The 60,990-nt window shown below is 34.9% G+C and overlaps 1 non-coding gene and 1 pseudogene across 1 annotated transcript; both read right to left on the reverse strand.

The window, feature by feature from the left end:
• Positions 1-38,759: 38,759 nt before the first annotated feature.
• On the reverse strand, positions 38,760-39,393 carry LOC132001007 (rho GDP-dissociation inhibitor 1-like; annotated as a pseudogene).
• A 9,634-nt stretch (positions 39,394-49,027) lies between these two features.
• On the reverse strand, positions 49,028-49,141 carry LOC132009146 (U5 spliceosomal RNA). The gene has a single exon (XR_009401803.1). It is a non-coding gene; the product is annotated as a U5 spliceosomal RNA (small nuclear RNA).
• Between the last annotated feature and the right edge of the window lie 11,849 nt (positions 49,142-60,990).

Here is a 60,990-nt window from a genome sequence, read left to right on the forward strand (position 1 = left end):
ATATTTTATTGATGTTTTATTTTTTATTTTTTATATATTTTTTAAAATTTTTTATTAACATATAATGTATTATTAGCACCAGGGGTAAAGGTCTGTGAATTGCCTGGTTTACATACTCAAAGGACTCACCATAGCACATACCCTCCCCAATGTCCATAACTCAACCACCATCTTCCTACCCTCCTCCCCCCAGCAACCCTCAGTTTGTTTTGTGACATTAAGAGTCTCTTATGGTTTGTCTCCCTCCTGAGCCCATCTTGTTTCATTTATTCTTTTCCTACCCTGCAAACCCCACATTTTGCATCTCTGCTTCCTCATATCAGGGAGATCATAGATAGTTGTCTTTTTCTGATTGACTTATTTCACTAAGCATAATACTCTCTAGTTCTATACACATCATTGCAAATGGCAAGATTTCATTTCTTTAGATGGCTGCATAGTATTCCATTGTATATATATATCACCTCTTCTTTATACATTCATCTGCTGATAGACACTAGGTTCCTTCCATAGTTTGGCTATTGTGGACATTGCTGCTATAAACATTCAGGTGCACATGCCCCTTCGGATCACTACATTTGTATTTTTAGGGTAAATACCCAGTAGTGCAGTTCCTGGTTTTTAAGGTAGCTCTATTTTCAACTTTTTGAGGAAACTCCATGCTGTTTTCCAGAGTGGTTGCACCAGTTTGCATTCCCATCAACAGTGTAGGAGGGTTCCCCTTTCTCCACATCCTCACCAGGATCTGTCATTTCCCGACTTGTTAATTTTAGCCATTCTGACTGGTGTGAGGTGGTATCTCACTGTGGTTTTGATTTGTATTCCCCTGATGCCAAGTGATGTGGAGCACTTTTTCATGTGTCTGTTGTCCAACTGGATGTCTTCTTTGCAGAAATGTCTGTCCATGTCTTCTGCCCATTTCTTGATTGGATTATTTGTTCTTTGAGTGTTGAGTTTGATAAGTTCTTTATAGATTTTGGATACTAGCCCTTTATCTGATATGTCATTTGCAAATATCTTCTCCCATTCTGTCAGTTGTCTTTTGGTTTTTTTAACAGTTTCCTTTGCTGTGCAAAAGCTTTTCAACTTGATGAAGTCCCAATAGTTCATTTTTGCCCTTGCTTCCCTTGACTTTGTTGATTTTCTTAGAAAGAAGTTGCTGTGGCTGAGGTCGAAGAGGTTGCTGCCTGTGTTCTCAAGGATTTTGATGGATTCCTTTCTCACATTGAGGTCCTTCATCTTCTTTGAGTCTATTTTCATGTGTGGTGTAAGGAAATGGTCCAATTTCATTTTTCTGCATGTGGCTGTCCAATTTTCCAAACACCACTTGTTGAAGAGACTGTCTTTTTTCCATTGGACATTCCTTCCTGCATTGTTGAAGATTAGTTGACAATAGAATGGAGGGTCTATTTCTGGGCTCTCTATTCTGTTCCATTGATCTATGCGTATGTTTTTGTGCCAGCACCATACTGTCTTGATGATGACAGCTTTGTAATAGAGCTTTAAATATGGAATTATGATGCTGTCAACTTTGGCTTTTTTTTTTTTTTCAACATTCCTCTGGCCATTCGAGGTCTTTTCTGGTTCCATATAAATTTTAGGATTATTTGTTCCATTTCTTTGAACAAAATGGATGGGATTTTGATAGGGATTGCATTAAACGTGTATATTACTTTAGGTAGCATAAACATTCTCACAATATTTGTTCTTCCAATCCATGAGCATGGAACATTTTTCCATTTATTTATGTCTTCCTCAATTTCTTTCATGAGTACTTTATAGTTTTCTGAGTACAGGTTCTTTGCCTCTTTGGTTAGGTTTATTCCTAGGTGTCTCATGGTTTTGGGTGCAACTGTAAATGGGATTGACTCCTTAATTTCTCTTTTTTCTGTCCTGTTTTTGATAAAAAGAAATGCAACTGATTTCTGTGCATTGATTTTATATCCTGACACTTTATGGAATTCCTATACAAGTTCTAGCAGATTTGGAGTGGAGTCTTTTGGGTTTTCCACATATAGTATCATATCATCTGCAAAGAGTGATAGTTTGACTTCTTCTTTGCCAATTTGGATGCCTTTAATTTCTTTTTTTATTTTCTGATTGCTGAGGCTCGGACTTCTAGTCCTATGTTGAATAGCAGTGGTGATAATGGACATTCCTGCCATGTTCCTGACCTTAGCCGAAAACCTCTCAGTTTTTCTCCATTGAGAATGATATTTGTGGTGGGTTTTTCATAGATGGCTTCGATGATATTGAGATATGAACCCTTTATCCTTACATTTTGAAGAGTTTTGATCAGGAAAGGATACTGTACTTAGTCAAATGCTTTTTCAGCATCTATTGAGAGTATCATATGGTTCTTGTTCTTTCTTTTATTAATGTATTGTATCACATTGATTGATTGGTGGATGTTGAACCAACCTTGCAGCCCTGGAGTAAATCCCACTTGGTTGTGGTGAATAATCATTTTAATATACTGTTGGATCCTACTGGCTAGTATTTTGGTGAGAATTTTTGCATCTATGTTCATCAATGATGTTGGTCTGTAATTCTCTTTTTTGATGGGATCTTTGTCTGGTTTTGGGATCAAGGTAATGTTGGCCTCATAAAATGAGTTTGGTAGTTTTCCTTCCATTTATATTTTTTGGAACAATTTCAGAAGAATATGAATTAATTCTTCTTTAAATGTTTGGTAGAATTCCCGTGGGAAGTCATCTTGCCCTGGGCTCTTCTTTGTTTGGAGATTTTTGATGACTGTCTCAGTCTCCTTACTGGTTATGGGTCTGTTCAGGTTTTCTATTTCTTACTGGGTCAGTTGTGGTAGTTTATGTCTTTAGGAATGCCTCCATTTCTTCCAAATTGTCAAATTTGCTGACATATAATTAGGTGCTCATAATATGTTCTTATAATTGTATGTCTTTGGTGTTGATTGTGAACGCTCCTCTTTCATTTATGATTTTATTTATTTGGGTCTTTTCTCTTTTCTTTTTGATAAGTCTGGCCAGGGGTTTATCAATCTTATTAATTCTTTCAAAGAATCAGTTCCTGGTTTTGTTGATTTGTTCTATTGGTTTTGTTGTTGTTGTTGTTGTTTGTTTGTTTGTTTTTGGTTTCTATTTCATTGATTTCTGCTCTGATCTTTATGATTTCTCTTCTCCTTCTGGGTTTAGGCTTTCTTTGTTGTTCTTTCTCCAGCTCCTTTAGGTATAGGGTTAGGTTGTATATTTGAGACTTTTCTTGTTTCTTGAGAAAGGATTGTATTGCTATATATTTTCCTCTCAGGACTGCCTTTGTTGTTTCCCACAGATTTTGAACTGTTGTGTTTTCATTATCATTTGTTTCCATGAATTTTTTTAAATTCTTCTTTAAATTCTTGGTTGACCCATTCATTCTTTAGAAGGATGCTCTTTAGTCTCCATGTATTTGGGTTCTTTTCAAATTTCCCCTTGTGATTGAGTTCTAGCTTCAAAGCATTGTGGTCTGAAAATATCCAGGGAATGATCCCAATCTTTTGATACTGGTTGAGACCTGATTTAGGACCCAGGATGTGGTCTACTCTGGAGAATGCTCCATGTGCACTAGAGAAGAATGTGTATTCTGTTGCTTTGGGATGAAATGTTCTTAATTATTCTGTGATGTCCATCTGGTCCATTTAAGGCCTTTATTTCCCTGTTGATCCTTTGCTTGATCTGTCGATTTCAGTAAGGGGAATGTTAAAGTCCCCTATTATTATTGTACTATTGTTGATGTGTTTTTTTGGTTTTGTTATTAATTGTTTATATAGTTAGATGCTCCCATGTTAAGGGCATAGATATTTAAAATTGTTAGATCTTCTTGTTGGACAGACTCTTTGAGTATGATATAGTGTCCTTCCTCAACTCTTATTATGGTCTTTGCCTTAAAATCTAATTGATCTGATATAAGGATTGCCACCCCAGCTTTCTTTTGATGTCCATTAGCATGGTAAATTGTTTTCCATCCCCTCACATTAAATCTGGAGGTGTCTTCAGGTCTAAAATGAGTTTCTTGTAGACAGCATATTGATGTTTGTTTGTTTGTTTGTTTTTTTATCTCTTCTGATACCCTGTGTCTTTTGATTGGGGCATTTACATTTAGGGTAACTTTTGAGCGATATGAATTTAGTGTCATTGTTTTGCCTGTAAGATGACTATTATGGTATATTGTCTCTGTTCCTTTCTGATCTACTATTTTTAGGCTCTGTCTTTGCTTAGAGGACCTCTCAATATTTCCTATAGAGCTGGTTTGGTGTGTACAGAATTCTTTTAGTTTTTGTTTGTCCTGGAAGCTTTTTATCTCTCCTTCTATTTTCAATGATAGCCTAGCTGGATATAGTATTCTTGGCTGCATGTTTTTCTTGTTTAGTGATCTGAATATATCTTGCCAGTTCTTTCTGGCCTGCCAAGTCTCTGTGGATAAGTCTGCTGCCAATATAGGTTATTTTTACCATTTTTTTTTTTAACCATTGTATGTTACAGACTTCTTGTCTCAGGCTGCTTTCAGGATTTTCTCTTTGTCACTAAGACCTGTAAGTTTTACTATTAGATGATGGGGTGTGGACCTATTCTTATTGATTTTGAGGGAGATTATCTGTGCCTCCTGGATTTTGATGCTTGTTCCCTTTGCCATATTAGGGAAATTCTCTATAATAATTCTCTCCAATATACCTTCTGCTCCCCTCTCTCTTTCTTCTTCTTCTGGAATCCCAAGTATCTTAATGTTGTTTCGTCTTATGGTATCACTTATCTCTCAAATTCTCCCCTCATGGTCCAGTAGTTGTTTGTCTCTCTTTTGCTCAGCATCTTTATTCTTCATCAGTTGGTCTTCTATATCACTAACTCTCTCTTCAGTCTCATTTATCCTAGCAGTAAGAGCCTCCATTTTTCATTAATAGATTTTTTTTTTATTTCAACTTAGTTAGATTTTAGGTCTTTTATTTCTCCAGAGAGGGCTTTATTTCTCCAGACAGTGTTTCTCTAATATCTTCCATGCCTTTTTTGAGCCCAGCTAGCACTTTGAGAATCATCATTCTGAACTCTAGATCTGACATAATACCAATATCCATACTGAGTAGGTCCCTAGCCTTCGGTACTACCTCTTTTTCTTTTTCTTTTTTTTCCTTTTTTTTTTTTTTTTTTTTTTTTTTTTTTTTTTTTTTTTTGTGGTGAGTTTTTCTGCCTTGTCATTTTATCCAAATAAGAATATATGTAGGAGTGAATAAAATATTTAAAGAGAGGCAAAGACCATAGAAAAATGTGCTCTAGGGCGCCTGGGTGGCTCAGTGGGTTAAGCTGCTGCCTTCGGCTCAGGTCATGATCTCAGGGTCCTGGGATCGAGTCCCACATCTGGCTCTCTGCTCGGCAGGGAGCCTGCTTCCTCCTCTCTCTCTCTCTGCCTGCCTCTATGCATGCTTGTGATCTCTCTCTGTCAAATAAATAAATAAAATCTTTAAAAAAAAAAAAAAAGAAAAGAAAAATGTGCTCTAACCAAATCAGAAGAGACCACAAATTGTTGGGGGAAGAAAGGGTGTAAAAAGAAGTTCAGGAAAAAAAAAAGAAAGAAAGAATAAAGAAAAAAGAAAATATATATATTAGACTTGTGAATAGGACTAGTTACCCACTTAATTTGGGGAGTATTTTGGTCTCTTAGAAGAAACTACCTCTCAAAATTTTAAAGAATGAAAATATATATATATATATATATATATATATATACATATATATGCACACAAAATAAGGGTAAACATACTGAAGGGGGATGGAATATGACTATAAAGATGACTTTTTTTAATTTTCTAAAAAAGGCATTGATAAGATAGATTTGTTGGGAAAATAAAGAAAAAGAAAATGGAGAGAATTTGCTCAACCTGGAGACTAGAATAAAGCCCTGTGCTAGATTTATGGTATATTTTGATCTATTAGAAGAAGTTGTACCCCAATTTTTTTAGAAGAAATAACCCTATGTGTATACAAAAAATAAAATTAGATAAAATGAAAGATAAATATGACTATAATAATGAAGGTTCAAAAAAAATTTTTTAATGAAAGGTATTGTTGAAATAAACTAGTTAAAAAATATTAAAAGAGGAAAGAGTAAAGGTTAAAAAAATTTAGCATAAGAAAAAAATTAACTTAGAAAGACTAAAGAATCATAGGGAGAAAGCCATGAATTCCATGCTTTGCTTTCTCCTCTAGAATTCCACTGTTCTCCTTTGTAAATGAACGTGGCCTTGGCTGGATTTCTTGCTGATATTCTGGGGGAGGGACCTGTTGTAGTGATTCTCAAGTGTCTTTGCCCGAGGTAGAATTGCACCACCCTAACCAGGGCTAGGGCTAAGTAATCCGCTCAGGTTCACTTTCCAGAGCTTTTGTTCCCTGAATGCTTTCCATAGAGTTCTGGAGGACACAAATGAAATGACAGCCCCCCAATCTCTGGCCCGGAGGAGCTGAGAACTCAGGGCCCTACTCCCCAATAAGCCCTTGGAGAAAAGTGCTCAATCTCTCCCATCTCCCTGGCCTCCGCCCATGCTCTGAGCTCACCCAGACTGTGACCAAAAATCTCTGTCTCTGGCACACAGCCCCACCTGGAGTCTCTAAACCCAGCAGATCCCTGCACTCTTCCAGGGTGGGGGGATGTCTCCCTGGATCTTGTGGGGTCTCTGCTCACAGAGCAATTTTCTGAGTGTGCTACATATCAAATTTAAGGTAACCCCAAGTTGAGAGCTCACCCCTCAGTTCCGTCTCTGTAGCCGACTTCCCTGCTCTAATACCTACAAGCTCTGTGACACTGAGACACCCCTGATCCTTCTGTGATCCCGCTGGATCTGAGACCATACTGTCCCCATGTGGGCTTCACACTGGCTTAGTCTCTGGAGCAATTTCCCTCAGCAGAGCAGACTTTTAAAAGTTCTGATTTTGTGCTCCATTACTCCACTGCTTGCCAGAAGCTGGCCCCTCCCCCTGCTGTCTATCTTCCAATTGCTTTGGATTCACTTCTTTGCAGGTCCTACCTTTTAGAAAGTGGCTGATTTTCTGTTTCTAGAATTGCTGCTCTTCTTCTCTTCGATCTCCTGTTGGATTTGTAGGTGTTCAGAATTGTTTGATAAACTATCTAGCTGATCTCCTGCTATCTGATGGCAACTCAGCCTCCTACTCCTCTGCCATCTTGACTCCTCCTCCAATTTTTATATTTTATTTTATTGTTTTTTTTAAATTTCTTCTGTTATTTTGTGATACTACTTATTTTATATTTTGAAATTATTGTTTATATTATAAGAAAAAAAATTCTCTTTTCATTCATCAGTTCTATTCTTAATGATTATGAGAATTGTCAAAATGATGTTTTGCACACTAAAATTAAGTTTTCATATTCATACTTAATTTTCCATTATTTAGCACTTACGTAGCACATCATAATAACTTAAAAAATATTTTACTTACTTATATAATTGGTCATTGGAAAAAATATGTGGGAAAAGAATTAGAAGAATATACATTAATACAGGTATTGGTAACTGATCTGAAGTGGGAGGGATGATATCTGTGGAAAGCATTTAAATGCTGAAATGTTTATTCTTGAGGAATATCATATTGTATTTGAATAGGGTAAAAAGCATTACTATATTGCCAGAAAAAAAAAAAAAAAAAAGATTTTGCCAGACAAAAGGAAATATTTTTAAACTTTGAAATTTGAAAGAATTACTTCACTTATTCTTTAATATGTTTCTGTTTGTTCCCTACTGCAAGTTTTAATTGACATATTGGATTTTTAGATCAAAATTTCATATTTTGTGTATTCTTGATCAATATATTTTTTATTTTTTATTTTTTTTTAGTTTGTATTTGTTTGTAATCATATTAAGTATAGGCCATTTAAACACTTTTACTTTATTGATCTCTTTTTATTATTCTACTTCTTTCCTACTGTTTAGTTATTGATTTTAATTATCTTTTGTTTATTGCAATTGCTTCTTAAATTCCTTTTGGCTTTTCAGTGGTTGTTATTCTGACTCATTACATGTCTGATAATATTTTTTTCTTATTCTCAACAAAAGAGACCAAATTTGTAGCCAGGTGTGAAAACCCAAACACAAGTTTTGCCTTTAAAATTGTGGACATATTTCAGCGATGACTTTCACTTGCCTAAATGCAGGAAATTTGATTTGTTTTATATTTATGGATCATCCATTTATTAAACTTTTTAATTAGATTTTAAAATCCAGTGTTCATTTGAAAAATTTCCAGATACAGTTAGTATATATCAGCCAATTTATATATTAATTCATTCAAAAACAATTAAAGTATCCCCACTATATACAAACAACTTGATATTTTGAATAAAATCAATACACTCACTAAAGCCCTTATGGCTTGTTTTTTGTTGCTTTTGTTTCTGTTTTATTTTGTTTGTTTGTTTTGCAAAGGTCCTGCCCAGAATCAGTATCTGGAGCCTCATCTGCAAGGTAGGAAGGTAGACTGTGCAGCAGCTGGTGCTTAACTAGCAGGAGGTTTTGCTTCCTCCACTACTGCTGCCCCTGCTGAGAAGTAGAAACAAAAGGTGATCTGAGGAGTTCCTTGATGATATATATGGGTTTTGGTTTTTGGAATAAACTCCTTTAGTAAGATGTAAGAAAAGATAGAACTTAAAGAAATTTTTCAACGAGGCTTGAAGCAGTAGAGGTTAAGTGATAATATCTAGTTACAGGAAAGGTCAAGTTATTATTAAAGGACAGATGAGGTAAAGACTAGTAAGACAGGGAACACAGTATAAAAGTCAAATAGATTTACATGTTCTGTGTATATTATAAATGCACTATTATACATAAAAATGAGATTTTAGGATTTATAAAGAAGTCTTTCATATAATTCATTTAGTTCCTGCCTCTTAGTAAATTCTTTGAACAGATCAATAAATCCCACTAACATTCCAATGAGTGACCACACAGAGGAAAAAGTTTAGTCTGACTGAAAATTAACCAAAAAGGGATATAACTTATTGGATGAGTCACTATTTATATGGATGTATGGTACATGCACATGTTTATGTTTGTGTACATGTATGTGTTTGATACACACAGGAGTAAATATGACTATATATGTATCTATGTATGTATCTGTGTGCATATTTACATTTAGACACACATAAATACATATATATAGATGTACTTATATGTATATATACAGTACAGATACATATATTTACTTATATACATATACAATGAAGTATACATATATAAATAAATAAATTTTAACGGACTCTCATGCCAATGATTTTGGATAGGTTCTTCTGGTAACACTTTACAAATAAAAATTATCAGGTTCCATCCATATCTGATATACTAAATTAGAAACTATAAGGATTGATCCAATAATTTTTTAACAAGACTTATAGCTGATCATATGCATACTAATTTTAAGAACCCCTCGCCTAAAAAATGGCATTTGTAGTATATTTTTTATATAAATGAAATATTGATAAAACTTTTCATATGTGTTTTCAAACGAGGACACTTTATTAGATCATTCTGGCAAGATCAAGTACTTTAAGAAGATTATATCCTTTGCCATTTCTAGGTGAAGGACACTGAGACATAAAAGTGCATCTGACTATTAAAAAAAAAAAACTAAACTAAAGTATTTCTAAAATGAAAAATGATTTATATTTATTTGTGTATTTCTACAATCATTATGAATACAAGTTGCCATTAATTAATGGAGTCTAGATTAAAAATAGAGAAAACAAGGCAGTTAGAAAGTAGAAAAAGCATCTTTGCAAAAAATTTTATTTTTGTTTCAAAACTAGAGAAATCTTAAGCCCTTATGTAAGATTTAAAAAAAAACAAAAATTAAATGTTAACATGAATAAAATAGAAATCTAGGGTTCTGATATTTGCCATCAATATATTGTTTTGGGGGATATATCATATCATATAAAGCTAATTACAATTATTTTAAAATATTTTATTTGTTTATTTATTTATTTATTTATGAGAGAACGAATACAAGTGGGGGAAGGGGAGGGGCAGAGGGGCAGAGGGAGAGGGAAAAGCAAACTCCCTGCTAAGCAGGAAGTCCCATTTGGGACTAGACCCCAGGACCCCTGGATCATGACTGAGCCTAATGCAGAAGTTTAACTGACTGAGCCACCCAGGTGCCCCTATTTATAATACTGTTTAAAGAATATTAGTAAAATATATGCCATGAACCCACATTCTATCTCAAGACACAAACTGTAGAAGGGTCCTTAAAGTTCCTGTTTGCTCCTCCTGATATGTTTTTCTTTTCCTGGGTATAATATGCTTTTTTTATATTACAGAAAATGGATTAAAAAACATTTCATTTTGCAAATGTTTTCTGCTAATATATAAAAATGTAACTGTTTTTCACTTACTGCTATTATATTCTACAACCTTGTTATATTTACTTTTTTAAAATAAATTGTATTTGGAGAAAATGTTAGGTTCATATGCACTTGTAAAAAATAATACAGAGAGGTTCTATGTACACTTTATCCAGTTTCCCCAACAGTTCCAGATTGCAAAACTGTAGTAAAATATTCACAACTAGCATACTAACTTTCACAGAGCCAAGATATAGAACACTTACATCTCTGCAAAGATTTTTCATGTTGTGCTCACCTCCCAATATCTCACCTCCACTTCCTTAATCCCTAGACATCACTAATTCCTTCTCCATTTTCATAATTTTATCATTTTAAAAATGCTATATAAGTGGAACTTATAGTTTTTAATCTTTAAGAATTTTTTTCTCTCAACATAAAGTCATTTAAGTTTTGTATGTCTCAATGTTTTGTTCCTTTTTATTGCTGAGTAGTATTTCACAGTATGGATGCTCTATAATTTGCTTAACCATTAACCTTTTGAAAGGTATCTGTGTTTCTTCTGGTTTTATGGTTATTAGGAGCAAATCTGTTTTGAGTATTTGTGTACAACTTTGTGAATTTGTTTCCACTTATCTGGATAAGTGCCCCAAAATGCAAATACAGTACCATAAAGCATTTTCAAGTTTAGTTTATTAAAAAAAAAAAAAAAAGATCTTCCAAAATATTTTCCAGAATCATTGTATAATTTTACATTCTTGCTAGCAATATATGAGTGATCCAGTTTCTCTATATTTTTACCAGTATTTGCAATTGTTACTTTCTCCCCTTATTTAAAAACAAACAAGCAAACAAACAGCTATTTAGCTAGCTATAGAATGATAACTCACTGCGGCTTGATGTTGTAAATTTAAATATCTTGCTAGAAATTTGAAAGGGACTGTGGAGAATCTATGAACTACTAATTCCTTTGGGGAGATAGACATTTCAACAATATTGATTGTTTTAGTCCACAGCCATAATGTATGTATATATGCCTATTTATTTAGATCTTATTTTATTTCTCTTAATGATATTTGGTAGCTTTCACAGGAATTTTACATGTATTTTTTGTTTATCTTTAATATTTCTTGGGCTTTTGTGCTATTAAAATTGGTATTTTTAAATTTATGTTTCCAGTTGTCCATTAAAAGTATATAGAAACACAACTGATTTTGTATATTGAACTTTCACCTTGTGATCTTGATTAATTCACTTGTTAGTTTTAGCATCATTTTTATCAATCCCTTAGGATTTTCAATATTCATGATTCTGTCATGTAACTCCATTTCAACTTATACTCAGGAGGTTGTTATATAATTTTATTTTGAAATTAGTTAAAACAGTATGCTTTGATAATTTATATTACCATTTCATTCAGTTTTAAAATTTTTACTTTCTGCTTTTCATTAATAAGAGAAATATTTAGAAAATTTTAAAATTTGTTTCTTAGGTATTTTTTAGCTTTAATTTAAATTTATGTATGATTTCTGCATAATATGTGCAGTGTTAATAGATATGATTACATTTTTAAAACATGCTTGATGCTTACTTCATAGTTTAAGATTCACTTTTTTATTAATCTCTCTACATTTGGAATGACATGTATTCTCCATTAATTTTGTGCACTATATCTGTTATATCAAGTTTTCTATTTGTGCTATGTTAAGTTTTTGATCTTGTAACTGTTTTTTAATTGATTTGATCTATATATTTGTGGAAAAACAAGTATCTTATTTTGTTAAAGCATTGATAATTTATCTTTCCTTTGGAGAACTGACAATTTATGCTTTATTGTATTGAAGCTTTTGGTGAGCAAAATGAGTTCTCACAGTCTAGTTCATTGATTATAGCTTTTATCAGTAAGTAGTGATGCACATTATTTCTAGCACTGTTGAAATTTTTATCCCTCTAATTTCTCCTTGTCTAAAATGAGAATAATAACTAAATTTAAAAATAAGACTTGTATAAGCTTTAAAAGATATATTTAGAGTTCATTTTATTTAATAAGGAGTACCTACTATCATGCTAACCCAATTATTATAAACAATTGTTATAAAAAATATATTGTTTAACAACATAATACCATTTACACTAGCACCCTCTATGATGAAATACTTGGATTTAAATCAAACAAAACATGTGCAAGATCTATAGGAGATAAAGTCCAATACTCTGGTGAAGGAAATACAAAAAAAAAAAGCTATATAAATGAAGAAATACTCCATGTTCATGGATAAGAAGACACAATATTTTCAAGTTGTCAGTTCTTTCCAAATTGACATAGATAGTGCAATCCCAATCAAAATCCCAGCAAGACATTTTGTGGACACTAAAAAGTTGATTCCAAAGTTTATAGGGAGAAATGAAAGAGACTGAATAACCAACAAAACATTGAAGGAAAATAACAATTGCAGGACTTTGACACTAACTTCAAAACTTATTGTAACAACACCAATGAACCTTGAAAATATTTTGGTAATTAAACGATGTCACTCCCAAAGGACTGCATGCTATTAAGGTCCCATTTACATGTAACATCCAGAATGAACAAGTCTACAGAAACTGAAAGGAGATTAGTGTTTGCCCACACTTTGAGGTGATAAGGTGACCGGGACATGATGTTGAAGGGGTGTAGTGTTTCTTTTGGGGAAATGAAAATATTCTGAAATTGACTGCAACAACAGATGCACCATTCTCTTAATATACTATGCCATGTGAATTATATCTCAGTAAAGCTGTGAAAAGGAAAAATAAAGAGTTAAATACCAAACTACTAAGCCACTGCATTCCATACCAGCAAACTGGCTCAGAGTCAAGAATCATCATATTCTTTATGTGTATAATAATCATCTGTAATACAATACAAGTAAATGAAAATTAAAAAAAAAACTTATTGTAAAGCCACAATAATCAATAATCAGGGTGGTGTGGTACTAACAAAAGTAGAGACAAATAGATCTATGGGACACAATAGAATATCCAGAAATAGGCCCACATAAAAACAGTGAACTGATCTTTGATAAAAGAATAAAGATAATGCAATGGAACAAAAATAGTTTTTTTCAAGAAATGGTGCTGAAACAACTGGGCATCCACATGCAAAGCAAAACAAAACGATCTAGACCAGACCTACATCCTTCATAAATATAAAGTAAAAATAGATTTCAGAACTAAATGTAAAGTGTAAAACTATAAAGATCTTAGAAGATAATACAGGAGCAAACCTAACCTTTGACTTTTTAAGGTAATGGCAATGACTTTTTAGGTAAAACACCAAAGGTATGATCTGTGGAAGAGTTGATAAGCTGAACATCATTCCAATTAAAAGCTTCTGCTCTGCAAAAGACAATTCTCTTGAGAATTAGAGTACAAACCACAGACGAAAATATTTGCTGAAGACACATCTGATAAAGAACTCATCCAAAATATACAAGATTCTTAAAACTCAATAATAAGAAAACAACCAGATTTTTTTTCAATGTGCCAAAAATCGTAACACACACCTCACTAAAAAGATAAACAGATGGCAAATAAGCATATGAAAAGATGCTCTACATCATCTGTCATCAGGGAAATGCAAATTAAAACAATAATAAGATAGCATTACACACCTATTAGAATGGCTGAAATCCAGAACACTAAGAACACCAAATGCTGGTGAGGATTTTGGCAATAAAAACACATGTTCAGTGTTGGAGGAAATGGAAAACCGTACAGTCGCTTTGGAAGATGTTTTGGTTGTTTCCTATAAAACTAAACATACTTTTCCCATATGTATGGTAATTGTACTCCTTGGTATTTATCCAAAGGAGTTGAAAATGTATGTCCTCACAAAACACACATGGGTGTGTATAGCAGTTTTGTGCATAAATGCCCAGACTTGGAAGCAATCAAGATGTCTTTCAGTAGATGACTGGATAAATATACTGTGGTCCATCCAGACAATGGAATATTACTCAATAATAAAAATAAATGAGCTATCAAGCCATGAAAAAATATGGAGGAAATTTAAGTGCATATTAAAAAAGTAAAAGATGCCAGTCTGAAAAGGCCACACACTATATAATTCCAAGTATATGACATTCTGGAAAAGACTTATTTATTAGGACACCTAAAAGACCAGTGGTTGCTAAGGGTTGGTGAGGTGGAAAGAGGGGAGGCTGTAAGAGGGATGAATCGACAGAGTACAGAAGATTTTTAGGACTGTGAAAATACTCTGTACCATACCATAATGATAGATACATTTTTTTCCCATTTGTCCAAACCTATAAAATGTACAACAGTGAAACCCTAAAGTAAATTGAATTTGAAAAATTAAGATGTGTCATTCAAGTTCATCAGCTATAACAAATGTAGCAGTCTGGTGGGGATGTTAACAATGGAGGAGGCTGTGCATGTGGTGGGGTAGGGAGTATACTCTCTCCACAGAGCAGAGAGCCTGATGTGGGGCTCGATCCCAGGACCTGGGATCATGACCTGAGCTGAAAGCAGAGGCTTTAATCCACTGAGCCACCCCTACATTTATTTTTTTAATCACATGGCTCCAATAATATTTTCTATGTATTTAAAGCAATATATACATTTAAAGCACAGTTTATAGGTATTAAGTAATTTGTGTTTCAGAAAAAAATACTTTTGTGTATGCTAAATATGCTGATTTGTCATATTTGATATATTTTGATTATTTAAGAGGTCTTACAATTCTTTTATTATGATCAAACTAAAAATAATTTAGGAAGCTGAGGAGCAATAATGTAAGTCATTCTTAGATCTGATTTTACTTATTTGAGTAATAAAGCTAGAACTTTCACAACTATGTTGCTTCAGGGTATGAATGAAAAATTAGTCTTTCATTAAAACAAGCATAAAACAAAATCATATTATGAAATTGTACATATTAAAAGGCTAACTTAGGGGTGGGTATCTGGGTGGCTCAGTAGGTTAAAGCCTCTACCTTCAGCTCAGGTCATGATCCCAGGGTCCTGGGATTGAGCCCCACATCAGGCTCTCTGCTCAGCAGGGAGCCTGCTTCCTCCTCTCTCTCTCTGCCTGCCTCTCTGCCTACTGGTGAACTCTGTCAAATAAATAAATAAAATCTTTAAAAAAATTAAAAAAAAATAAAATGCTAACAAAATTTAGTGCAAGTTTGCAGGGCTTTCTCTTCTCTCTCTCCTTTACCCCTCATGAGCTGCGGAAATAATGCCTATTTGACAAAAGAGCAGAAGTTACAGAAAATGTAACTATTCTGATTCTATTTAAGTAAAAAATGCTATGAGCGGCAAATTTTTTTTTTCAAATATAGTATAATACTATTATAAACTCTGGGAAAATATTTCACTTAATTTTAATTTTTTCATTATTTTTATATTAGAATTTTATTTTTAAAATGTTTTTTTTAATATTGTATTTATTTGAGAAAGAAAGAGAGAGTCCACACTGCCTGAGCAGGGCACAGAGGCAGAGGGAGAGGGAGAAACAGGGGGAGAGCAGGGGGACTGACTCAGAACCTGATCCCAGGACTCTGAGATCATGACCTGGGCCTAAGGCAGACATTTAATCAACTGAGCCACTCAGGTCCCCCAAGAATTTTAACTTTTAAATAAAAACTAGTCAGATATGTTTCTTTTGCAGTTATAAACACATAGGCATCCAGTTAATATTTTTACTTTTATAGTTGGAATATTATAATTTATCCAAATTTTATTAAATTTTCATTAAAACTATAAAGTTTTCTATTTTGATTAAATTTTGATTAGAACTATAAAGCAGTAACATTCCTCATTTGAAATCTAGGTTTCTAAGAATCAAGTTTAGTCCTGTTGATTAGAGATGACACTTGAATCTTGTGTATACCAAATAATATCAAACTGCAGTCCTGGTGCAAGTGTACATAGTTGAAATTGTTTTAATACAGATGACAGATAAGTCTTAAAAGGGTACTTTCATGCCATTCTAAGCTTTTACAATTCATTTCTTCATGGCTGCCAAAAACAATATGATCTTGGAATAAAAGTATATCCATTGTGTCTAATAATTTTTCTTTTTTTTTGTAATTCAGTGTCATACAGTCATAAAAATATTTTAATATTTTAAATTTGATTTAAATGATTATTAGGTAAATGGGACTTTCCCTTCATACTTTTAAAAAATCCTTTATGATTGTACTATAAATTGTTTTGCTTACTTTAAAATGTTCCTTGGAAAGAAATATCCTATCTATTGTACTATCCCCTTTTCAGATACTCTTGGGATGTACACCAGCTGTGAAACAGAAGAACAAACTAGAAATGATTATAATTAGAAGATAAACCAGTTTATAATCTCCCCTTCCACTTAAAGACCAAAGTTGGCACTACCATAAGGTGACACCAGGAGGCCCTATTATAGTCTGTATCAAGTAAACAGAATCACAGAATCTTCAAATGATTTTCCAAAAATCATATTAAATTAGACTTGTTTGGGTTTTGGGATATCATTTGAATGAAGATGAAGAAGAGACTTCTAAGCATTTTTAGAGGTATTATTGCATCATTTTAAATTTTATGTAAGATATATTTCTAATAACATCTTAAATGGTGGTGCATACAATTTTATTATAGCCCTTAAATTTATTTAACAATTTTGCATTGAATGAAATAAATAATCAAATACGTAAGAGAAAACTACACAATTGGGAGAAAACATGACCAAATCCAGATTTGGTGAAATTTCAAGATAAAGATTAAAATTCCTGACTGCTAAGAACATACCACTAGGGTAGTCTCAAAATACAACCAGGATATAAATAAATATATAAAATCTTATTATTTATGAAACAAGATTATGCGACCTTTGTCTCTTACAGGACAACAGTATGGATTCTTTCAGATTGTTTGATTTTATGTTTTAAATTCACATAAGTAAATAAAGCAGGGTTATTGCATTATAAAACAAGTGGGACACACAAGAGAAAGAATATTTTATTATTTAGATCAGATTTCAGCAAGCTCTGAAAGATCTGTCTGGAGTGGCAGTGCTCATGCAAGAGCAAGAAAAGAGGACAAAAAGTGAATACAAAGCTCTGGTTGGTAGGTTTTAAGGAGGGCATATATTGCATGGAGCAATGGGTGTGATGCATAAACAATTCTTGGAACACTGAAAAAAAATTTTTTTTAAATAAAATAAAATAAAAAACTGTGGTCAAAATATAGTTAAGCACTAGGACAAATTTGAAGTACTAACAGTGGATTTTGAGAAGATTGCTAGTACACTCCAAAAGTACATTTAATGATCGAATAGAATTTGACAATCTTTCAGACATTAACTTAAAAATCTCTAAATTTTCAATTTTGTTATTATATGGAAAATACATGGCAGAATTTACTATTTCACATCTAAAATTGCTGGTTGTTTTAATATTAGAAAGGAATATAATAGTAGAAGTGAAACAAAATGTCACTTTTGTTAATATAAATATAACATAAAGAAGGATTTCCCCCAATATAATAATATTTATTTATCTTATCGCTATTTTTGATGCAATAAATTTTAGTAATATTACCATGCTTACAACTGTAAGTACAGGCCCACAGGTTGATGCTAAAATTAATGTATGTAGAGCTAAGAAATAATTGAGAAAAAAAAACTTTTAAACTCTGAAATGCTAGAAGTAGATGATAAATAGTTTAAGACAAGGGTTTTTACAATAAAATTTTCAGCTGCCTGATGGTACTATTTACTTGTTCCAAATAAAACACCTAACAAATAAGTTTTATACATTGCTATCAATTCATTTGAAGAGCTATCTGCATCCTTATGTTCATTTCAGCATCCCTCACAATAGCTAAGATGTGAAAGCAACCTAAGTGTCTGTCAATGGATGAAGGGATAAGATGTGATAGATAAATCACATCAAAGATGTGAGATACACACACATGCACAAAACATACAATGAGATATTATTAAGCCATGCAGAAAGAAGGAAACCTGTCATTTGTGTCTGGGATAGAACTTGAGGGCATTATGGTAAGTGAAGTAAGTCTGACAGACAAGGACAAATACTAAATAGTAGCACTTATATGTGGATTTTTTTTTTTTTTTAAATTCAGGGCTTGAACTCAACACACTGAGATCAAGAGTTATATGTTTAACCAACTGAGCCATCCAGGCACCCCTATGGGGAATCTTAAAAAGCCAAATTCAGAGAAAGCAAGAGTAGAGTAGTGGTTACCAAGGGTTGGAGGAGGTGGGAAAATGGAGAGATATTGGTGAAGGATACAAATTTCCAGTCATTAGATTAAATTCCTGGGATCTAGTGTATACATTATAAATGTAGCTAATAATACTGCATTATATACTTGAAAGTTGATAAGAGAATAGATCTTAATTGTTCTTATAATGCACACAAAAATGATAGTTAATTGACAGGAAGAAGATATTAACTAATACTATGGTGGTAAAAATTTTGTAATACATAAATGTATCAAATCAACATGATGTATACCATAATTTACACAGTGTCACATGTCAATTATTTCTCAACAAAGCTGGGGTAAAAATATTTCCAAGTTTCTGGATTATATATACATATATTTTTTAAATATTTTTTTTATTTTATTTGACAGAGAGATCACAAGTAGGCAGAGAGAGAAGGGGGAAGCAAGTTCCCTGCCAAGCAGAGAGCCCAACGTGGGCCTCGATCCCAGGACCCTGAGACCACGACTGGAGCTGAAGGCAGAGGTTTTAACCCATTGAGCCACCCAGGCACCCCTGGATTATATTTTTAAAGGAGTTTATCCCTGTTACTTTGGCTGATTCACAAATTACCCCATAACCAAGCCATGTAAAATGAATTTATTATGCTCAAAAATTCTGACTCAAGAATCTGTACAAGGCATAACAGGGATAGCTTGTCTTTCATCATAATATCTGGAGCTTCAAGTAGATGATGTGAAAATTAGGGGCTGGAATCATATAATGTCTTATTTCTGCACAGGTCCAATGGTTGATAATGCCTTTGAGCTGAGAGTCTTAGTTACTCTGCACAGGGACTTTGCCATGTGGTATCTTCACATTGGCTCATTTGGGCTTCTTCATAGCATGGTAACTGGGTCCTAGAGGCAAATGTTCCAAAGAGAGAAATGGGTGGCCAAGTGAAAATTGTACTGCCTTAGTTAGACTAGACTTAAATAACACAGTTACACCAAACTATCTTCATTGAACAGTTACAAAGTCCTACCTAGGTCCAAGGAGAGAAAGAACAGATCCTATTTTTTAATGGAGAATACTAATTTTCTGCAAGATGAGACCGACACGTTGCTGTGATGCTTTTCTGAAAATACAGTCTTCTATCACCTTCTGGCAACAACAGTGAACTCTCCTCCATATGCATGATACACTCAGATGAACATATGTTGGTAGTTTCTTGACTAATGATCAGTCATCTTGCCTGTAAATGATTCACTGTAGCTCTTGGCTCCAACCTCAGGACTTATGGTCTGTCATCTGAGTCATACTTCCTTTTCCATAAAAGGATTAGGTCATTTTGCAAATAAGTTATTTTCCCAAAATGTTCCTTCCTCTTTGAAATTTGGGGCTCAAATACCTATTCCCATTGTAGTCTCCCTAATAAAATTATTTAAAAAAATTGGTATTTCTTACTAATTGATTTATAACCATTAGTCAAAATTCCAATACTTTCAAATCCCCCCAAGATAAGCTCTTCTTTATTTTGGCCTCCTTTACAGATGCTCTAGGATTTCAAGTTTAACTTCTGAGAGTCTTGACTTTAAAATTTTTAGAGAGCCTTTGCCTCATGAATGATACTCTGAAGGACAACCAGACCATTTCTTTCTGGGATCCTAAAAAAGAATCTAATAGTCCTATCCTGGATTTGATGTTTGCTCTGAAGTCTTTTAATTTGGAAATAGTGAAGAGACTGGAAAGGAAACAGTATTGTTTTCAAAGCTATCACTTCTTGGCTCCTTTGTATCTATCTGTCAGATCTTTATTTAACTTACCTGATCCTTCCATGTTATTCAATAAGTAACAAGAAAATGCCAAACAGCACTTTCCACCCACTGTCTCTTCTTGCTGGTTAGATCATTAGGTTTATTTAATTCATTTTTATTTTCCAGGTTACCACAGTCAACAGTATTGTTAAACTTTTAGCCATCACATACAGGGAACACTTTTTCTTAATTTCCAACAATATTTTTTTGCACTTTCATTTACATACTCACTATTTCCTCGAAGGTTATCATACTTCACTTCATAAGCTCTTCAGAACCATGGCTTGAAAAATATTTTTTAGTTTTTTGTTATGGCATTGTCTATTCTGGGAATCCAAATCCGTTTAAGTTTTTCTGACTCCATAACACATTACTACATCATGCTTAGTATTATTAGACAACTTTTTGTTGTTGTTTTGCTAACTCTGTGGTATAGGAATTAAGACAAGGAACAGCAAGAGTGGCTTTTTGGTTCATAATAGATGGGCCTCATAAAGAAGAATTGAAACCTGGGAACTAAATTCAACTGCGGTTTTGTTCACTCATAATGATAGTAGATCCTTGTTGAAAAGATGGTCATCTCAGTTTTAAACTATGGGACTCTGTATGGACTAAGTGGGACTTCCTTACATGGGAACTGGGTTTCAAGAGAAATGTTCTAGAAATATAATGACTATCACCTGGAACTCAGGTGATATTCTTTTTTTTTTTAACCTAGCTTCAGAGTTATACATTGTCATTTCCACTACATTGTATTCATTGAGGCAGCCATAAAATATTGCTAATTTTTAAGGTAAAGGGAAATAAGTTCTACTAAATTTGGGGGAGTGGGGTTGTTTGGGACTAAAACTCTTTCTGTGTTTGCTTTATGAAAATGACAATGTGCCACAAAATAAGATGTTAAAGTAAAACATTTAAAAACAAGAAGTTATTTACAAATGGTTTGTGGATCTAAACATTTCATTGATATGTTGCACTAAATTAGACAAAAAGAGATATAACTATAATTTTTATCTAAACCCATGATATTGGTTTTACATAAGCCAAAACAGGTTTCTTATTCTCAATGCATGATGTTCAATAAACATTGTATTATGTTTTAAATCAAAACAGTATGGAATACAATAGTGTCTTTTATATACATGTAGTTAATAAGATGTTATTTCAAATAAAAAATCCTTTTGCTAAAATATTTGACAACCACTGTTACATCAGAGAAAAAGGGCTTCAAATAATTGTATGTAAAAAAATGAAGCTTTCAATCTTGAGTCTTAATATACTTTGTGTTAACCACTATCAAGAAAATGTCTTAGCAGTAATATTAAAGGCTAGGAAATTTAACATTCTAAGCATATGTCAAAATAGACAAGGGGATATGTTGCTATGTTTGGAAGGTATGTTTTAAATAAATACTTTTTCACAAAGACTTAAAGTTTATAAACTATTATGGTTTTAGGTGTAGCCAGTAAGGACCAATATACTAAGAGAGATCTCAGAACATTATCTTATGAATCTGATGGTTCTTTCTGAAAACAAATGGATTGGATGACAAGGAGTCATATGCATTAATGACAGGAAACTCTGTAATCATAATATCAGGAGTGCCCAATATTATATTATCACATAAGACAATAGAAAAATAATGCCACCAGTGTGGGGGTATTGTTTTCAAGGAGTACAATAGCTCTAATATCTATTCTTCACCTCCCAATAAGCAGGGAAACATTGAAAAGTTCTTTGGTCATTGGAATAAAAGTAATTTTCCTTGGTAGCTGATAATTATTCAAAGATCTATAAGTAAGGAAAACATGTTAATAAATCAACCTTAAAATTTCAGAGTTTGTAATTCAGTCTTATTAAGTTGGCTTTTGTGTTTATCATTTGTAAAAATATTTTATTGAACTAAGAAACATAAATGGGATTATTAAAATTATGCTTACTTATGAACTAATTCATACTTACATGAATCATTATTTTGTTGTAGTTCTCTCTTCTTTTTTTTTTTTAAAGATTATTTATTTATTTATTTGACAGAGAGAGATCACAAGTAGGCAGAGAGGCAGGCAGAGAGAGAGAGAGGAGGAAGCAGGCTCCCTGCTGAGCAGAGAGCCCAATGCGGGGCTCCATCCCAGGACCCTGAGATCATGACCTGAGCTGAAGGCAGAGGCTTAACCCTCTGAGCCACCCAGGCGCCCTTGTAGTTCTCTCTTCTTAACTGGTAATTGGGACCAAACTATGAATGAGAAAGCAACAGGGCCCATGGATGGTGCAATCAGTTTCATATCTGAGTCTTGGTTTTGGCTCAGGTTGTGATCTCAGGGTCTTGAGATTGAGCCCTGCATTAGATGCATGCTTCGCATGGAGTCTGCTTGAGAGGTTCTCCCCCTTTGCTTCTGCCCCTCCTTACCATGAGCTCTTTGTCTCAAATAAAACAAAAATCTTTCATTTATTCTTGAGTGCTGTGAAGTGTGTAAACCTGGTGATTCACAGACCTGTACGCCTGGGGATAAAAATATATGTTTATAAAAAATAAAAAATTATATAAAACTAAAAAAAAAAAAGAAACCAAAAATCTTAAAAAAAAAAAAAAAAAGACAGTAATGATCTCTGCCTTGAAATGAATGGAATGGAAGGGATGCTTGGTGAAATGTGGATTTTCAAAATATTTTAGGAGACATTATCTGCACATAAGTAACTGCTGTATCAATTGCAACAAACACTACTCATTGTTACTGCTATGTAACTCAAAACATTTGACAAGCTTCCTCCTAAATACATCTATTTTAATACATGTTAAACTCTCACAGAACATATAATAGCTTTTTCATATTTATGTTACCCAAACTCTTTTTCTTACATTTTGTCAGGAAACTGCTGTCATAGCCCACAGAATAACAAAAGATATTTCTGTAGTAGGGTTTATCAACCTTACCTTTATTGACATTTTGGACTAAATAATTCTCGGTGTGGGTAGCTTGTCCTGTGTATTGTGGGATATTTAACAGTATTTGTAATCTCTACCCACCAATAACATCTCCTTTAATTTGTGACAACCAAAAATATTTCTAGACATTACCAAATTTCCCTGGGGGTAAAATAATCCCAGTTGAGAACAACTGTCTATAGTAAATATAGGTTCTTTGAAGAGGAAATATGTGTTCTCTTCTGTGTTTACTAATATCAGAATTAGAAATACAAGGAGAGATATATTCTTCATTAAATGCCACCTTTATTAAAGCTGATAAGGATGGTTATGTGTAATATGTATAATTAACAGAGTTCATATTGCACTGAAAAGTATGAGTCTGAACATATTTTAAAAATCTAGCTCAATTGGGATAAGTACCTATAAGACTGACAGAAAATTAATACAGAAATATTTTATAATTAACTAATATCATCAAAACCCAATAGATAACAGGAAAACAGGTAATAAAATTAGCTAATTCAAACTTTGCCTCTCTGATTAAAAATTTCATAATACTTACTAGGTAAGAGGTGGGCCGAGATGAGGAAAAAGAAATGAAAGAAGATCTTGAGTAACTACAGTAATTAAAGTCCTATAGTATAATTCAGGTGTGTTTTATTCTCAAAACAAATCTTTGAGTACCATTCTCATATAGACATTATAAAAATAAGGAAAATAGGGGTTGTAGATTTTCAGTAACTTTTTCATGAACACTTACATATCTAGAACAAGAAATTTAGTATTTAAATCCAAATCCCTCTTACCCTGCCATGGTACTACAATGCTTCCTTTCTTTCTACATTAAAAAAAAAAATGGAAAAATAACCAGATACAACCAATGTAAGATACTGGAAGGTCAGATACATGAATCTGCAAGTATAAGGATATGATAGTCTTCTGTTTGTCTCCATTATTCATTTTTTTCTTATTACAAGGATCCTTTGACTTTTAACCAGACACACTACTTATTTACAAAAGGCTGTACTCCCCATCCTATATTATAGCTTAATGTTTGTTATCATGTAACATAACTAAGTTCAGAGCCAAAGATGTTTGTGAAAGTGATATAGGCAGATATAAAATACACTCTTAAAGACAAAGTTGTTTATTCTATTTTCTTTATTCTTTTGTTGGTCAACAATGACTGAGAAAATCTTGGAAGCCATGGCATAAGGACAGTGATATTTTTCACTAGCCATGAGTTGCTTATGGTTAGGCTGTTATGGGAGCATGAAATATTTAATATAATATTAATATACTGTACATTGAGTTTCTTTGCTGCAACAACTTAGCTAGTACTCTAATGAATGGAGGGTGCATTTGTAAAGAAGCAGTACAGTACTGAGTTGTTTTTTTTTTTTCAAATGCTAAATTTTTATTTTTGCAATATCAAGGTTTTATATGTAAATGTTAGTACAAAACTTAATTATAATTTCAAATGATCTGCACATATCTATTTTTCTGATGGCATACCCCTTTTATCAGTATGACTTTAGTTCTTATTTCAAAAATATTCCACTTCTTAGAATTTAAAAATAGTATGAAGATTTCTACAAATATCCATGTGGAGTGCTTGATACTAGATTTATCTTTTCTTAGTTGCTTGAGAAAATTATTTAAGCTGAAAGATAATGATGTCAGGTGGATATTAGATCTACAGGCCTAAAAGGAGAACACTAGATATGGCTAACATATGGGTAAATATAAAATCCACTGTACTTTTTATCTCTTAATATCTTAAAAAATATGATAGGTAAAAAAAAAATTAACTGTATACTGTGGGTCTTTAACATAGGTGGATCTAATATGTACATGACAACAATAGCACAGAAATCAGCTGGAGGGGACAATATTGCTACAATTTTCTTAAATTCTAAGCAAGGTTATAAAACACTGGATGGAAATAGAATATGATAGTTAAGGATGTGTGGTGTAGTTGCTAAAACAACTAGAAAAAGTAATGCAGGGGCACGTGGGTGGCTCAGTGGGTTAAAGCCTCTACCTTCGGCTCAGGTCACGATCCCAGGGTCCTGGGACCAAGCCCAGCATCGGGCTCTCTGCTCAGTGGGGAGCCTGCTTCCTCCTCTCTCTCTGCCTGCCTCTCTGCCTACTTGTGATTTGTCTGTCAAGTAAATAAATAAAAATTTTTTAAAAAAGAAAGAAAAAGTAATGCAAACAGGTATGGGAGGAAAAGTGAATATAAGAATTAAAATGGGAGTAGGAAAGTGAAAATACACCCCAAAAGTGCAAGAGACAAGTAAAAAGCAATAAAGGTTAACAAAACAAAGAGAAAACATCTAGAAAAATGATCAACATACCTAAACATAATTACATTTAATAAAAATGGAATAAGTTAATTAAATGCAGCAATTTTCTGACAGGATAAAATTAAAAACCAAACTTTATTAACATTCTTCTACTAGCACTTTTTAAATATGAAAACACAGACAGGTGTAAAGTAAGAGAATAGAAATAGAAATACTCTGCGAACATTATGAATAAGAATGAAATGGCTATAATCGGAGCAGACAAATTATCTTTGAAGACAAGGAGTATATCACAGCTAAAGGCTAATATTTAATGATGAAAGAAAGTGACTTAATCAGAGACATATCAATTATAAATGTGTCAACTACACTTCACTTAAAAATAACCATTAAAAAGTAAAAAAAATATATTTATAGATGATATAGATAATCAAGCAATAATTGACAAAAAGGTAGACAAATTCAATAATATTATTTTGAAAGTTTAAACATCATTCTCTCATCAAATGATAGACAAAGCAGAACACAATTTGTAAGGATATGAAAAATAATTATGAAGAGAAAAATAAGTTCATAGTGGAAAATCCTAGCGTTTACTATTTTATGCAAATAATCATTTAATACCACCAACATTGGGATAATAACACCAAAATGTACTTATTGATATCATGCATTGAGAGATATGCATCAATTTTGAAGTATTCCTGCTAAAAATGCAAAGCTCAAATCTAACCATGAAGAAACATCACACAAACCCACATTGAGGAACAGATCATAAAATAACTTTGAAAGACTACTAGAACATATCCTTTAAAGCCCATGAAACAAAAAATGTTTCAGACTAAAGGAGAAAAAATTTCTGAAAAAGAGATCTTCCTACTAGAGCACAGCAACTCTAAAGTAATGTCAAGTCAGTCTGACTCCTATTTCATTAGATAATTCCAACTCACATAATCTGAAGTCAAAGAACAAAAATTTAGCTTTAAACCACCATTTTTATACTGTATATTAACAACCATTAGCTGAGAACTCAGTTAGCTATAAACTGGAATCTCTATTTCTCAAGACAATAAGTTTCTGAGTATATAAGGTAACACCTAGAATAAATAGATTACCTTATATACTCAGAAACTTTCTGAGCTCTAATAATTAGGAGCTCTCTGGGGCTGGATCAGTCCTGAGTCTGAAGCTGCTTTGGATGTTGCTGGGCCACTGAATACTTCTGGATTTATACCTTTTAGGAAGCCCATAATTACAGTAGATTATTGTATGATCCTAGTTATACAAAGGGCCACTTTGTAACTTTCACATTGATCAGACTTATATTGAATGTTATCAAAATTATTCCGAAGAGTAAAGTTTAAATATGTGGAGTCCACAATGCTATATATAATTTCTAATTTCCTAAGTTGTTCTTACACTTTTTTTTCCACTCTTCTTTCTCTTACATTGAGAAGGGCAACTCATCTGATAGTTTTTAAATTTATGGCTTAGGGGCTCCTGGGTGGCTCAGTGGGTTAAAGCCTCTGCCTTTGGCTCAGGTCATGATCTCAAAGTCCTGGGATTGAGCCCCACACTGGGCTCTCTGCTCAGAAGAGAGCTTGCTTCCACTCTTTCTCTCTCTGCCTGCCTCTCTGCCTGCTTGTGATCTCTGTCAAATAAATAAATAAAAATCTTTTTAAAAAATTATGGTTTCATCATAAATTGATTTCATGTGTACTATTCCTGCAAGATATTGCATATAATCCAATCACACAATAAAACATGCTTAATTCATGTATTATTTTAGGAAAAAAATATTTCTCCATTATGTTGTAATTATTATTTTAGTATAAAAATACATTTACCCTGAAAAATAAATATCTCCTAAGTATTTCTAAATAGGAATTTAAACTATATTTATAGGTTCAATTAAACTGATGCCCTATTTCACTTTTTTAATATTTTATTTATTTATTTGAGAGAGAGTGAGCATGAGCATGAGGGGGAGGAACAAGGGGAGAAGCAGACTCCACTCTAAGCAGGGAGCCCAATACAGGACCTTACAATCATGACCTGAGCTGAAGGCAGATGTTTAACTGACTGAGCCACTCAGGTGCCCCAAATTAATGCCCTATTTCAATGTGAGTTTCAAAAAGACTCTATATTTTGAATTTCTTCTTTAATGATAATAATGAAAAGATAACCTGAATTATAAGTTTATTTAAACTCAATAAAGAAATTGAGAACACCCTATTTTAATACACATTCTGACATGTTACTCTGAACCTTATTTTTGCTATGCTGTAACATAAAACTATTGTGCACAGGAGTGTCTGAGAAGGCAGAGAAAGTAGAGTACAGAGAATACACAAGGAAAACAAATTCTCCAAAGCCATTGACTGGGAAAACAAGAGGGGCTGATTTTCATAAGGTTTTTCAACCAGTGGGGCTCAAAGACTGAAATTTTTAGAGTCAATGTGCATGGCTGGGACAGAGTCCTAAGGGCACTGTCCTACTCCAGGAGAAAAGGCAGACAGAACAATCTGCGGATCACGTAAAGCACACAGGGAGGGACTTTTCCCTCTTCCAAGAGTGCATCTGTGAGAAGTGGCCTTCACACAGATGTCTCTCTAAGGACAAAAGAGCCAGTGGGTGCCATATCCTTCCTCAGTCCCTTACCATAAGCTCAAAGACACCTGCTGAAGATGTGAACCTAGACACTGGCTGTTTAGCCTGCTTTGCTCCAAATTCCATGGCCCTGTGCTCTGGCACAACTGCCATTATTAGTGAAACCTACATCAGTCCCAGCCCAGCAAAACCCTCCCCCAGAAGACCAGCATGAATCCCTGCTACACCAGTTCCCTTAAGTATTGAGTTTTAAAAGTGAGCAGGGTTGGCTGAGATAGAGTCCAAAGTACATTGCCCTGTGCCAGGCAGGCAAGAAACCCAGAGACAGGCAGCATGAAAAAAACAATCTGAAAAATGCTTAGGACACATAAGGGAAAATTATTCATTCTTCCAGGAGTGCTTTTCTAAGAGCAGCATGCACAGAGACTCCTCTCCAGGGACAAAGGAGCTGGATGGCACCATTTTCTCTCTTGTCCCTCAGCATAAACCAACTACAGTGAGCAGCAAAGTGCCTACACTGGTGCCTAACCTGCTTCCACCAAGCCCCACCCACCTGCACTTTGCTGGTATTGCTTTTCCTGGGCAAGTGTGCCTAAGGACCAGCACAGTAGGCTCTGTCCCCAGAAGACTGCAGACCCCCACCCCCAATACACACAGCACACACGCGCGCGTGCACACACACACACACACACACACACCACAATTATAGACCAGAGATTTCTACAAGATATTAGTTCTAATGGAAGTAACATCAGGTCTCATACAACAAGCAGAACAGAGCACACCTAGTTAAAACTTGTCATACTCTGGCCAAGTTCCAAATACTCCCCACTGTAAGCAAGAAGAGCTTGTGCAGACATCTGGCCTGATGGACAGAACTGTCAAAACACAACAGCAGACTGCACACAGCACACATCAGAGAAACTCCTGAAGTTCCAGGCTCTGGAGAGTACATGACCTCTTCTTCATAAAGCCATTATTGGGAGTATGGGTGTCTCAGTCAGTTAAGCATCTGCCTTCAGCTCAAGTCATGATCCTGGGATCCTGGGATCCTGGGATTCTGGGATCGAGGCCTACATCAGGCTCTCTGCTCAGTGAGGAGCCTGCTTCTCCCTCTTCCTCTGCTCCTCCCTCCCTGCTCCAATTATTTTCTCTCCCTCTTTCTCTTTCATTCAAATAAACAAATAAAATCTTAAAGCCATTACTCTTAGAAGCAAGAAATATAACAGACTTTTCTAACACATAGAAGAAGACAGAGACTTAGAAGACATGTCGAGATGGAAGAATTCATCCTAAAAGAAAGAACAAGAAAGGGTTATGGCCAGAGATCCAATCAAAAGAGATACAAGTAATATGACTGATCCAGAATTTAAGGCAACACAAGGATACTCATTAAGCTTGAGAAAAGCATGGGAAACATTAAAAAAACAAAACAACTTACTACAGAGATAAAAGAAATAAAATTAATCAGAATGAAAAATGTAATAACTGAGATTCAAGACTAACCAGATGTAATCACCACAAGGATGGAAGAACCAGAAGAGTTAATAAATGATACCAAAGACAGAATTATGGAAAATAATGAAGCTGAACAAAAGAGATAAGGAAGAATCATACTTCATGAGAGTAGATTCAGGGAAATCAGTGACTCCATGAAACATAGTAACATTCATATCATAGGAGTCACAGAAGAAAAAGAGGGAGACAGGGGACAGTAGGTTTAGTTAAAGAAATCAAAGCTGAAAACTTCCCTAATCTGGGGAAGGAAACAGACTTCTAAATCCAGGAGGCACAGAGAACTCCCTTCAAAATTGACAAAAGTAGGCCAACACCAAGACATATTGATCTGCAAAATATAGAGATAGAGAAAAAAATCTTAAAAATGGCAAAACAAAAGCAGCCCCTAACTTACAAGGGAAGACAGATAAGGTTAGAAGCAGATCTCTCCACAGAAACTTGGCAGGCCAGAAGAGAGTGGTATGATATATTCCATGTGCTGAATGTGAAAAATCTGTAGCCAAGAACACTCTATCCAGATTGACTATTATTCAGAATAGAAGGAGAGATAGAGTTTTCCAGACAAACAAAAACTAAAGGAGTTCCTGACCATTAAATTAGATCTGCAAGAATCTCACTGAGTGGGAAAGAAAGATCAAAGTGACAAAGACTAGAAAAGAACAGAGGAAGTCTCCAGGAAACAACAACAAAAAATGTAATAAAATGATATTAAATGTATATCTATAAATAATTCCCTTGAATTAAATGCATTAAATGCTTCAATCAAAAGACACAGGATGTCAGAATGAATTAAAAAAAGACACACACACACACACACCTATAAGTTGCCTACAAGAAACTCATTTTAGACCTAAAGACACATGCATATTGAAATTGAGGGGATGGAGAGACATTTATCAGGCAAATGGAAGTCAAAAGAACACTGAAGTAGCCATACTTATGTTAGATGAACTAGATTTTAAGTCAAAGACTGTAATAAGATATGAAGAAGGGCACCATATAATAATATAGAGGATTATGTAACAAGAAGAACTAAAAATTGCAAACATTTAACACCCCAAAATGGAATCATGAAAATAAAATAATCAATAACATAAAGGAACTCATTGATAATGATGTAACAATAGTAGAGCACTTTAACACCACACTTACATCAATGGACAGATTATCTAAGCAGAAAATCAACAAGGAAACAATGGCTTTGAATGACACACTGGATCAGATGGATTTAATATATTCAGAACATTTCATACTAAAGCAGGAGAACGCACACTCTTTTCAAGTGCATATGAAACATTCTCCAGAATAGATGACATACTAGGTCACAAATCAGGGCTTAATAAGTACAAAAAGATTGAGATATACTATGCATATTTTCTGACCACAACACTATGAAACTTGAAGTGGACCACAAGGAAAAACTTGGAAAGACCACAATGCATGCAGATTAAACATGCTATTAAATTACAAATGGGTCAAACAGGAAATCAAAGACATTAAAAATATGTGAAAACATGAAAATGAAAACATGAAGAAGACGTTAAAAAATACATGAAAACGAAAACATGGAGGCAGCAAAAGTGATCACATATGGGAAGTATACTGCAATACAGGCCTACTTAAAGAAGCAAGAAAAATCGCAAATAAACAATCTACCCTTACACCTAAAAGAGCTAGAAGAACAATAAACAAAACCTAAAGCTAGCAGAAGAAGGAAAATAATAAAAATTAGAAACAATATAAATAAATAAAGGAGTATATAAATGAAATAGAAACTAAAAATAAAACAAAACACAGAACAGATCAATGAAACCAGGAGCTGGATCTTTAGAAAGAGTAATAAATTTGATAAATGCCAGGGCACCTGGGTGGTTTAGTTGCTTAAGTGTGTGCCTTCAGCTTCAGGTCTTGATCTCAGGGTTCTGGGATGGAACCCCAAATGGGACACTCTGCTCAGGAGGGAGTCTACTTCTTTCTTTCACTCTCCCTCTGCACTCTCCTTCTCTTAAATAAATTAATAAATAATAAGTAAAGTCTTTATTAAAATAAAATTGATAAACTCCTAGCCAGACCTACCAAAAGAAGGGATGGAATGTAAATTAAAAAAAAAAAAAATCACATAAGAGAGTGGAAAAATCACAATCAACACCTCAGAAATACAAATAATTATAAGAGAATATTATGAAAAATTATATGCCAACAAATTGGATAATCTGGAAGAAATGGATAAATTCCTGGAAACATATAAACTACCAAAATTGAGGGTGCTTGTGTGGCTCAGTCAGTTAAGAATCTGCCTTTGGCTCAGGTCATGATCCCAGGGGCCTAGAATCAAGTCCCATGTCAGGTTCTCTGCTCAGCCAGGATCCTGCTTCTCCTTCTGCCTGGTGCTCCCGCTGCTTGTACTCTATCAAATAAATAAAATCTTTAAAAAACAAAACAAAACAAACAAACAAACAAAACTACCAAAACTGAAACAGGAAGAAATAGAAAACTTGAACAGCCCCACAATAAGCAAAAACATTAAATCAGTGATCAAAAAATCTCCCAAAAACAAAAGCCCAGGGCCAGGTAGCTTCCCAAGGAAATCGCACCAAACATTTAAAGAAGTGTTAATACCTAAACACAACAATGGAAGGAAAACTTCCAAATTCATTCTATGAGGTCAACATTACCCTGATTTCAAAACAAGACAAAGACTCCACTAACAAAGAGAATTACAGATCAATATCCCTGATGAACTTGGATGTAAATATTCTCAACAAAATACTAGCAAAATACTAGCAAATAGAATCCTACAATACATTAAAAGAGCCACCCACCATGATCAAGTGGGATTTATTCCTGGTGTTTCAATATTCACAAATCAATCAATGTGTTATACCTACATTAGTTAAAGAAAGTATAAAAATGATATGATCCTTTCAATACATACAGTAAAAGCACTTGACAGGGAACATCCATTCATGATAAAAATCTTCAACAAAGTAGGGACAGAGGGAACATACTTCAACATAAAAAGGCCACAAATGAAAAACCAATAGTTAATATCCTCAGTGTGGAAAACCTGAGAGCTTTTCCCTCTATGGTCAGGAATAGGACAGGGATGTCCACTCTCGCCACTGTTATTTAACATAGTACTAGAAGCCTAATATCAGTAATCAGACAACAAAAAGTAATAAAAGGCATCCAGCAAGAAAGAAGTAAAATTTTCACTATTTGCAGAAGATACGATATTCTACATAGAAAACTGAAAGATTCCACCAAAAATTTGCTAGGACTTATACCCAAATTCAGTAAAGTCACAGGACAGAAAAATCAATGTACAGAGAAATCTGTTACATTTCTATACACCAATAATGAAACATCAGAAAGGGATATCAAAGAATCAATCCCATTTACAAGTGCATCAAAAATGATAAGATATCTAGGAATAAACTTAACCAAAGAAGAAAAAGATCTATACTCTGAAAACTATAAAACAGTAGTGAAAGAAATTGAAAATGACATAAAAAAATGGAAAAAAAATTATGTGTTCATGGATTAGATGAACAAATATTGTTAAAATATCCATATAACTAAAGGCAGTCTCTACAATTAATGCAACCCCTATCAAAATATCATCAGCATTTTTCATAGATCTAGAACACACAATCCTAAAGTTTGTAAGGAGCCACAACAGATCCTGAATAACCAATGCAATCCTGAAAAAGAAAAGCAAATCTGGAGGCATCACAATTCCAGACTTCAAGCTATATTACAAAGCTGTAGTGATCAAAACAGTATGCCACTAGCACAAAAACAGACACATAGATCAAAAGATCAGAATAGAAAACCCAGAAATCATCCCATAACTATATGGTCGACTAATCTTCAAAGAATCAGGAAAAAATATTTAGTGGGAAAAAAGACAGTCTCCAACAAATGTTGTTCAGAAAGCTGGATAGTAACATGTAAGAGGATGAATCTGGACCTCTTTCCTACACCATGCACAAAAATAAATTCAAAATGGAAGAATGACTTAAGTGTGAGACAGGAAACCATCAAAATCCTAGAGGAGAACACAGGTGGTAACCTCTTTGACATTGTCCACAGCAACTTCCTTTACTCAAGTCAAGTGAAGCAAAGTAGATATGAACTACTAGGACTTCATCAAGATTAAAAAAACAAACAAACAAACAAACAAAAAACCCAAACCAAACTAAAACTTCTGCACAGTGAAGGAAACAGAAAAACTAAAAGGTAACCTACACAATGGGAGGAGATATTGGCAAATGATATATCTGGTAAATAATTAGTGTCCAAAAATCTATAAAGAACTGATAAACTCAACTCAAAAAAAAAAAATCCAACTAAAAATGGTCAGAAGATATGCTTAGACATTTTTCCAAATGAGACTTACTGATGGCTAACAGACCCATGAAAAGATGCTCAATATCACTCGTCATCAGGGAAATACAAGCCAAAACTCCAGTGAGATATCTCCTCACACTCATCAGGAATGGCTAAAATTAATACCTCAGGAAACAACAGATTTGGGGGAGGATGCAGAGAAAAGAGGAACTCTGTCACACTGTTGATGGGAATGCAAACTGGTGCAGTCACTCTGGAAAACAGTATGGAGGTTCTTCTGAAAGTTAAAAAAGGACTACCTTACCATCCTATTACTATACTACTATGTATTTACCTAAAGGATGCAAAAATACTGATTTCAAGGGATATATATATCGTGATGTTTATAGCAATGTTATCAACAATAGCTAACTTATGGAGAGAGCTCAAAATGTTCACCAACTTATTTATGTATAAAGATGTTGTGTTATGGGGTACCTGGGTGGCTCATTGGGTTAAAGTCTCTCTGCCTTTGGCTTATGTTGTGATCTCAGGGTCCTGAAATCAAGCCATACATTGGGCTCTCTGCTCAGTGGGGAGCCTGCTTCCCCCTATCTCTCTGCCTGCCTCTCTGCCTACATGTGATCTTTCTCTTTTTGTCAAATAAAAATATAAAATTAAAAAAAAAAGATGTTGTGTTATATCTACACAGTGCAATATTACTCAGCCATAAAAAGAATGGAAATCTTGTCTTTGCAATGACATGAATGGATGGATTTAGATAGTATAATGCTAAGTGAAATAAGTCAGTCAGAGTAAGACAAATAATATAATTTCACTAATATGTGGAATTTAAGAAACAAAACAAATGAAGATAATGGGGGGAAAGGAGGCAAACCAAGAAACAGATTCTTAACTATAGAGAAAAAACTGAGGTTACTGGAGAAGAGGTGAACAGGGGAATATTAGAAAAAATGATGGGGATTAAGGAGGACACTTGTGATGAACACAGAGTACTGTATGTTTTGTTTTATTAAGTAGACTCCATGCACAGGGTGGAATCCAATACAGGGTTTGATCAGGACCCTGAGATCCAGACCTGAGCTGGACACAATCAACCGAGCTATCCAGGTGCCCTGATCAATGAGTGCTTCATGTATTTGATGAATCTTTGAATTCTACACCTTGAAACTAATATTACACTGTATGTTAAGTGGAATTTATTTATTTATTTACTTGACAGAGAGAGAGAGACAGCGAGGGAGGGAACAGTGGAGGGAGAGTGGGACAGGGAGACTCTACACACAAACTACTAGAACTAATACAGCAATTCAGTAATGTAATAGGATATAAAATCAATGTACAGAATCAGTTCTTTCTTATACACTAACAATGAAAATACAGAAAGGGAAATTAGAGAATCAATTCCATTTACTATAACACCAGGAACCATAAGATACCTGAGAATAAACCTAACCAAAGAGGTAAAAGATTTGTACTTGAGGAGCTACAGAACACCTAGGAAAGAAATTGAAGAAGACACAAAAAGATGGGAAAGCATTCCATGCTCACAGATGAGAAAAATAAATATTTTTTAAAATGTCTATACTGCCCAGAGCAATCTATACTTACAATGCCATTCCAATTAAAATTCCATAGGCATTTTTCAAAGAGCTGGAACAAACAATCCTAAAATTTGTATGGAACCAGAAGAGACCCGAATTGCTAAGGAAATGTTGAAAAAGAAAAACAAAACTGGAGGCAACACGTTGCCTCATTTCAAGCTTTACTACAAAGCTGCTATCACCAAAACACCATGGTACTGGCACAAAAACAGACACATAGACCAGTAAAACAGAGTAGAGAGTCCAGATATGGGCCCTTAACTCTATGGTCAACTAATCTTCGACAAAGGGGGAAAAATTATCCAGTGGAAAAAGGACAGTCTCTTCAATAAATGGTGCTGGGAAAATTGGACAGCTATGTATAGAAGAATGAAACTTGACCATTCTCTTACACCATACACAAAGATAAACTCAAAATGGATAAAAGGCCTCAATGTGAGGCAAGAATGTATCAAAAATCTTAGAGGAGAATATAGGCAGTAACCTCTTCAACATTGGCCACAGCAACTTTTTTCAAGCTATGTCTCCAAAGGCAAAGGAAACAAAAGCAAAAATGAACTTTTGGGACTTAATCACGTTCAAAAGCTTCTGCATGGCAAAGGAAACAGTCAACAAAACAAAGAGGCAACCCACTGAATGGGAGAAGATATTCACAAATGACACTACAGACAAAGAACTGATAACCAAGATCTATGAAGAACACCTCAAACTCAACACACACAAAATAGATAATCATGTCAAAAAATGGGCAGAAGACATGAACAGACACTTCTCCAAAGAAGATATACAAATGGCTATCAGACACAAGAATAAATGTTCATCATCATTAGCCATCAGGGAGATTGAAATCAAAACCACATTGAGATACCACTTTACACCAGTTAGAATGGCCAAAATCAACAAGACAGTAAACAATAAGTGTTGGAGAGGATGTGGAGAAAGGGAAACCCTCTTACACTATTGGTGGGAATGCAAGTTGGTGCAGCCACTTTGGAAAACAGTGCAGAGGTTCCTTAAGAAATTAAAAATAGAGCTACCCTATGACCCTGCCATTGCACTCCTGGGTATTTACCCCAAAGATATAGATGTAGTGAAAAGAAGAGCCATCTGTACCCCAATGTTTATAGCAGCAATGGCCACAGTTGCCAAACTGTGGAAAGAACCAAGATACCCTTCAATGGGCAAATGGATAAAGAAGATATGGCCCATATATAAAATGGAGTATTATGCCTCCATCAGAAAGGATGAATACCCAATTTTTGTATCAACATAGATGGGAATGGGAAGAGATTATGCTGAGTGAAATAAGTCAAACAGAGAGAGTCAATTATCTCATGGTTTCACTTACTTGTGGAACATAAGGAATAATATGAAGGATATTGGGCGAAGGAGAGAAGTGAGTTGGGGGAAATCAGACGGGAGAGACAAACCATGACAGACTGTGGACTCTGAGAAACAAACTGAGGGGTTTGGAGAGGAAGGGAGTGGGGGGTTGGGTGAGCCTCATGGTGGGTATTATGGAGGGCATATGTTGTATGGAGTACTGGGTGTGGTGCATAAAGAATGAATTTTGGAACACTGAAAAAAGATATAATAATTAAAAAAAAAGAAAAGGAAAAAGAAAAATGAAGCAGGCTCTTTGCAGTGCAGGGAGTCGGATGCAGTGCTTGATCCGAGGGCCCTGGGATCATGAGCTGGGGCTGACACTTAGTGACTGAGCCACCCAGCGGCCCCTATGTTAACTTTTATTTGAATAAAAATTTGGAAAATGAAATAAAAATAATATGTTTATCCATGAATGTGTTTAGTTTGATCTAAATTAATTCTTTTATAAGTTCTCTGGTATAAATACTTAAGAAACACTTGGAACTGCCATTATTCCCATGCGAGGTAGCAAGTTTCTTTCCCTGCCCCGCCCTTTTAGGAATGTATTTCCTGGTAGAAAAGGAGAAGCAAAGTCAGGCTCCTGAACACTCTAGGAAGGGGGAGGGAAGGGGGAGGGAGGCACAGGGGAAGACTCCAACTTTGGCATTTAGTCCCACAGTTGTCCTGGCTGGCTCTGAAAAGGGACTGCAGGGATGGTGCCACCGAGTCTGGTGAGAGAGGTGGCAGGTCAGGTGCCCAGAGGACAGCCCATATTGAGGCAATAAATACTGACAAGCCACGCATACAACTCCAGGCCGACAGGCCCAGGTAGACAAGTAAGGCTCAGGTATTGGCTGTGTCTGGGAGGACTGTCTGCTAGGGTTGTGGGCTCTACTGTTGTCCACTGGAACAAAGAGGACAGAGCTATGAGGACACTTGGCCTCCAGATGGGAATGGAAGCTACTTCAGTTTTGACAGTTTGGCTTTCCCCAAGTCCCTGCAGTCATCCCCATAGCCTTGGCCTGGAGAGGGAGCTGGTTAGTCTCTGGTGGACAAGAGAGAAAGACCAGCATGTCCCACTCATCCCTCAGGACTGCAAGTGGGGCAGGGACCAAAAGGGACCCCATGCTCATGCAAACATAGGGATTTAGAGTTTCATATCGACCCCTACAGCACACGTTCCACATGTTAAGGCATTATGGTTAGATGGTTACCCACAGCTGTAGTTGAATTGACTCAAGACAGGTGAAAGCAGGAGGGTGGCTGGCCCCCCAGAGGCCTCCAATCGTGCTCCCATCCAACCCCAGAAGAAGAAAAGGAAGATTCATGGCAACTATGAAGACCCACATGGACCTAAGCACCCCATGATTCCCTTGGAAAAGCTAGGGCCTTGGATCAGTTTAGGACAGGTAGAGGAACCTGAAGGGTTACAGAAGGGGAGATGGAGGCCTGTGCTGGAGGTTCCCTCTTCCCAATACTCCCCTGAAATAGGCAGAAGCAGTAAGATGAGACCATCGAGGAGGCTGGGCCCTGAAGGCAGGGCCAGGAGGGATGGGAGGGCTGGCCAGGGAGCCTACCTGTCTACACTCTGATAAGGTGTTGAGGTGAGGGTGGGGGTAGTGGGAGTGGGGCACATCAGAAAAGTCATTCATCTGTCCGAAGGCTTGCTCATCTCCCTGACCAGGACTCAGTCCTCCCATTCCTATTTGATGGTAAGATTCCACTCCCAGGAGAGGTTAACAGTCTTGTCATCTGGGAAGCAGGACTTGTACCTGCCACAATCCAGCATACCCTTGGGTGTTTCTTCCCCGAGGGCCAGAAACTTGTACTCCTCTGCTTGGGACCCATAGCTTCCCACCAGATCGTTTGTCTTGTCAATCTTGATGCCTTCCCTGTATGTGTGCTGGATGTACTTCATGCCAGACATAATTTCCCAGTTCACTGGAGAGAGATTTTTCTCTGCCCTCCTTCAGCACCAAGGACTGCTTCTTGAAGCTCTCCAGACCACCTGTCAGGTCCAGCTCCAGGGGACCCAGGGCTAGGCTATACACCAGGGTCAGGCAGGCCACAACAACACTGGGTACATAAGGGTCAGCAGACACTGCTACGTAGCCCAGCAGAGTGTCCTTGCTCTTGTATGGACTCTTATCATCCTCGTCCAGCTCCTGGATCTCCTGGTTGCTCTTCTGGGCAGGGGGCTAACAGCTAACTGAGTGTTCATCCTCCTCATTCTTGGCTACCCTCTGTGCTAGCTGCTCTGCCACAGGCTCTTGCTTCACCCTGCTCACCTCTACCTGAGTCTGGGACATTGGAGACTCCATGGACCACTCTTGTGCTCCCTTGCTCAGAGAATAGCAAGTAAGTTCTTAACTGAGTATATAATTATATTAATTATTGCGTTAGTCAGATTTTTGTCCAGTGTGTTATATAACCTTTGTCTTCGTCTGCTCAGGCTCCCATAACAAAATCCCATAGATTGGGTGGCTTTAACAATAGAAATTTATTTTCTCACAGTTCTGAAGCCTGGAAGTCTACTATCAGGTGTCAGTTTGGTGCATTTTTAACCCCTAAATCTCTTGTATCAGTAGAAGTTATTTGGAAAACACACAAAGTAATTACTCTTGTTCAAGATAGAGTGAGGCAGCATACAACCCTTGATGTTTCTCTGACCCCTCCAGAATAATCCAGCATAATTCATTTTAATGACCCTTTCATCTATATTGTAAGACTAGAAAGTTGTTAGTGACACTTTTTTCAATAAATGAAGTAAATGAGGTATAACAAAGGGTGTTCTATCCTAACAAGTCAGCCTCTCTACAAGAATGTGGTTGCTTCAGAGAGGGATTGCCTACAGCATGTAGGGATAATAATATGTTTCTCAACAGCAGAAAAAAGCTGCCTTGCTCTTCATTCCAGGAAAATAGTATTTGAAGCCATTATGTTTAAGTAAAACAATATTTTGAACCTATTAATGTTGCTTTTTTTTAATGTTGTTGTTGTTGTTGTTGTTTTCTGATTGTTTGTTTTTAAATAACGTGGCATTTTACCAAAAATAAAAGAATTGTCATTTTGGTGTCTGAAAAATTCTCATCTAATTTTAGAGTAATATGTTCAGCAATAAATAATTATTGTTTAGATTTAAATTCTTTAAGATATTTCAAATAGCAAGCAAAGTAAATAAAAAATCTCTGGGAATATAGAACCACATTTTCATATTAAACCATTCATATTTATGTTTAGTGGTTAGAAGGACAAAGAAGGGAAAAGAACTCTTCTATGCTTAACATGTGAGAATAAACATACCAGATAGGAAGAGAAAAAAGCAACTTTATCATATCCTATTATTTGGGAAATCTCTAAATATTTCCTCATATATTTTAGCCTTTATAATATTCTATTTTAATGCCTATTTTCTAATCCCAAACAATCCCTATATTTATAAACTCTGAAATCCATTAAAAAAATGCTTGTTGAATATGTATGCATATGCATAGTTGTTCTTTCTAAATTGTTAATGCCTTTCTCTTGTGTCTCTGCCTTATTTATGCATATGTAAATATGTATGTAAATACTTAAATTATTGATTTTAATAGTAGTAAATTTAACAGTACTAAATATAAAGATGTTACTTTTATTTCACATAATTTTATAAATAAGTTTTCACTAATAATATAATACAGAAACTCTAACTTTAACGAACTCTGTTAGTAACTCTTTATTACTAACTCTGTTACCCACAGCCACCTATCATCATATATCTGAGAATTTCTAAGATGAAGAAAAAAAAGAAAATTTATTTCTTTCAGTATATAGTATCTGCATGCATATGTTATTTATTTACTTTTACTTATAAAAAATTAAAGGAAGAACTATCATATAATTCAGCAATCCCACTTCTGGGTATATATATGAAGGAAGTGAAATCATTACTCAAAGAGTTATCTTCACTCCTATGCTTATTACCACATTTTTCACAATAGCCAAGAAAAGGAAACAAGCTAAGTGTTTATCAAAATATGAATGCATGGGCGCCTGGGTGGCTCAGTGGGTTAAAGCCTCTTCTGCCTTCAGCTCAGGTCTAGATCCCAGGGTCCTGGGATCGAGCCCCACATCCGGTTCTCTGCTCAGCAGGTAGCCTGCTTCCCCCTCTCTCTCTGCCTACTTGTGATCTCTGTCTGTCAAATAAATAAATAAAATCTTAAAAAAAAAAGATTAAAAAAAAACAAAAACAAAACAAAAAAAATATGAATGCATAAAGAAAATGTGCATGTGTAATATTTTTAAAAGTTTTATTTATGTATGTATTTATTTATTGGAGACAGAGAGTGAGAGAGAGAAACAGCGTGTGCACACAGGAGGGTGGGAGAGAATCTCAAGCAGACTTTCCGTGAAGAACAGAGCTGGACATGGGGCTTGATCTCAAGACCCTGAGGTCATTATCTGAACCTAAACCAAGAACCTGATGCTTAAGTGACTGAGCCAACCAGGCGCCCCATGTGTGTGTAATATTATTCAGCCATGAGAAAGAAGGAAAATTCTGCCATTTGTGATAACGTGGAATGACCTTGAAGACATTATGCTAAGTGAGATAAATCAGACAATTACTATATGGTATCACTTAAATGTGAAAACTAAAATATGCAAACTTGTAAAACAAGAGAAAAGTGGTGCTTAGCAGGGGCTGGGAGGGGTGGAAGAATAGGAAAGATGTTTTAGGGTACAAATTGCAACTAGTCGATAAGTAAGTCCTGGAGATCTACTGCGTGGTACACTAAATATAGACAATGTATTTTAATCATCAAACTTGCTATGAGATTAGATCTGACTTATTCCCACTAAGACAAGAAATGATAATTATATGCCATGATAGAATGCCAATGCTACAATCACAATTATATTACAATATATAAAGAAATCAATACAATTGTTACACAATGTTTTATGTTATATATTTCAGTAAGAGGGAAAAAAACTGCTTTTATTCTAAAACAGAAGGTGATAGGAAATTATTTAATTTTGTAATTAAAAACATCTCCAGGGGCATGTGGGTGGTTCAGTGGGTTAAGCCCCTGCCTTCAGCTCAGGTCATGATCTCAGGGTCCTGGGATTGAGTCCCGTATCGGGCTCTCTGCTTGGCGGGGAGCCTGCTTCCTCCTCTCTCTCTCTCTGCCTGCCTCTCTGCCTACTTGTGATCTCTCTCTGTCAAATAAATAAATAAAATCTTTTTAAAAAAGTATCTCCAGACGGTGTATCTAGTGTTGAATTATTTTATATATTTGAATATGTTCATATATGGGTATCTATACAGATATTGTTTGATATAGATCAAATACTACCTTCAAAAAATCAATGCTTTACATCTGATTTTCATAAAAAATTCTGAATCATATGCATTATACAAATTTTAAAAATCTTCATTATTCTGAATGTTGGCAGTCTAATTTCTAACAGTTTCTTCTATGTTACTTGTATGCTTAGTGTTAACAAATAGTTGCTAAGCAGAAATACATTCTTTTACACATGAAAGACAGATATTGAATAATGTTAGTAAACACCTATAGGATAACTTACAAAATGATATTCTGTTAATAATACCAAGATGCAGAGACACCTGGGTGGCTCACTCAGTTGGGTGACTGCCTTTGGCTCAGGTTATAATCCTAGGTTCCTGGTATCAAGTCCCACAATGGGCTCCTTGTTCACTGGGAAGTCTGCTTCTCCCTCTGCCTGCCCAACCCCTTGCTTGTGCTCTCTCTCTCTGACAAATAAATAAGTAAAATATTTAAAAAAATAATTATCCCAAAATGCAGACAAAAGGAAAATAACTAATGGTGTATAGCATGGCATGTACCAATATTAAATACAAATCTGTAAAAAATATTTGTTTTCTATTAGAGTTCAGTGTATATTGGTTATTGTTTTACAAAGAAATCTCACCACTAAAATTAAGCAGTATTTTTTTAAGTAAACTTGATATTGAGTAACTGTAGCTAATACTTTAGAGAGAGTATCACTATCTATTCAGTATTAATGCCTTTGAGGTTACAAAGATTCATACCATTCTTAAATTCAAAAGGAGAGTTTCCATACCATCATCTTTATCAAAGTATAGTCCGACAATGAATGATTTTTCTTGTGCTTTTGTTATGTATTTTGTTACTGAGCTGCAGGATCAACATATTTTCTTCTGAATTATCAAAATAAAGTAAAGCTATATTTATAGTGAATGATCAATCAATAGTAACTCCTTTAACTGGTACAGTATTCTAAAATATTTTATACATCCTCTTATCTTTTTCTGAATGCATATAGTAGTTGAATCTTTACTGAAATTAGAAACAGATGAAATCATCATAAAAATATTAGAACCATTCTTACTAAGTTTTCAAATTCTAATACAGAGTTGCATCTTTACAGGATAGCATGCAGTTTTATACTCTACCCACCTATACTTTGTGGAAGTTGTTTGCAGATTGTCTCCTGGCTACTCCAAAGAGCCAGTTTCACTGGATTCCTCCTAGGAGAAAGGTCATAAGGAAGAAACCAATGAGATGATATTGGATCATGTCATCTCTTTTAGGAGCGGCTCTGATTTCAACTGTGTTGAATATTAGATTTCTGAAAATCTTCTTTAAGTGTTCTCTGATTAAAATATCATAAGCAAGTTTAAAAAATAATGCCACTGTAATATGTTTCTAATTTTAACTTTAAATGAAAGGTGATTTTCCCCCTTATAATACAGTTACTTTATAGTTTCAAGAATTCTCTTAAGATTATGGGGAATACAATGTTTTAGATGTTGGGAAAGAACATTTAGGCATAGAGATGTATGCTCTCTCTGTCTCTCTCTTCTCAGACACACACACACATATACACACACATACACACATGCACACATACCAGCTGAGAAAGGAAGTTAAGTTTATTCATGGTGTCACAGTATGAATCTTTCCTGAGAAGGTCAAGGAGTTTTTAATGCTAATATGTTACCATTTCTATTACATCCCTCAAAGAAGTAATACCTGTAATACCTGTTACTACCTCCTTTATATAAATAATTTCATAATACAAACTGACTTTTGTCTTCATAATTGAAATCCAAACATCTCTGCTGCACAGCTTAATTTTTTCTAAAATTTTATGCTTTCTATTATATATCTGGGTAATTCTCCTGATTGTTCATTTACTTTATTTGCACAGGCTCTTAGACATGCTCTTTTATGAACAAATAATTTGTGACATAGAAGAACCAGAAAAAAAAAAAAAGGAAAATAAAACCTATGTCACCCTTAAGTACTAGGATGAACCGCATATTTTTCTACTTTATCAAATCCATTAATTGTAAGACATATCATTAATTCATGTATCCATGAGAAAAAAAGATAAACATTACCAATTAAACTATGACATGCTACCTATGCTAAAACTGATTCTAATTTTAGAGATGTCATAATGTTAAAGACATGTACTTAGAACAAATGTAGAAATCGTTCATTTGGTTTTTACAAAAAGCACCACGTGGAATGAATTTTTTGTTCTGTTCCTAAAATGGGGAAAATTAAGGATGCTTGGATGGCTCCATTAGTTAAGTGTCCAGCTCTTGGTTTCGGCTCAGGTCATGGTCTCATGTTTTGTGACATTGAGCCCCAAGTCTGGCTCTGCACTCAGCAGTAGTTGGCTTGGATATTCTCTCCCTCTGCCTCTCCCCACTTATGCACACTATCTCTCCTGCACTCTCTCTCTCTCTCAAATAAATAAATCTTTAAAGTCAAATAAGATAGAGGAAATTAGTACAGAACTCTAAGTAACAACCCAAAGGACACACAACTAATATATAGTACAGTCAGAATTCAGAATCAAAGTTGTCTGACTCTTTGAACCATCTTCTCCTTACAGATTCCCACTTCTTATGAGTTCATTGCAACTTGTAATGTAAGGTAATGATGAAGCACTGCTGCTTCACTTCTAGAATCGCCACTCAGGACTCTTATTTAATAGCCCATATGCCACAATCTATAAAGAGACCCTTGTATAACCAAATGATAGATTTTTAACATATTCTTAAATCATGATTACTAAGAAAAAGATACTGCTTTTCTATACCTAAATCTCAATAAATGTTTTTTAAATGTTCCATATCATGATACTTATGGCAAATATAGTACTTTCTACTTAATAGCTTTAAAATGTTTTGATCATTTGGACAAACTGTCAAAGCAACCATGGCACTGAACAACCAAAGTTGTTTTAACCAATAAACCACACAATCCAATATAATATGACTTTGGCTTCAGCTTTCCATGTAATGAGTTTTAGTGAATTAATGAATCAATGAATTAGTCTTCAAATCATCGAGGCTTATAAATAGTGAATGTCTTATATACTTAAGCTGGTAGTAATATTAATGTATGCAAATATTTACTGAGTCATTATTATAAACCAAGAACTAATCTAAATTACATAGTTTCAGTTTTAACTATGTAAATGAGTTATTTGTTGAGCTTATATATATATATATATATATATATATATATATATACACACACACACACACACATACACACTCTTATTTTTTTTAAAGATTTTATTTTTATTTATTTGACAGAGATCACAAATAGGCAGAGAACGAGAGAGATTGAGAGAGAGAGAGAGAGAGGAAGGGAAGCAGGCTCCCTGCTGAGCAGAGATCCCCCCGAAGCGGGGCTCGAGCCCAGGACCCTGGGATCATGACCTGAGCCAAACCCCACACTATTATTAAGCCCATTTCTTGGATGAGAAAAATAAGAGCTCAACAAATAGCTCATTTACACAGTTAAAACTGGAACACAGAATTTATTCCAGTTTCACAGCCAAACTTTTAACCTACCTACAATATATCTTTCTAAGAAGAAGGAGGAATGGGCTGGAACTCTAGAAATCAACCCTGAATTTCATGTTACAAACTGAATTCTAGAGTTTAATCAAATCATTTCATCTGATTCAGTGTAATCTTTGTGAACAATGTGAGTTTCTCAGATTATTCCAGTTTCACTTTTCGCTTAAAATGGGATTTGGTTTGCCTGTGTTTTCTTCTCCTTTGCCCAATCCAAATCTGTTGGTTTGAGTTTTCCTAAGGATTCTGTGTGAACTTGCTTCTCTTTGTTCCAAGGTCTTGAATCCTGATCTTCATGTAGAATGTGGTGTTTTCTTTTATGCTTACACAGCACCCTGCATATACATTTATTAAATGTGCATTGTTAATTAGTGATATTCTTCAAAGTCTCTGAACTTCCTTAAAGCAGAAATGGTATCTCATTTCCAATATATAAACTGAGAGCCTAGCCTGACATACACAAAGCATTTAGTAAATGAATGCTAAGTAGAAGAAAGAAGAAATGAATGAGTGGACATTCATTTACTCACTTATAAAAGGAATTTGGCTTAGTTGAACATAAGATTCTTCTTAGGCCTAAACTTAGTAATTTCTGCTTTTATTCATATATTAAAGCACTTTGTTGTTTGACCTCAGTCTCCATAACACATTTTTGTAGGTTTCCAACATTCCCAAACTGGCAGAGATTATGACTGCACCAAAGCATGAGCTCTTTTCACTTGTCAGACTCTCTTGCAAATAATTTGGCCCTGTGACTGACATCTTCCTGAGAAAATGTTGGGCAAAGGATTGTATTACTTTCAGGTTTGACCGTAAAGACATCCTGAAGAGCCTAATGGATCTTTCTGGCTACCCAGTCATCCTGAAGCAGGGAATCATTGAGCCCTAGGGAACAATGGAGCAACAAAATGAAAGACTTCTAGCATGGGAAGCCATTGTTACATAAAAGTGACCCAGAAAGGCCACATGGCTTGTGTCAGGCTGTGTAAGCAATAACTAAGGCTTTCTTATGTAAGCCAAGAGAATTTTTTTCTACTTTTTATGGAAGGTAGGATTAGTTACTCCAATTCAAAAACAAACCAATATCTTCAATTACCAGACTAATTTGTTTTTCTCTTTCTCTCTCTTTTTCCATTTTGTTTGTTTTAGGCTAAAAAGAAGAAAATATGTAGAATTGATTCATGGTATCTTAATCCAAATTTTTCCTCTCAGACTTTCTTGGTCAGAGTTATAAATCCGTATAGTCTTAGACACATTAGAGCTGCTATTAATGGACGAGTAAACACAAGAAAATTTCAAACTGGGCGCCTGGGTGGCTCAGTGGATTAAAGCCTCTGCCTGCAGCTCAGGTCATGATCTCATGGTCCTGGGATCGAGTCCCGCATCGGGCTCTCTGCTCTGCAGAGAAGAGAGCCTGCTTCCTCCACCTCTCTCTCTCTGCCTGCCTCTCTGCCTACTTGTGATCTCTGTCTGTCAAATAAATAAATAAAAAATCTTAAAAAAAAAAAAAAAGAAAATTTCAAACTTACAGTAGATCCTTTAATAATCAATTAAGGCCCAGCATATATACTAGTTATTTGTAGACAAAACAAACAAACAAACAAAAACAAACAAACAAACAAAAAAAGCATTTCGGATGTTTATGTCACAATGGGTGGTATATTAATATATTCCTAAACACATTTTTTTCCTCTACCTGCAGTAGAGGTTTTGCTTTATTTTGAATGAGGAGATATATGAATAGATTATGTAACACTGAAAAGAGAATATGGAACACATGGGAAGGAAACCACACTATAAGGAAGTTGCTTCTAATTTATTATCTCAAGATCAAATATTCACCAAGTCTTGACATTTTATTTTCTTATAGTTTAAGATTTAACTTCCTAAACTCTAATAAGAAATGCTTCAAAGAGAAGGAGAAAAAATGTATTCTTCATTATTATAATTCCCCCAAAGAGTCTTTAAACCAGAGTTAACTTAGGTGAATTATATTTTAAACCATTAAAATATTTAATGTTAACTCCTAAGTTATATTTTAAACCATTATATTTTAAATTATATTTTAATTATATTTTAAACCATTAAAATATTTAATGTTAACTCCTAAGTATCTAAAATATTACACTGAATTGGCTTTACAGAATGTTTCTTGTAACTATTCCTTTCAGATAGGATTATGATAAAAAGAAAAAGGTTATGTCATACTTATTTAATTTTTTAGCAAATAATCTCAGTAAGTAGTAATATTAACATCTAATTTCTGATCTCAAATTTCTTTATTCCCTTATCTGCCTCCCAACATTCACAGGTCTCTTGATTTATCTGTTAAAATGTATAGAGACAGACAAGAATGAAGAAAGAAATGAAAAAACATAGTGAGAGAAAGGGAGAAAGGAAAAGGAAGGGAGAAAAGGAAGGATGGCCATAGGGAGAAAAAAAACTATCATTTTTATGACGTGTACAGAAGAGGTTGGGAAACAATTTTTTTGTTGAGATAATGATTATTAAAAAATTAGGGAATATTTATGAGATAACAATTAATCCCTTTGAAAATTGGGGATTAATATTAAAATCATACTAATAGCTATCAACATATTTTTAAATGTTCAAAATTTAATTGATATATTACACAGTTTTCAAAGTAACAGAGTATAGTAGATTAGAACACTCTTTAAAGGTATTCACTGCTGCCCTCACCTTAATAAAGTGTACATCCCTTCTCTGTTGTATTGGGTTGCCACCATGTCTTGTTTAGCCAGTGAGATACTAACAAATGTGATGTAAATTAAGGTTTGAACTATGTGTGTGTAGTAGGGCATTTGTGAGTCTATCATGGTCCTGTGAGAAATAGAATGTTAAAAATACAACACCTCTCGGGTATTTATTATGTTCTAGGCATAGTGATAACCTCTGATTATTTTATTTTATCTCAGTAATGACACCAAGGTTAAGTATAATGATTAGCATATTTTACAAATATTCAGTGATTTTTCACAGGATCATACTGCTAGGATGTTGTAGGACTGGAATTTAAACCCAGGTAATCAGTTTCTAATGCCTGGGCTCTTAACTTTTTTTTCAACCCTGGTAAAACAAGGCATCAAACAACTGACTCAACTCAGAGTTGTTCCTCTCCACGGAAATTTTTAGTGAAAGGTGAAAAACTTATATAAGTTGAAGAGAAAACAGAGCATATTGGGCTGTTAAATTTTATAGCATATCCAGATATCACAGATTCTCTATTTTTTAAGATGATTTTATCTATTGATTTGCCACTCTAACCTAAAATATTTTAATACAAAGAGGTCTTCTGCACACTATACATAGTAAAGATCATGTTTTCATTATATACCCTATAAGAAGAATCTTACCTATTAAAAAAACTTTTTTTATGTTTAAGTATAATATATATATCAACATCTATAATAATTTAGGACTAAATAAGTGTGTGTATATATATATATATACGTGTGTGGATGGATAGATGATAGATAGAAAGAGATTCATAGATTCTTATCATTAAACATGACTTCTTGCACTTTACCATAATAGGAATCAGAACTGATGGGGAATTGCCAGGTTTCACAGCTACACTAAAGACAATTGACCTACCAGAGTTTTGCTTTAATGCTAATATCAAGCTGATGGAAATTGAGTAAAATTATCACTTTTCTGTAGCCTTGTATATATCTCACAGGTGATCTATTCAAGTTATTACTGGACAAAGAAAGATGAGAGGCATGCATGTTAATGAAATTATTGGAGAACTGAAGTTATTTTCATTAAAAAATGGATAATTAAAGAACTTTAATGACATTTGAGAATGTTTTTGTAACTAGGTCTAAGAATATACAGAATCCTTTCAGGTCATTAGAAAGCATTCTGGGAAGCTCTAAAATATATTGGTCCTTTTGGACTAGTCCTCTATAAATTCTCCTCAAGGCCCATCTCTACCCTTGCCATCTCCAAATGTCCAGATCCAGGTGAACAAATTGAGTTTCTAGAGAATCGTCAGAGTGTCTAGTGAACCAAGACATGTACAAAGATCTCAAAATATGAACGCGAGGAAGAAGTTCCTGTATAGAATGCTAACCAAACATTAGCCAATTAAAAGGCATGCCTAAAATTAAAGTCAATGCTAAAAGCAGCCAAATCAAATTAGTTTATCCTAACAGACCAGACGTATACATTCAAAGTGAAAGGGCTTCGTTTATTTTTATTGATCAGTAGTGTTCACCAGAATCTGAAATTCAATATTGACTTGGCCTGAATATTAACGTACCATTTAGTTGAATGATTTTAATGTTTCTCATTTCCCTCCATCATTTAACTCGCATTATACAAATCCATGTTATTCTCTATGATATTGCTCAAAAGGATATAACTTTTTGCAGTTTTATTTTTCCAGCTAGGCAACATTGCAGCCTCTCAGCAGCTATTGGTTTGTAGAAATATTTGGATAGACTAGATGGTTTTATGCTGTTTCCATATCTCCTTATGCAACATGGTCTAGTATCTCTTTAAATTAAAGGATTTTAGCCAGGGTTACTTGATTTCTAGTTAAAGATATTCCATACAAATACCAGGCCTAGTCATTTACTCTAATATTGGTCAGCTGGCTGTTTTCCCAGATCATTTAGAATCTTATACTATTAAATTTAAAATACTATTGATTTTAAACTTCTATAGATCAGGTGACTTTTCAACTCTGTGAGTCTAAAACATTGTCAATACAACATAATGCGTATATTACTAAGGACCATGTGTATATTACTAAGGACCTGCTAAACCTAAAAATAATATGCAACATTAAATAGGATTAATTGATACGACAATTGGTAAGGTTTTCTATTTGATTTTAATGGAGTAAATACCAAATGCTTTATATGGTATTTTAATCATGCAGTTATTCCAACATTACTGAACGATCTACCCTAAAAGAATTTCTCATTTGATTCTCTTGGAATAATTACTTATTAAACCACTCAACACTATATATTTAGGATTATGTAAAAGAAAAAGGGGTAACATTCATCTTTTTTCCATATATAAAGGAAATGTACTACTCAGATACTTGGAATTTCTCCAAAACATACAGCTCATCATTAGAGTCAGAAATAGTCAAAACATATCTAAAAGGTGCATTTTCTGCTGATCATTGAACATGCTCTTAAACTGGCAGAAACTGCCTCTGTGGATCTTGAGTCAACAGCTCTAGCTGTGTGTCACAGAGTTCCAAAGGCCATTCTTCCTTTCTTTTCAGGTGAACTCTAGCACATCCCTGCATATTCATAGGCTGTAATGCACTTCTCATTCACTTTACCATTTTTGGTCTCTGGGAATTTTTTTTTAAATATATAAAAGGAACAGCGTGACCCCATCTTAAAAATTGAAATATTCGCTGATCTATGGTTATTCCTGTAATATCACAAGTGTTGGTGAATAATTCAAATTAAATAGTTTCCTATATATTCCATTTTAAAGGGACTTCATTTACTTTCTTTCAATGGTTTCCTCCTGTGCTGTTCTCACCCTGCATTATTCATATGCAACCTCACAAATTGCTTTGCGTTTGAGCAGTTCTGATATAAATCATAAGGCTATTTTCTCTGGAGGACTTCAGCTTTAAGCTCTACAACTTGTTTTAAAATGAAAACTGTGTTCAATTAAGGTGATTTGTTTGCTTCAAAAAATTAACTATCTTATATTGCCATTTGCAAGGAGAGAAGACTGAAGTTACATTCCTGGGTGCTGAATAATTTTAGAAGTAATTTACTTGCTCTCTCTGACTGTATCTTTGCATCTAGTTTACCCTGTCCATTTATTTGTGGTTAGGTCATATTCTTCAGGATATATAGCTATCAAAAATTCCTTTCCCAACAGTTCTGCATTTTGACTTTTGACTGGTTTCTTTGTAAACAAACTAAAACAATGGGTTCTTCTCTGCTTTCAGGTCCTACACTGAAGGAGAGAAACAGGAAATGAATGGAAATGCAAGCAAACTGAGAAATTAGATTCAGTGTGGAGTGCTGCTTTATAGCAGTATTTATTTTTATAAACAGTATTTTAAGAATGACATCACTGAAAATGGTGGAGTAGGGAATTCCATCCATTCCTCCCCAAAAGTAACTAATAAGATGAAAGGCAACCTATAAGTGGGAGAAAATATTTGCAAATCATATATCTAATAACGTGTTAAATCCAAAGCATATAGGCAACTTATACAACTTTATATCCCCCCCAAAAAAATTGCCTAAAAATGAGCAGAGGACCTGAATATACATTTTTCAAAAAAGACATATAAATGTCCAACACAATGGATGAAAAAGTATTCAATATTACTAATCATCTGGAAAACAGAAGTCCAAATCACAATGAGATACCATTTAACACCTGTTAGAATGGTTATCATCCAAAAGACAAAAGATATCAAGTATTAGCAAGGATGTGGAGAAAAGAGAACTCTTGAACACCCTTGGTGAGGAAGCAAATTGGTTCAGGCCCCTGGGAAACAAAACAGAGATTCCTCAAAAAATTAAAAATCAGTAGCTGCACTTCTAGTGCAGATTGTTAGAACTAGAGAAAGCAACATGGACCTTATTCTCAAAGAACTGTGTTTATGGGTCTCCATATATCTGGTACATTTCTCAATGACCTGTACAAAGCATTTATTTCACCTAACTAGAAGCATTCCCTGGGCTAGGATGACTTCCCTAGTGGCTTTTGCCAGAAGCATTTAAACTAACAGATATTGGTTACAACAGTCTGGGGCAAGGAATAATATTTGGAACAAGCTTGGGTTACACTTGAGATTCAATCTTAACTAATGGGCCAAAGAAGAAATCACAGGGGATATTAGAAAATACATTAAGACAAATAAAAGCAAAACCACAACACACCTCAACTTTTGGCATGCAGTGAAGGCAGTGCTCACTTGGAAATGTAGAGCTATAAACATTTATACTGGGGAAGAAAAAAAAAAAAAAGAAAGAAAAAGAAAAAGATTTCTTCAAAAATTCAAAGAAAAGATTCTTAAAATCTGCTGATTTGAAATCAGTAGCCTAATTGTATACTTTAAGGAACCAGAAAAAGAAAAGCAAGGTAAATCCAAAATTAGCAAAAGAATGAAGTCTAACCCAGCCTCATATCATATACAAAAATTATTAAAAATGGATCCAAGACATCAATGTGAGAGCTAAAACTGTAATACCTTTAGTTGAAAATATAGAAGTATATCTTCATGATCTAGAATTTAGTATTCTTATATGAGACCAAAAGCACAAGGAGAAAAAGAAAAACAAACAAACAAAAAAATAAACTAGACTTCATAAAAATTGAGAACAAAACTGCTCTTCAAATGACACTATTAAGAAAGTGAAAAGACAACCCAAAGAATGGGAGAAAATATTTAGCAAATCATAAAACTAATAAAGGTCTAATATCCAAAATATATAGAGAACTAATATAACTACTCAGTAACAAAAACAAATGCCCAATATGGTAAATGACTTGAATAGACAGTACCTCAATAAGGACATGAAAGATATTCAGCATCCTTAGTCATTGTGGAAAAGCAAATCAAACCTCAACGAGATACCGTATCACAGTGTGTGTGTGTGTGTGTGTGTGTGTGTGTATTTTTTTTTTAAAGAACATAAGTATTGGTCAGGATGTGAGAAATTGGAATGCTTTTACATTGCTATTGGGGAGGTAAAATGGTATGAATAGCCACTCTGGACAACAGTTTGGCAGTTTTTATTATTTATTTATTTTTTTAAGGATTTTATTTATTTATTTGGCAGACAGAAATCACAAGTAGGCAGAGAGGCAGGCCGGGGGGGGGGGGGGGGGGGGGAGAGAGCCCAATGCAGGGCTTGATCCAGGACTCTAAGATCATGACCTGAGCATAAGGCAGAGGCTTTAACACACTGAGCCACCCAGGCATCCCTGGAAGTTTTTTCAAAAAGTTAAACACAGAATTACCATATGACCCAAAGATACCCCTCCTAAGTTTACATTCAAGGAATTGAAAAGAGGTATTTAAATATATATATACAAAAATGTTTACAGCAGCACTACTTATAATAGCCAAAAGTGGTAATAACCCAAATGTCAAAGAATGGATAAAAAAAATGTTGTTGATCTATACAATTGAATATTATTCAGTCATATAATGGAGTGACATACAGATACATGCTACAATGTCAATGTGCCTTGCAAACATTAAAGTTGGCGAAAAAAATCAGACCTAAAAATTTGCATTTTATACAGTTTCATTTATCTAAAATATCCAGAATAGGTAAATTGATAGAGATAGAAAGCTGACTCGTGGTTGTCAGTGACTGGGGGGGGGGGGGGGGGTGGGGGGGGAAGGGGGAATGGTAAGTTACTGTTTAATGAGTATGGGGTTTCCTTATGGGGTTATAAAAATATCCTGGAACTATAAAGGTGGTAGTTGCAAGCATCTTGAATGTATCAAACAACTCTGAATTAGGCACTCTAACATGCTTAATGGTTACCTTTATGTCGTATTAATTTTACTCAATGAAAGGTAAATAAATAAAAGTAGCATTTTATCTAAAATGCTAAACATTGGTCCAGGAAGGTCCAGGACTGGTTCATCTTTGGACTGATTTCTGTGGGGAGTTAAGAGCTAAGAACCTTCAGTGTTCCCTGGAGGTTTCCTCTGTTAAGTCAGAGACTAACACTTCCCTTATGTGGGAGTCCTTGGGAAACTTCTCAACTGAATTTGCTTCTATACCTGACACCTTAGCCCATTCTCTGACCAAGGACACTGCACTTCATAGAGAACTCGTACTATCTAACTTAAAATATATATATATATATATATATTTAATTTGTTTATTTGACAGAGAGAAATCACAAGTACGCAGAGAGGCAGGTTTGTGTATTTTCCGCTTTAGTTTTAAAGTCAGTCATTTTCCCAAAAAGTTCTGCTCCCTTTCATTGGAGAATGTTATTAGAAATCAAGTTCTGGGCTCTAGGTGTGTTTGTTGCTCTTAGGGTTAATGTAGAGCATGAAATCATAATACCTGGCTTGTTAAAATGTAACATGGAAGCTGCTAAGGGCAGATGCCTTTGCAAGGCAAAGGTCTGTATGACCAGGTTGCCATAGGAATGGCATGGGCAGTTGCTTTCCCCCAAATCTATCTATTTCTTTCTTTCTTTCTTTAAGATTTTACTTATTTATTTGACAGACAGAGATCACAAGTAGGCAGAGGGGCAGGCAGAGAGAGAGGGGGAAGCAGGCTTCCTGCTGAGCAGAGAGCCCAATGCTGGGCTTGATCCCAGGACCCTGAGATCATGACCTGAGCCGAAGGCAGGGGCTTTAACCCACTGAGCCACCCAGGCACCACTCCCCAAAGCTTTCTTAGCCCAAACAGGAACCCTGTGATCTAAGAGATGTCTGCATTGTCCCTTAGGCTGTGTTTAGCAGAATTTGTAGAACAAGCGGATTAGCATATGATATCTTTCCTACAAACAGATCCTCCCAGTTTCATAAGACCCCTTGTCACACATCACTGCCTGAGAAACAGTGATAAAGACTTATCCTGAAGGCCCATAAAAGCAGGGGGCGAAGAACAACAAAGGGTCTTTGTCTCTGATTGTTGACACCTTGCCTTCTTCTATCACAGCAACTTGTTTGGAGTAAACTTTCATCCTTTGTTATGGGGATTGCTGGCCATTCCCAGCATTTTGCTACTCTAGTGTTGTTGCTTCCAGACCCTTCCAGGTGACAGAACGAGAAATGTATGTGCATATACTATCTTGGGTACATGCAAACATATATAAATATGTGTATATATAACCACCTGTATATATATTAAATTAAGCACAATTTCCTTCAGAACCCTTCAACTCGCTTTCATAACACCATGGGCCCTTCTAACCTCCTCTCATTTCTTGTCTATCAACTCTCACTCCAGTAGTGGGAAACCTGCCCCTCACCATCTGCCATTCCTTTATTCATTGCTCAATTCAGTACACATGTACCCAGTGCATGTGAATAGCAGCATCGGAACCAATGCATTATGAGAAATAGCTTCATCAACGATAGACTTAAAAACTTCACTCATTTCTAAAGTTACCTAGTTTAGTGCTTCTTTCCCCACCCCCTTCAGAGTGGCTCAACATTTAAAACAGATTGTTGCCCCTTTCTTCATTCCAAACAAGGTTACCACCAAATCCTAATTAACTTTTTAAATTTACATAAAGATTCACTCTTTATTAAAAAAAAAAAAAAAGATTCATTCTTCATGCTCTAAAATTCTATAGGTTTTCACAAATAGAATGTCACTTATTGACTACTGCAGTATCATTCAGAATAATTTTATTTCCCTAAAGGAGTTCCTGTGCTTCAAGTACTTAATCCTTACCTATTATCTCCACTAGCAACCACTAACCTATTTATCGTCTCTGTAGTTTTGCCATTATTAGAATGTCATATAAATTGGATCAAACAGTATATGGTTTTCAGACTGGTTCATTTAAACATATACATTTAAGATGAATCTGTGTCTTTGTAGCTTAATAGTACATTTCTTTTTGTTAAAGAATAATATTCTATTGCACAGATATAGATATACCACAGATGTTTTTATCCATTCACTTATTGAAGGGCTTATTGACCGCTTCCAATTTGGGGTAATTATAAATAAAGCTGATAATGACATTCCTGTGAAGATTTTCAAGTATACCTACATTTTCAGATGGTTTAAGTATACAGAAGAATAATTGGGGCCCCTGGGTGGCTCAGTGGGTTAAAGCCTCTGCCTTCGGCTCAGGTCATGATCCCAGAGTCCTGGGATTGAGCCCCACGTCCGGCTCTCTGCTCCGTGGGGAGGCTGCTTCCCCCTCTCTCTCTGCCTGCCTCTCTGCCTACTTGTTATTTCTATCTGTCAAATAAACAAATAAAATCTTAAAAAAAATAAAAATAAGGAATAATTACTTAGATGGTAAGACTGCTCAGCTTTGTAATAAATTGTTAATGTCTTTCAAAATGGTTTTACCATTTAGAATTACCACCATCAAAAGCTTCTGTCACTCTGCATGCTCACCAGTGAGTGCTATCATCAGTTTGTTCAATATTAGCCATTTTACCAGTATGTCATTTGTTTTAATTTGTGACTCTCTAATAATAAATAATGTTGGTTATCTTTTCATATACTTATTTTCTAATCTGTTTATCTTCTTTAGTGATATGTCTGTTCAGATTTTTTACCCATTTTTTTTAAGATTTTATTTACTTATTTGACAGAGAGGGAGAGAGATCACAAGCAGGCAGATAGGCAGGCAGAAAGAGGTGGAAGCAGTCTCCCTGCTGAGCGGAGAGCCCGATATGGGGCTCGATCCCAGGACCCTGAGATCTTGACCTGAGCCAAAGGCAGAGGTTTAACCCACTGAGCCACCCAGGCGCCCCACCCACTTTTTAATTGTGCTGTTTGTTTTGTATTGTTCAGTAATTAAAAATTCCTTGTGTATCATGAATATAAGTGTTATCTGTGTGCTTTTCAAATATTTTTCTCCCATTCTATAGCTCATCTTTTCCTTCTCTAAACCACGTATTTAACACGAAGGTTTAAATCCTAACAAGTACTTTTTTTTTTATAGTACCTTTGTGTTACAACTAAAAGTACATTGCAAAACATAAAGATACTTATAGATGAAGATGAAAATTATAGTATCTTTCTCATCAGAAATTATGTAAGCATGGGTGGCCTGGGTGGCTGAGTGGGTTGAAGACTGCCTTCGGCTTGGGTCATGGTCCCAGGGTCCTGGAATTGAGCCCAGCATTGGGCTTTCTGCTCAGCAGGGAGCCTGCTTCCCTTACTCTCTACGCCTGCCTCTCTTCCTACTTGTGATCTCTGTCAAATAAATAAATAAAACCTTAAAAAAATAAGAAATAAGTCAAGCAGAGAAAGACAACTATCATATGATCTCCCTGATCTGAGGAAGTGGTGATGCAACATGGAGGCTTAAGTGGGTAGAAGAATAAATGAAACAAGATGGGATTGGGAGGGAGACAAACCATAAGTGACTCTTAATCTCACAAAACAAACTGAGGGTTGCCGGGGGGAGGGGGTTTGGGAGAAGGGGGTGGGATTATGGACATTGGGGAGGGTATGTGATTTGGTGAGTGCTGTGAAGTGTGTAAACCTGGTGATTCACAGACCTGTACCCCTGGGGATAAAAATATATGTTTATAAAAAATAAAAAATTAAAAAAAAAAAAAAGAAATTATGCAAGCAAGAAGAAAGTGGAGTGAAATATTAAAAATGTTGAAAAAAAAAAAAGTGACTCAGAATCCTTTTACAATGGGATTTTTCTTGAACACTGAAAGAGAGATACTTCTTGGAAAAATACTTAAGAGGGGCACCTGGGTGTCTCAGTGGGTTAAAGCCTCTGCCTTCAGCTGGGGTCATGATCCCAGGGTCCTGGGATGGAGCCCCACATCAGCCTCTCTGCTCAGCAGGGAGCCTGCTTCCTTCTCTCTCTGCCTGCCTCTCTGCCTACTTGTGATCTCTGTCTGTGTCAAATAAATAAATAAAATCTTAAAAAAAAATACTTAGAGAAATAAAAGCTGAGGTGTGCTCACCAGCAGATCTTTCCTGCAATCAATGATAAAAGATGTTTTAAAAGAAGAAACAGGGCGCCTGGGTGGCTCAGTGGGTTAAGCCGCTGCCTTCGGCTCAGGTCATGATCCCATGGTCCTGGGATCGAGTCCCACATCAGCCTCTCTGCTCAGCAGGGAGCCTGCTTCCCTCTCTCTCTCTCTCTCTGCCTGCCTCTCCTACTTGTGATTTCTCTCTGTCAAATAAATAAATAAAATCTTAAAAAAAAAAAGAATCTTTAAAAAAAAAGAAGAAACTAATTAAATTAATCAGAAATCTTACTTACTTTAAGAAAGGAATAGTATTAGAGAATAAACAATTGAAAATAAGATACAGTCTATTTTGTCTATTGTTAATTGACCTAAATATAATGGTTTGGGACACCTGGGTGGCTCAGTTGGTTAATCATCTGCCTTCAGCTCAGGTCATGATCCCAAGGTCCTGGGATTGAGTCCTGCATCAGGCTCCTTGCTGAGCAGGGTACTCCAATTCTCTCTCTGCCTGCTGCTCTCCTTGCTTGTGTGCGCTCTCTCTCTCCCTCTCTCTGACAAATAAATAAGATCTCTTAAAAATTAATAAAATCCAATGGTTTATTTAAAGTAATAATAACAACAATGTGCTAGGTTATTATAGCATACGGACAAGTGAAATAAATGATAGACATGTCATAATGGATGGGAGGGAGGAACTGGGAATGCTTTGTTAAGTTACCTACACTCTTAACACCCTTAAGTTAAAGGAATGCTTATTGAGTATAAGTTACCTACACTCAAGTAAAGCAGTATAGGGTTATTTGAAGATAAATTTAGATTACTTAAAAAAAATGTTTTATACTACTAACATGTTTTAAAAAAACAAGTTATACCTAAGTAAGGGAGAAAATGGAAACATATAATATGCTGTCAATGGGCTGAATTATGTACACTCCCTAAATCTATTATGTTGAAGTCTAAACTCCAGTAACTCAAAATGTGACTGAATTTGGACGTAGAACCTTCAAAGAAATGACTAAGTTAAAATGACACTTTTAGGAAGGGACCTCTTCCAATCTGACTGGCGTCCTTAGGAGAAGAGAGAATCTGGACTCAAAAGTAGATACCAGGGATTCATATGCATGGAAGAAAAACAATGAGAACACATCAAAAAGGTAAGACTGAAATCCAAGGAGAGAGGCCACAGAATAAACCAACCCTGCCCGTATCTTGATCTTGAAACATCTACCCTACAGAACTGCGATTGTTTAAGCCACCCAGTTTATAGTATTTTATTATAGTAGCCCAAGCAAACTAGTACAATACTCACTTAAAAACTATAGAAGAGAGAAAAACAAGAAAAATAATGGTCTGTATATACCAAGTAAAGACAGACTGTCACAGTGGGTTAAAACAAATTTATACACACACACACACACACACACACACACACACACACACTCTTACATTACCAAGACCCAGATAGAATAAAAGAAAGGGATAATGGAAGATATATCATGCTGACATTAATCAAAAATAACCTATACTAAGTTAAATTAGTTTCAAACAAAGCCGACTCCAGAAAAAGGAAAATTTTCAAGGATAAAGAGGGGCTTTACAAAATGAAAAAGACACCGATTCTCCAACAAGCCTAACAATTCTAAATGTGTACGCACCTAACAACAGTGTCAACATCTATGACACAAAACTGACAGAACTTCAAGGAGAAATCTATGCATCCATCATTATAAATGAGATTTCAACACCTTTCTTTCAGTAATTGACAGATCAAGTCGGAAGAATATCAATAAAGATAAAGTTGACCTCAACATCACTATCAATCTACCATGACCTATTTGTTCCATATTTCTTCCCAAAATTTCACTTCCTTTTTAAAATATGCATTTTAATGTATCAGAAGGCTCATGTATCCTCATTTCGTTAATATATTACTTACTTGTACTTCCGATTGTTTATTAAGCTTACAAGATGATTTATAATTGCTTCTAGAATCATTCAAGAGCTCCTTGATATCCTCTTCTAATTTCATTGTATTGCTGTCTTGTATTTCTAATTTTACTATTTTTTCTTATATTTTACAAGATCTACCTGATTAATTTAGTTCTGAAAGAATACATGGAAAATGCATTGTAGTAAAACATACAAGTTAGAAATTTTAGAATTCTGTCCTCATTCTTAAAGTTTCATTGGCTCTCCATTGTAGGTTTAAAATCACTCAGCAGAACTTGATAAACATCGTTTTATGGTCTCCTAGCATGTAGTGTTGATAGTATTTGAGTCATATTAGCTTCCCTTTTATCTCTATTGATTTTTAAGATTTCCTTTTGATTTTTATAACATTAGGGTTTAGTTGAACATGAGTTTTTAGAACATTCACTGCTTAGTATTTCACAGAGCTTTTTTTTTTTTTTTTTTTTT

The sequence above is a fragment of the Mustela nigripes genome, chromosome 1 (genome assembly GCF_022355385.1).
Source record: "Mustela nigripes isolate SB6536 chromosome 1, MUSNIG.SB6536, whole genome shotgun sequence".
Lineage (NCBI taxonomy): Eukaryota > Metazoa > Chordata > Mammalia > Carnivora > Mustelidae > Mustela > Mustela nigripes.